Source organism: Mus musculus, chromosome 9, assembly GCF_000001635.26.
Source record: "Mus musculus strain C57BL/6J chromosome 9, GRCm38.p6 C57BL/6J".
Lineage (NCBI taxonomy): Eukaryota > Metazoa > Chordata > Mammalia > Rodentia > Muridae > Mus > Mus musculus.
The window spans coordinates 87773152-87845240 of record NC_000075.6 but is presented as its reverse complement, the minus strand read 5'-3'; positions in this window follow the sequence as shown (position 1 = coordinate 87845240).

The following is a 72089-nucleotide window of genomic DNA, read 5'->3' as shown; positions in this document are numbered from 1 at the left end:
GTTAAGGAATTCTGATCAACAAGAGAGCAGAGGAACAAAAACAGAATGTAAGGGATGAAGAAGGATCGTTGTCTCGGTAAATGAGGAGACTGCTATTGAACTGGATGGTCCAGAAGAAATGCAAAGGAGGCTGAGAATTCCTGTATTAATTTAATAGCCTAGATAACAACCCAGGTGCAATATGTTTAGAAGGAAATCCTTTCCTGTAATCATCAAAATATAATACAGAATAAGAATAATAATCAGATAGCTCAAATTATGTAGCAAATAAAGTACTACTCACAGTATTCTTCATTTTATCCTTATTTTCCATTGGGTTGTAATATCTTTACCATTCTTGAAATAATGGTAACAGGAGCAGACCTGCTGGGAATTCCACTGTGTTAAGAGAGCTTTCTTAAATTTCTCTGGAATTAAACGATATTGAAGAAATGCCTCCAATGAGAAACCAGTATTTATTCCCATACAGTGATAATATATCTTTAAGTTTTTTTTCTTTCTTTTCTATCTCCTTAACATTGACAGCATGACTGATGAATTTGGTAGTTTGAGAAATCTCCCAGGCAATGACATCATGTGTAATTTGTCCCCTGGGTACTCAGGGAAGTCTAAGTCCTCATGCACACTTAAGCATCATGAGGCCTCACTTGAAATGGGAGTATTCTCCAAAATAAACAAGTTGAAACATTCTTGTCTCTCAATTCGGATTCTTCCCCTGCAGTTTTAAAGTTTGGAATAGGTTGCTATAATACTCTGATTTACATTTACAACTACTCAATGATGAAGGAAGGAAGGAAGGAAGAAAGGAAGGAAGGAAGGAAGGAAGGGAGGGAGGGAGGGAGGGAGGAAGGAAGGAAGGAAGGAAGGAAGGAAGGAAGGAAGGAAGGAAGGAAGGAAGGAAAAATGAAAGAAGAAAAGTCCGTCTTGTGCACTGGGTATCCCCATGTGTTTTTTTCCTGGGTGCCTGATGGAGTGAGTCCCTTACATTGATTTTCTGTTGCCAGCGACTGAAGTACCTACTAATGCTTTCTGGCTCTGAAGGACTTGAGCAGTATTGGCTACATGTGTTTACCATTATCCTCAGAACTGTCAGAGCCTTTCCTCCAGTGGAGGCATGCATGGAAACAGGCCAGAATGCACGGGAACACAGTTCCGGCACTGAAATTAGCAACCGGACAACATTCCCAGGGAAGTGGCTGAGTTCATTTCTGGCAGAAATCCCATGGCTGCTGGTACAAAATGAAATGGAGGAAACACAAAGGATAAAACCTATCTGGGGAAACGAAGAGGACACAATATGTATGGTTTGCTCTAGGATTTCGGGACTTGGGTGACTTCTAATTTCAAAATGGCAAAATGTTTTTCTGAACCTGGATTTACATGAGGGTTTAATAGATAAGACTGGCAACCTTTTGACTTTTGAAGAGGATTTTGAGAGTTTAATCCCCTTGTGGTAGCAGGATTTGAAAGCCATCACTAAGGCTGAATTGAATTGTAGTTATTATATGCCCCCCCCCCCCAGTTACATAGATTCACCAAACAAAAACTGGAAAATAGGAAGAAGAAAGTTTCCCCAAGAACTATGAAGAATCTCTTAAAACCTGAAGAATCATAGAGACATATTAAAAATCTATAACATTTCTCTCCCTATTCAACTTTATTATAGCATAGTATGTATGTTCAAATGAAACTGTATTTACAACCTGAAATGTGATGTTTTGATATAGGTATACTTTTTCAACTGTTCGTATCAAGATACTGACTGAATCAACACTCAAGTAACTTGTTTTTTTGGTTTTTATTTTATTTTATTTTATTTCATATATTTGATTGTTTTGATTGCATGTATATCTGTGCACCACATGCATGCCTGGTGCCCATGGAGGACAAAAGAGGGAGTCTAATTGCTGAAACTGGAGTTATAGATGATTGTGAGGTGCCAGAGCTGGGAATCAAACTCAGGTCCTCTGGAAGAACGGCCAGTGCTATTAATCATGGAGCCATCTCTCTCGACCCTCAAATATTTTCTTTGATGGTTAAAATGCTTAAAATCTGGCTCATAATTTTAAAATTTCTTGCTGGCTGTTTTTGGCGTTTTGTTTTTAATGCATAGATTCTTGGATTCAGATCACGGGGCCTATAAAAAGCTGGGCATGGAAGTTTGCCTGTAACCCTAGTCCTGGGGAGAATAGACAAGAGGTTTGATGAAGGTGGCTGACCACCAGCCTACCTCCTGATTCACTGAGAGATGCTCTTACAGGAATAAGATGGAGACTGATATAGATATACCCAGCGTTTGCCTTTGATCTGAACACACGGTCACAGGTACTAACACTTGTGTGCACTCACCACACACACACACACACACACACACATTTAATATCCTTTCTTTAAAATTTTTTCAAATAAACATTACTATGGGCATCTGCTGTACAACAGATCTCCTTAGTTGCCTTCTCCCCTCTAACAGAAATGTTGTATCTTTGTATCAAAACCTCTCCAATCCTGCTAACCTTCCTATGAGCTTCTGTTGGTCTCACAGCATTGTTTAGAGCAGCCGTTCTCAACCTGTGGGTTGCAACCCCTTTGGCAAACCTCTGTCTCCTAAAAATGTTCACATTATGATTCATAACAGTAGCCAAATTACATTTATGAAGTAGTAATGACAGTCATTTTATGCTTGGGTGTCAGCACAACCTGAGGAACTCTGTTAAAAGGGGCTGCAGCATTAGAACGGTTGAGAACCACTGGTCTCAAAGAATGCTGAGACCTTGTTCTTTTTAATATCTTTTCTGTAGTAGCCCTATAGCTTCAGGTTTTACATATCATCCACTTTGAGTTGATGTTCATGTGGCATGTAACAGTCCACGTTGGTTCTCCCATGTGTAGATCTTAACTTCCTCAACCCTTGTGTGTATTAAGATCTAATTTCTTATGTTCTTTTCAGGCTCAAGTAGGTTGTTAGGTAAGTATAAAATATGATCTCCATTTGCATTCATGAGACTATATTAAAGCATTGAAATATCACAGAGGGGATTCAAAAGTTTCTGGGAACTAAGAAAGTTATACAATTCCACAAATAGCTAATTATGAAACCTAATGTATCTTTAGGCTTTCAGATTAAACTAGCTATACTGTGTATTTGTATTAATCATGTACTATTTCATTATTCCATTTAAGTTGAACAATGATCATTAAAATAGGTTTTATTATCCCTTAAGAGACACGGAAATTAAAGCACAAATCATGGTGAAGGAATCCAGTGCAAAGCCACGACCTGAGCCCAAGCTGAATGACTTTGAAGGATCATTAAGACCAAAACCCCATTCTTTTCTTCCTGGACCTACTGATCGAATTTTATCTCCCAGTCTTCTTTTTAGGTAAATGTGATCATGTGACTGAATTCCAAAAATCAGAATGTAAATAGAAGTGATATTTCTATTTTTTAGACTTGCCTATGAAGTTTCAATAACATTAGAAAGAACAAATTTATGAAGCATGCCTTAATTTTTTAAGAGACTACATTTAAAACCAGGTAGTACTAATGGCTTGTTCCTTCCAAATATGTTAAATATCAGCTGGGCTTTAATCCCAGAACTCAGGCAGGGTCATCTACTGAGTGAGGCCCAGTCTTTATTTTCTTATTTATTGGAAATGTGTCTCCTAGCACACAGTACTTAGGAAGCAAAAGAGCCTCTGAGTTCAAGGGTAGCCTGGTCTATAGAGCTAGTTCAGGAAAGACGAAGCTACACAAAATTATCTTATCTTGAAAAACAAATTACAACAAACTATTGGTGATGCAGAGATGGCTTAGTGGTTAGACTGATCTTCCAGGGAACCTTGATTTAATTCCCAGTGCTGACATGCCATACAGAATCTTATGACACACTGTTTCTCCCTGCAGTGGCTCAAGGCAAGTATGCATGGTTTTCCCTAGATGTGATATATGGGATAGAACATTGAGGAAAGAGTCTGAGTTCCTGTATTAGTACTTAAAAAAAAAAAAAGAACTTATATGCCAACCACACACATTTTTTTTTCTGGAACTTATGTAAAGAAGAAATTTCTCCTTATATCTGAACTGTTATACTTCAGGGGGTTGTTTGAAATAGAAGTTTAGCATTTTATTACATATGTTACCCATAAATTAACACAAACATTTCTTCATCTCGAGAAGGAATGAAATATAAGGAAAAGCTATATATGCTAGAAAACCTGCAAACAATGTTTAAATGAACAACATTTGAACAATCCAAGAGACCTCTCATTAATTCATCATTTAAGTCCACTGTATCTTATTTTTCTGAATTACCAATAAATCTCTCAAGATATAAGTTGGATGGATATTTGAAAAACTGGGTATATTTTGTTAACATCAATCAATAGTACTGTTATTTAATAGGAATTTTTTTAATCTTAGAGATCAAGGAGAAAGTAAGCCAGAAAAATCAGAATTCCTCAGTGGGAAATTCAATTCAGAGTAAACAATAGTTATAATCATATAAAAATCCCAAATTTGTAGGAGTATTAGACTTCAATTCTGCAAAGTATAGTGACAAATTCAAATGAAATTGGACTCCTTAAAAAATCACAACTCCCCTTCCGGTCAGCCCCAGCACAGGGTCACCTTGGGCAAGGAGTCAGCAGACACCCCCAAGGTACACAGAGCACTCTCCACGGGATCTTAGGACCTCTGGTGAGTGAAACACAACTTCTGACAGGAGGCAAGTTCAAACGCCAGATATCTGGGCACCTTCCCTGCAAGAGGAGAGCTTGCCTGCAGAGAGTGCTCTGACCTCTGGTGAGTGGATCACAGTGCCTGCCCCAATCCAATCGCGCGGAACTCGAGACTGCGGTACATAGGGAAGCAGGCTACCCGGGCCTGATCTGGGGCACAAGTCCCTTCCGCTCGACTCGAGACTCGAGCCCCGGGCTACCTTGCCAGCAGAGTCTTGCCCAACACCCGCAAGGGCCCACACGGGACTCCCCACGGGACCCTAAGACCTCCGGTGAGTGGACCACAGTGCCTGCCCCAATCCAATCGCGCGGAACTTGAGACTGCGGTACATAGGGAAGCAGGCTACCCGGGCCTGATCTGGGGCACAAGTCCCTTCCGCTCGACTCGAGACTCGAGCCCCGGGCTACCTTGCCAGCAGAGTCTTGCCCAACACCCGCAAGGGTCCACACGGGACTCCCCACGGGACCCTAAGACCTCTGGTGAGTGGATCACAGTGCCTGCCCCAATCCAATCGCGCGGAACTTGAGACTGCGGTACATAGGGAAGCAGGCTACCCGGGCCTGATCTGGGGCACAAGTCCCTTCCGCTCGACTCGAGACTCGAGCCCCGGGCTACCTTGCCAGCAGAGTCTTGCCCAACACCCGCAAGGGTCCACACGGGACTCCCCACGGGACCCTAAGACCTCTGGTGAGTGGACCACAGTGCCTGCCCCAATCCAATCGCGCGGAACTTGAGACTGCGGTACATAGGGAAGCAGGCTACCCGGGCCTGAAATGGGGCACAAGTCCCTTCCGCTCGACTCGAGACTCGAGCCCCGGGCTACCTTGCCAGCAGAGTCTTGCCCAACACCCGCAAGGGTCCACACGGGACTCCCCACGGGACCCTAAGACCTCCGGTGAGTGGACCACAGTGCCTGCCCCAATCCAATCGCGCGGAACTTGAGACTGCGGTACATAGTGAAGCAGGCTACCCGGGCCTGATCTGGGGCACAAGTCCCTTCCGCTCGACTCGAGACTCGAGCCCCGGGCTACCTTGCCAACAGAGTCTTGCCCAACACCCGCAAGGGTCCACACGGGACTCCCCACGGGACCCTAAGACCTCTGGTGAGTGGATCACAGTGCCTGCCCCAATCCAATCGCGCGGAACTTGAGACTGCGGTACATAGGGAAGCAGGCTACCCGGGCCTGATCTGGGGCACAAGTCCCTTCCGCTCGACTCGTGACTCGAGCCCCGGGCTACCTTGCCAGCAGAGTATTGCCCAACACCCGCAAGGGTCCACACAGGACTCCCCACGGGACCCTAAGACCTCTGGTGAGTGGATCACAGTGCCTGCCCCAATCCAATCGCGCGGAACTCGAGACTGCGGTACATAGGGAAGCAGGCTACCCGGGCCTGATCTGGGGCACAAGTCCCTTCCGCTCGACTCGAGACTCGAGTCCCGGGCTACCTTGCCAGCAGAGTCTTGCCCAACACCCGCAAGGGTCCACACGGGACTCCCCACGGGACCCTAAGACCTCTGGTGAGTGGATCACAGTGCCTGCCCCAATCCAATCGCGCGGAACTCGAGACTGCGGTACATAGGGAAGCAGGCTACCCGGGCCTGATCTGGGGCACAAGTCCCTTCCGCTCGACTCGAGACTCGAGCCCCGGGCTACCTTGACAGCAGAGTCTTGCCCAACACCCGCAAGGGCCCACACGGGACTCCCCACGGGACCCTAAGACCTCTGGTGAGTGGAACACAGCGCCTGCCCCAATCCAATCGCGTGGAACTTGAGACTGCGGTACATAGGGAAGCAGGCTACCCGGGCTTGATCTGGGGCACAAACCCCTTCCACTCCACTCGAGCCCCGGCTACCTTGCCAGCTGAGTCGCCTGACACCCGCAAGGGCCCACACAGGATTCCACACGTGATCCTAAGACCTCTAGTGAGTGGAACACAACTTCTGCCAGGAGTCTGGTTCGAACACCAGATATCTGGGTACCTGCCTTGCAAGAAGAGAGCTTGCCTGCAGAGAATACTCTGCCCACTGAAACTAAGGAGAGTGCTACCCTCCAGGTCTGCTCATAGAGGCTAACAGAGTCACCTGAAGAACAAGCTCTTAACAGTGACAACTAAAACAGCTAGCTTCAGAGATTACCAGATGGCGAAAGGCAAACGTAAGAATCCTACTAACAGAAATCAAGACCACTCACCATCATCAGAACGCAGCACTCCCACCCCACCTAGTCCTGGGCACCCCAACACAACCGAAAATCTAGACCCAGATTTAAAAACATTTCTCATGATGATGATAGAGGACATCAAGAAGGACTTTCATAAGTCACTTAAAGATTTACAGGAGAGCACTGCTAAAGAGTTACAGGCTCTTAAAGAAAAGCAGGAAAACACAGCCAAACAGGTGATGGAAATGAACAAAACCATACTAGAACTAAAAGGGGAAGTAGACACAATAAAGAAAACCCAAAGCGAGGCAACGCTGGAGATAGAAACCCTAGGAAAGAGATCTGGAACCATAGATGCGAGCATCAGCAACAGAATACAAGAAATGGAAGAGAGAATCTCAGGTGCAGAAGATTCCATAGAGAACATCGACACAACAGTCAAAGAAAATACAAAATGCAAAAGGATCCTAACTCAAAACATCCAGGTAATCCAGGACACAATGAGAAGACCAAACCTACGGATAATAGGAATTGATGAGAATGAAGATTTTCAACTTAAAGGGCCAGCTAATATCTTCAACAAAATAATAGAAGAAAACTTCCCAAACATAAAAAAAGAGATGCCCATGATCATACAAGAAGCATACAGAACTCCAAATAGACTGGACCAGAAAAGAAATTCCTCCCGACACATAATAATCAGAACAACAAATGCACTAAATAAAGATAGAATATTAAAAGCAGTAAGGGAGAAAGGTCAAGTAACATATAAAGGAAGGCCTATCAGAATTACACCAGACTTTTCACCAGAGACTATGAAAGCCAGAAGAGCCTGGACAGATGTTATACAGACACTAAGAGAACACAAATGCCAGCCCAGGCTACTATACCCGGCCAAACTCTCAATTACCATAGATGGAGAAACCAAAGTATTCCACGACAAAACCAAGTTCACACAATATCTTTCCACGAATCCAGCCCTTCAAAGGATAATAACAGAAAAGAAGCAATACAAGGACGGAAATCACGCCCTAGAACAACCAAGAAAGTAATCATTCAACAAACCAAAAAGAAGACAGCCACAAGAACAGAATGCCAACTCTAACAACAAAAATAAAAGGGAGCAACAATTACTTTTCCTTAATATCTCTTAATATCAATGGACTCAATTCCCCAATAAAAAGACATAGACTAACAGACTGGCTACACAAACAGGACCCAACATTCTGCTGCTTACAGGAAACCCATCTCAGGGAAAAAGACAGACACTACCTCAGAGTGAAAGGCTGGAAAACAATTTTCCAAGCAAATGGACTGAAGAAACAAGCTGGAGTAGCCATTTTAATATCGGATAAAATCGACTTCCAACCCAAAGTTATCAAAAAAGACAAGGAGGGACACTTCATACTCATCAAAGGTAAAATCCTCCAAGAGGAACTCTCAATTCTGAATATCTACGCACCAAATGCAAGGGCAGCCACATTCATTAGAGACACTTTAGTAAAGCTCAAAGCATACATTGCACCTCACACAATAATAGTGGGAGACTTCAACACACCACTTTCTTCAAAGGACAGATCGTGGAAACAGAAACTAAACAGGGACACAGTGAAACTAACAGAAGTTATGAAACAAATGGACCTGACAGATATCTACAGAACATTTTATCCTAAAACAAAAGGATATACCTTCTTCTCAGCACCTCACGGGACCTTCTCCAAAATTGACCATATAATTGGTCACAAAACAGGCCTCAATAGATACAAAAATATTGAAATTGTCCCATGTATCCTATCAGACCACCATGGCCTAAGACTGATCTTCAATAACAACATAAATAATGGAAAGCCAACATTCACGTGGAAACTGAATAACACTCTTCTCAATGATACCTTGGTCAAGGAAGGAATAAAGAAAGAAATTAAAGACTTTTTAGAGTTTAATGAAAATGAAGCCACAACGTACACAAACCTATGGGACACAATGAAAGCATTTCTAAGAGGGAAACTCATAGCGCTGAGTTCCTCCAAGAAGAAACGGGAGACAGAGCATACTAGCAGCTTGACAACACATCTAAAAGCCCTAGAAAAAAAGGAAGCAAATTCACCCAAGAGGAGTAGACGGCAGGAAATAATCAAACTCAGGGGTGAAATCAACCAAGTGGAAACAAGAAGAACTATTCAAAGAATTAACCAAACGAGGAGTTGGTTCTTTGAGAAAATCAACAAGATAGATAAACCCTTAGCTAGACTCACTAAAGGGCACAGGGACAAAATTCTAATTAACAAAATCAGAAATGAAAAGGGAGACATAACAACAGATCCTGAAGAAATCCAAAACACCATCAGATCCTTCTACAAAAGGCTATACTCAACAAAACTGGAAAACCTGGACGAAATGGACAAATTTCTGGACAGATACCAAGTACCAAAGTTGAATCAGGATCAAGTTGACCATCTAAACAGTCCCATATCACCTAAAGAAATAGAAGCAGTTATTAATAGTCTCCCAACCAAAAAAAGCCCAGGACCAGATGGGTTTAGTGCAGAGTTCTATCAGACCTTCAAAGAAGATCTAATTCCAGTTCTGCACAAACTATTTCACAAAATAGAAGTAGAAGGTACTCTACCCAACTCATTTTATGAAGCCACTATTACTCTGATACCTAAACCACAGAAAGATCCAACAAAGATAGAGAACTTCAGACCAATTTCTCTTATGAATATCGATGCAAAAATCCTCAATAAAATTCTCGCTAACCGAATCCAAGAACACATTAAAGCAATCATCCATCCTGACCAAGTAGGTTTTATTCCAGGGATGCAGGGATGGTTTAATATACGAAAATCCATCAATGTAATCCATTATATAAACAAACTCAAAGACAAAAACCACATGATCATCTCGTTAGATGCAGAAAAAGCATTTGACAAGATCCAACACCCATTCATGATAAAAGTTTTGGAAAGATCAGGAATTCAAGGCCCATACCTAAACATGATAAAAGCAATCTACAGCAAACCAGTAGCCAACATCAAAGTAAATGGAGAGAAGCTGGAAGCAATCCCACTAAAATCAGGGACTAGACAAGGCTGCCCACTTTCTCCCTACCTTTTCAACATAGTACTTGAAGTATTAGCCAGAGCAATTCGACAACAAAAGGAGATCAAGGGGATACAAATTGGAAAAGAGGAAGTCAAAATATCACTTTTTGCAGATGATATGATAGTATATATAAGTGACCCTAAAAATTCTACCAGAGAACTCCTAAACCTGATAAACAGCTTCGGTGAAGTAGCTGGATATAAAATAAACTCAAACAAGTCAATGGCCTTTCTCTATACAAAGAATAAACAGGCTGAGAAAGAAATTAGGGAAACAACACCCTTCTCAATAGTCACAAATAATATAAAATATCTTGGCGTGACTCTAACTAAGGAGGTGAAAGATCTGTATGATAAAAACTTCAAATCTCTGAAGAAAGAAATTAAAGAAGATCTCAGAAGATGGAAAGATCTCCCATGCTCATGGATTGGCAGGATCAACATTGTAAAAATGGCTATCTTGCCAAAAGCAATCTACAGATTCAATGCAATCCCCATCAAAATTCCAACTCAATTCTTCAACGAATTGGAAGGAGCAATTTGCAAATTTGTCTGGAATAACAAAAAACCTAGGATAGCAAAAAGTCTTCTCAAGGATAAAAGAACTTCTGGCGGAATCACCATGCCAGACCTAAAGCTTTACTACAGAGCAATTGTGATAAAAACTGCATGGTACTGGTATAGAGACAGACAAGTAGACCAATGGAATAGAATTGAAGATCCAGAAATGAACCCACACACCTATGGTCACTTGATCTTCGACAAGGGAGCTAAAACCATCCAGTGGAAGAAAGACAGCATTTTCAACAATTGGTGCTGGCACAACTGGTTGTTATCGTGTAGAAGAATGCGAATCGATCCATACTTATCTCCTTGTACTAAGGTCAAATCTAAGTGGATCAAGGAACTTCACATAAAACCAGAGACACTGAAACTTATAGAGGAGAAAGTGGGGAAAAGCCTTGAAGATATGGGCACAGGGGAAAAATTCCTGAACAGAACAGCAATGGCTTGTGCTGTAAGATCGAGAATCGACAAATGGGACCTAATGAAACTCCAAAGTTTCTGCAAGGTAAAAGACACCGTCAATAAGACAAAAAGACCACCAACAGAGTGGGAAAGGATCTTTACCTATCCTAAATCAGATAGGGGACTAATATCCAACATATATAAAGAACTCAAGAAGGTGGACTTCAGAAAATCAAATAACCCCATTAAAAAATGGGGCTCAGAACTGAACAAAGAATTCTCACCTGAGGAATACCGAATGGCAGAGAAGCACTTGAAAAAATGTTCAACATCCTTAATCATCAGGGAAATGCAAATCAAAACAACCCTGAGATTCCACCTCACACCAGTCAGAATGGCTAAGATCAAAAATTCAGGTGACAGCAGATGCTGGCGAGGATGTGGAGAAAGAGGAACACTCCTCCATTGTTGGTGGGAGTGCAGGCTTGTACAACCACTCTGGAAATCAGTCTGGCGGTTCCTCAGAAAACTGGACATAGTACTACCGGAGGATCCAGCAATACCTCTCCTGGGCATATATCCAGAAGATGCCCCAACAGGTAAGAAGGACACATGCTCCACTATGTTCATAGCAGCCTTATTTATAATAGCCAGAAGCTGGAAAGAACCTAGATGCCCCTCAACAGAGGAATGGATACAGAAAATGTGGTACATCTACACAATGGAGTACTACTCAGCTATTAAAAAGAATGAATTTATGAAATTCCTAGCCAAATGGATGGACCTGGAGGGCATCATCCTGAGTGAGGTAACACATTCACAAAGAAACTCACACAATATGTATTCACTGATAAGTGGATATTAGCCCCAAACCTAGGATACCCAAGATATAAGATATAATTTGCTAAACACATGAAACTCAAGGAGCATGAAGACTGAAGTGTGGACACTATGCCCCTCCTTAGATTTGGGAACAAAACACCCATGGAAGGAGTTACAGAGACGGAGTTTGGAGCTGAGATGAAAGGATGGACCATGTAGAGACTGCCATAGCCAGGGATCCACCCCATAATCAGCATCCAAACGCTGACACCATTGCATACACTAGCAAGATTTTATTGAAAGGACGCAGATGTAGCTGTCTCTTGTGAGACTATGCCGGGGCCCAGCAAACACAGAAGTGGATGCTCACAGTCAGCTAATGGATGGATCATAGGGCTCCCAATGGAGGAGCTAGAGAAAGTAGCCAAGGAGCTAAAGGGATCTGCAACCCTATAGGTGGAACAACATTATGAACTAACCAGTACCCCGGAGCTCTTGTCTCTAGCTGCATATATATCAAAAGATGGCCTAGTCGGCCATCACTGGAAAGAGAGGCCCATTGGACTTGCAAACTTTATATGCCCCAGTACAGGGGAATACCAGGGCCAAAAAGGGGGAGTGGGTGGGCAGGGGAGTGGGGGTGGGTGGATATGGGGGACTTTTGGTATAGCATTGGAAATGTAAATGAGTTAAATACCTAATAAAAAATGGAAAAAAAAAAGAAAAAAAAAGAAATAGAGGAGAACACTGTTAAGAGTTACAAGTCCTTAAAGAAAAACATGAAAACACAACCAAACAGGTAGAAATCCTTAAAGAAAAACAGAAAAACACATCCAAACAGGTGATGGAAATGAAAAAACCATATTAGACCTAAAAAGCAAAGTAGACACAATAAAGAAACCCAAAAATGAGACAACACTAGAGATAGAAAACCTAGGAAAGAAATCTGGAACCATAGACGCAAGCATCAGCAACAGAATACAAGAGATGGAAGAGAGAATCTCAGGTGCAGAAGATTCCATAGAGAACATCAGCACAACAATCAAAGAAAATACAAAATGCAAAAAGAGCCTAACTCAAAACATCCAGGAAATCCAGGACACAATGAGAAGACCAAACCTACTGATAATAGGAGTAGATGAGAATGAAGATTTTCAACTTAAAGGGCCAGCAAATGTCTTCAACAAAATTATAGAAGAAAACTCCCCAAACCTAAAGAAAGACATGCCCATGAACTGATAAGAAGCCTACAGAACTCCAAATAGACTAGACCAGAAAAGAAATTCCTCCCGACACATAATAATCAGAAAAACAAATGCACTAAATAAAGATAGAATATTAAAAGAAGTAAGGGAAAAGGTCAAGTAACATATCAAGGCAGGCCTATAAGAATCACACCAGACTTTTCACCAGAGACTATGAAAGCCAGAAGAGCCTGGACAGATGTTATACAGACACTAAGAGAACACAAATGCCAGCCCAGGCTACTATACCCAGCCAAACTCTCAATTACCATAGATGGAGAAACCAAAGTATTCCACAACAAAAGCAAATTCACACACTATCTTTCCACAAATCCAGCCCTTCACAGGATAATAACAGAAAAAAACCAATACAAGGATGGAAATCACACCCTAGAAAAAAACAAGAAAGTAATCCCTCAACAAACCAAAAAGAAGACAGCCACAAGAACAGAATGCCAACTCTAACAACAAAAATAATAGGAAGCAACAATTACTTTTATTTAAAATCTCAATATCAATGGACTCAATTCCCCAATAAAAAGACATAGACTAACAGACTGGCTACACAAACAGGACCCAACATTTTGCTGCTTACAGGAAACCCATCTCAGGGAAAAAGATAGACACTACCTCAGAGTGAAAGGCTGGAAAACAACTTCCAAGCAAATGGTCTGAAGAAACAAGCTGGTGTAGCCATTCTAATATCAAATGAAATCGAATTCCAATCCAAAGTTATCAAAAAAGACAAGGAGGGACATTTCATACTCATCAAAGGTAAAATCCTCCAAGAAGAACTCTCAATTCTGAATATCTATGCTCCAAATGCAAGGGCAGCCACATTCATTAAAGACACTTTAGTAAAGCTCAAAGCACACATTGCACCTCACACAATAATAGTGGGAGACTTCAACACACCACTTTCATCAATGGACATATCGTGGAAACAGAAACTAAAGAGGGACACAGTGAAACTAACAGAAGTTATGAAACAAATGGATTTAACAAGTATCTACAGAACATTTTATCGTAAAACAAAAGGATATATCTTCTTCTCAACACCTCATGGAACCTTCTCCAAAATTGACCACATAATAGGTCACAAAACAGGCCTCAACAGATACAAAAATATTGAAATTGTCCCATGCATCCTATCAGAGCACCATGCACTAAGGGTGATCTTCAATAACAACATAAATAATAGAAAGCCAACATTCACGTGGAAACTGAACAACACTCTTCTCAATACCTTGGTCAAGGAAGGAATAAAGAAAGAAATTAAAGACTTTTTAGAGTTTAATGAAAATGAAGACACAACATACCCAAACTTATGGGACACAATGAAAGCATTTCTAAGAGGGAAACTCATAGCTCTGAGTGCCTCCAAAAAGAAACTAGAGCACACACTAGCAGCTTGACAACACACCTAAAAGCTCTAGAACAAAAGGAAGCAAATTCACCCAAGAGGAGTAGATGGCAGGAAATAATCAAACTCAGGGGCGAAATCAACCAAGTGGAAACAAGAACTATTCAAAGAATCAACCAAATGAGGAGTTGGTTCTTTGAGAAAATCAACAAGATAGATAAACCCTTAGCCAGACTCACTAGAGGGCACAGGGACAGCATCCTAATTAACAAAATCAGAAATGAAAAGGGAGACATAACAACAGATCCCGAAGAAATCCAAAACACTACCAGATCCTTCTACAAAAGGCTATACTCAACAAAACTGGAAAACCTGGATGAAATAGACAAATTTCTAGACAGATACCAGGTACCAAAGTTAAATCAGGATCAAGTTAATGATCTAAACAGCCCCGTATCCCCTAAAGAAATAGAAGCAGTCATTTATAGTCTCCCAAACAAAAAAAGCCCAAGACCAGATGGGTTTAGTGCAGAGTTCTACCAGACCTTCAAAGAAGATTTGATTCCAGTTCTGCATAAACTATTCTACAAAATAGAAGCAGAAGGTACTCTACCCAATTCATTCTATGAAGCCACAATTACTCTAATACCTAAACCACAGAAAGATCCTACAAAGATAGGGAACTTCAGACCAATTTCCCTTATGAATATCAATGCAAAAATACTCAATAAAATTCTCGCTAACTGAATCCAAGAACACATTAAAACAATCATCCATCCTGACCAAGTAGGTTTTATTCCAGGGATGCAGGGATGGTTCAATATATGGAAATCCATTAACGTAATCCATTATATAAACAAGCTCAAAGACAAAAACCACATGATCATCTCCTTAGAAATGGAGAAAGCATTTGACAAAATCCAACACCCATTCATGATAAAAGTTTTGGAAAGATCAGGAATTCAAGGCCCATACCTAAACATGATAAAAGCAATCTACAACAAACCAGTAGGCAAAATCAAAGTAAATGGTGAGAGGCTGGAAGCAAACCCACTAAAATCAAGGACTAGACAAGGCTGCCCACTTTCTCTCTACCTATTCAACATTGTACTTGAAGTTCTAGCCAGAGCAATTCGACAACAAAAGGAGATCAAGGGGATACAAATTGGAAAGGAAGAAGTCAAAATATCACGTTTTGCAGATGATATGATAGTATATATAAGTGACCCTAAAAATTCCAAGAGAGAACTCCTCAACCTGATAAACAGCTTCGGTGAAGTGGTTGGATATAAAATTAACTAAAACAAGTCAATGGCCTTTCTCTACACAAAGGATAAACAGGCTGAGAAAGAAATTAGGGAAACAACATTCTTCTCAATAGTCACAAATAATATAAAATACCTTGGCATAACTCTAACTAAGGAAGTGAAAGATCTGTATGAAAAGAACTTCAAGTCTCTGAAGAAAGAAATTAAAGAAGATCTCAGAAGATGGAAAGATCTCCCATGCTCATGGATTGGCAGGATCAACATTGTAAAAATGGCTATCTTGCCAAAAGCAATCTACAGATTCAATGCAATCCCCATCAAAATTCCAACTCAATTCTTCAACGAATTAGAAAGGACAATCGGCAGATTCATCTGGATTAACAAAAACATAGGATAGCAAAAACTCTTCTCAAGGATAAAAGAACCTCTGGTGGAATCACCATGCCTGACCTAAAGCTGTACTACAGAGCAATTGTGATAAAAACTGCATGGCACTGGTAAGGTGACAGACAAGTAGACCAATGGAATAGAATTGAAGACTCAGAAATGAACCCACACACCTATGGTCACTTGATCTTCGACAAGGGAGCTAAAACCATTCAGTGGAAGAAAGAAGGCAGTTTCAACAAATGGTGCTGGCACAGCTGGTGGTTATCATGTAGAAGAACTCAAATTGATACATTCCTATCTCCTTGTCCTAAGGTCAAATCTAAGTGGATCAAGGAACTCCACATAAAACCTGAGACACTGAAACTTATAGAGGAGAAAGTAAGGAAAAGACTTGAAGATATGGGCACAGGGGAAAAATTCCTGAATAGAACAGCAATGGCTTGTGCTGTAAGATAGAGAATTGACAAATGGGACCTCATAAAATTGCAAAGCTTCTCTAAGGCAAAGGACACTGTCAATAAGACAAAAAGGCCACCAACAGACTGGGAAAGGATCTTTACCTATCCTAAATCAGATAGGGGACTAATATCCAATATATATATAAAGAACTGAAGGTGGACTCCAGAAAATCAGATAATCCCATTAAAAATGGGGCTCAGAGCTAAACAAAGAATTCCCACCTGAGGAATACCAAATGGCTGAGAAGCACCTGATAAAAGGTTCAGCATCCTTAATCATCAGGGAAATGCAAATCAAAACAGCCCTGAAATTCCATTTCACACCAGTCAGAATGGCTAAGATCAAAAATTCAGGTGACAGCAGATGCTGATGAGGATGTGGAGAAAGAGGAACACTCCTCCATTGCTGGTGGGATTGCAAGCTTGTACAACCACACTGGAAATCAATCTGGTGGTTCCTCAGAAAATTGGACATAGTACTACTGAAGGATTCCGAAATACCTCTCCTGGGCATATATCCAGAAGATGTTCCAATTGGTAAGAAAAAGATATGCTCCACTATGTTCATAGCAGCCTTATTTATAATAGCCAGAAACTGGAAAGAACCCAGATGTCCCTCAACAGAGGAATGGATACAGAAAATGTGGTACATTTATACAATGGAGTACTACTCAGCTATTAAAAAGAATTAATTTATGAAATTCCTAGGCAAATGGATTGACCTGGTGGACATCATCCTGAGTGAGGTAACCCAATCACAAAAGAACTCACATGATATGTACTTACTGATAAGTGGATATTAGCCTAGAAACTTAGAATACCCAAGATACAAGATACAAAGCACATGAAACTCAAGAAGAACGAAGACCAAAGTGTGGATACTTTGCCCCTTCTTAGAATTGGGAACAAAACACCCAAAGAAGGAGTTACAGAGACAAAGTTTGGAGCTGAGACAAAAGGATGGACCATCTAGAGACTACCATATCTGGGAATCCATCCCATAATCAGCCACCAAATGCAGACACCATTGCATACACTAGCAAGATTTTGCTGAAAGGACCCTGATATAGCTTTCTCTTGTGAGGCTATGCCAGGGCCTAGCAAACACATAAGTGGATGCTCACAGTCAGCTATTGGATGAATCACAGGGCCCCCAATGGAGTAGCTAGAGAAAGTAACCAAGGAGCAACCCTATAGGTGGAACAACATTATGAACTAACCAGTACCCTGGAGCTCGTGTCTATAGCTGCATATGTTTCAGAAAATGGGCTAGTCGGCTATCAGTGGAAAGAGAAGCCCATTGGTCGTGCAAACTTTATATGCCTCAGTACAGAGGAAAGCCAGGGCCAAGAAGTGGGAGTGTGGGGAGTGGGGTAGGGGAGTAGAGGGGAGGGTATGGGGGACTTTTGAGGTAGCATTGGAAATGTAAATGAGGAAAATTCCTAATAAAAAAAATGAAAAAAGAAAATAAAAAAAATCACCACTGATGTTATGAGGTTTCATAGTAGTTATAAATGCAAGAAAATAAATTTTCTCTAAATCTATATTTTAGTACATATGTCTTTTTGCATATCAAAATATTAAATAAGCCTTTTGGCTAATGCTTAAGTTTGTGGGGTGGCTATAGAAATATTATATCATCTAAAAGTAAGGTTTGATATCTGTGCAGAGAGTTCTGGGTAGGGCAGCAACAGGGGATGCAATGCAGCTTCTTCTATACTTCTCAAGGCCAGGCCCAGTCAGCAGACATGGTCCCATGACTTAGGCAAGGTAGAATCCTATAGTCTCTGGCAGATGGTCCTTAAGGAGAGTGGGTGAATAGTATCAGAGATCAGGACAGGAGTCATTGAGATGAGGTGGAAATGAGAGGCATCTGCTAAAGAGAATGAGGCATATGCAACTGAACAGTACTATTTATTTATTCTGAGTGGGTTTTGTTGTTGCTGTTTGTTTTGTTTTGTTTTGAGGACTGTCAATAATATAAAGGAGTCTCCAGTATTATGAAAGAAGTAATTCATAAGCAAGCCTGGTTGCTGATATCATGGAAACACAATGGCACTGGGGGTTGGGGGTTGGGAGTTGGCAACGGTTGGCTGCTCTTCCAGCTCAAAGCTGAGGTAGAATCTGGTTAAAGTGGAGGAAATGGTACACAAATACATAAAAAGTGGATGCCTGGTCATCAGAGGAATATTTCAGGGACTCTGAGGACCTGCCCCAGCATATTTAGATAGAAGGTTAAGGATAGAAATCCCCCATTCCAAAACTTATCACTGGGAGCATGGGATCCTGATACACTAAGTCTTGGCCTGCATAATCTCACCGCCTGGGAGGATTTGAGGTTAGCAGCCATGAGGATATCATATCCGTGTCTGTGTGTATCTGAAGTGGGCAACTATTGTTATGGAACCATTTATTCTTTTTCTTTTTAAACTTTAAATTTTAAAGAATTCATTCATTCACTTTACATCCTAATCGTAGCCTCCCCTCTCTAAGTACCTCCTCCCACAGCCCTTTCTCTCATCCACCTGGGTATCATTCATTCTCTCATCCACCTAGGTATCATTCATTCCCTTTACATCCCAATCGTAGCCTCCCCTCTCTAAGTACCTCCTCCCACAACCCTTTCTCTCATCCACCTGGGTATCAACCCACCCTGGCACATCAAGTCACTGCAGGACTAGGCACATCCTCTCCCACTGAAGCCAGACAAGGCAGCCAGCCCAGTTAGGAGAATAGGCTTCAGAAGCAGGCAACAGAGGCAGGGACAGCTCCCCGTCCCCCCTGCCCCCCGTTGTTGGAGACCTGCATGAAGACCAAGCTATACATATATATATATATATATATATATATATATACACACATAGAGGGGCTATGTCCAGCCTTTGTATGCTCTTTGGTTGGTGGTTTAGTCTCTGGGAGCCCCTAACTAACACCTCTGGGATAGATAGGAGCCTTAGTACTTACTCATCTAGTAACTGAAGTTTCTACCATTTAATATCTTCCCATTTCATCTCCCCTTCCAGTCAGAGGCGGCCATCATTCTATGCTCTGCTTGTATGAGGCTGACATTCTGAGAGTCTACACACATTAAGCAGAGTTCCTCGTCCTGGGTCTGGATGGTTTTCCTTACCTCTGTGCTCCCCGAAGTTCATTCCACATGTGGCAAATACTATTTTCTTGATTTCTGATATGTAGATTATACTCTATGTGTGTTATGTGTTACTTATCCATTACAAAAAGAAAGCTCAAAAATGTTACTGCTTTTTTCATGTCTCGCATCCTCGTTTTCCTTCCCTTTTCCTTTTTCTGTCTCCATCCTTCTCTTCTTGCCTCCGTCTGTTTTCATCTCAAGAAGCACTGTCCCTGGAGAGTGAAAGGCACGAACAAATGTTGCTGAATACAGTGAGGGCTACAGAAGGAAGCATAGCAGTGTTCTCAAAAGCTGTGACAACGGAGAGAAAACATGTGTCATCCATGGGCATTTGGGAGCTTGGTACAGACATTGGCTCTTGGGTCAGGCTGTTAGAGTGAGAAGCTGAAGATGCTCTAATGTGGGCCAGTCAGGAAGAATCCCCGAGGCTTCAGTATCCCAGGGTTCAATCATGGTCAAGAGTAAAACGAGATGGTGGGACAGCCACTGGAGGCAGCCCCTCTGGAGGCCTCTCTCCAGGGATGGGCGTCTCTGCTGAAGGAATCCCTACCCTACCCCAGAAGTCGGCTTTTGCTGTGAGCTCTTAAGGTTGTGTATGGATATGATTAGGGTCTGCAATAAGTGACATCTGTTTGCTCTGACCTCTGGGTAATGTGGCGTTTCTTTCTCTGGGGCAGATGCTAGGAAGGTGTTTATTGTGAGTTGACAGGGGTCTTGGTGGGTGGTGAGGTGTGAGTCAAAACCCGACTATGCATTTTGGCATTTTGTCTACAGATGTTTCTCAGATGTTTGTGGGCGGGCATGTCTTTTAATAAAGAAATAACCAAATGTATGTTTCTTTTGTGGAGAAAAGGGAGAAACGTGCATTGCCAACTTGCCCTTTTTCTGGTGTCAGAGGAGCTCTTGTTTGATGGCCAGATTGAAATTAGTTGATGTATATATTTTCTAAAGAAAAAAATTTGCTCATGTAAGCAAAATTCATTTGTTAGTTTTAAATTAGCTTGCTGATGAAGAAGTTAAGTAGGGCAATGGGGTGGGGGAAGGGTATGTGAAGTTTCAAGGGGTTCCATGGAGCACTTTTTGTGGTTGTTCTTCTAAAGCACACCTCCTCCTCCTCCTCTCCTGGCCCATGACAGTGTTATTGGTGAGGGCCATCCCTAAACCCAGATGCTCACAGAGCTGAGATCAAGACCTTCACTCACAGCCCGCACTTATTTAATGACTAGCATATTATACCACAGAAATCAGACAGCTTAAGATGAGAGGGTGGCACCTCATAGGATAAGCACCTGATCTCTTGAATTGAATGAATATTAAAAATTGATTTGCAAAGGAAAGGAAAAAATGAAGCAATAAAAAATGTCTTCTTGGGCCAGCAAGGTAAAGGTGCTTGCCATCATGCCTGACAATCTGTGTTCAACTCTCAGAACCCACGTAGTGGAAAGAGAGAACCAACTCCCACAGGTTGTCCTCTGCCTTCCATGCATATTTGCAGATGGGTGCAGGCATGCACCCATAAACAAGGAAGTAAATAAATGATGAGTGTGAAGCACTTAAGATTATCTTCTTTGTGTTTTAAGAAAAGCCATTTTGTTTGTGATGTCCATTAATGTGAAAATTCTGAAGAAATACCACAGTCCAATGTTGAGAAAATCTCCTGGAAACATGCTGTAAACATATGAAAGAATTTTCTGGTAGAGATGCTGCTCATCTGACTACAGGACAGAGGAGCCATAGTAACAGAAAGGTCCTGGGAACCACGAGCTTGGATGCTCTGTCATTTCCCTGATCTGTATCAAAGCTTCAAGAAGTAATGTTTTTCAATAGTAGTTGACTTTGAGTTCCACTTGTCAGCAATTATATTGTTAATCATCCATCTAAATTTATTTTAAAAATAATTTTATTGTATATAATTAAAGATATTAACTTAGTTTGGCTCAATTAAAAAATTTTAAAGCTTACTATTTTAAAAGAAAATATTTTGTCTACTGCTGCAATGGATAATAACAGATTAATAATTATAATGATAGTTTAAAAATAAGGCTTTTGTTACCATCATTATTGACTCTATTCTGACATAAAACAAAAAGTGTCTTAATTTATAAAGAGCAGTCATAAATAGTGATAACTGATTAATGATTATAATGATATTTTCAAAAAATAAGATTTTTGTTACTATATTATTGACTCTATTCTGATATAAAACCAAAAACTGTCTCTAACTTCGCTGGGATACTGTGCCCATTTTCTAGTATTTCTATAGACATTTAACATGAATACAGAAAGGGAAAACTTGCATAATAGTTGGCTGGTCTCCTCTCAGTTCACAACAGTATGTCCTAGGAAGTCTAAAGAACAGGATGACTTTAAAATATTTAATGCAGGGACTGGAGAGATGGCTTAGCAGTTAAGAGCACAGGCTGCTCTTACAGAAGACCTGGGCTCAGTTCCTAGCATTGAAATGGCAACTCCCAAGTGCCTCTAAGTCTAGTTCCAGGGGACCACAGACACCAGGCATGCACATGGTGCACATCCATATGTGCTGGCAAAATACTCATACACATTAAAATAAATAAAATACTTAGTGTACATGATTTCTTCATTTCAACATCTTGGCACTCTGCTGACAAGCCTTAACAGTTTTATTTCAGAATGTCTGATAGATGGTTTGTCCTCTCATGAAAGTCCCACAGACTCTAAAGAGCAGCCACTCGGTTGTCACTGCCCAGTCACAGAACTCACTTCTTTCTCTGTTTCTTTTTCCTTTCTTCCCTCTCTTTCTTTTCTTTGAATGGCTGGCTCAGGCTTACCTGGAGCTCACAATGCTGTCTTGAACTTCTAATCTTCCTGTCTCCACCTTCTGGAATTTCAATTCTGTATTAACATGTCTGGGCTTCATTCTTCTCTTTCTTGTTTTTCGTATCTTGCTAATATTAGCCCATTCTCTCCATGACTTTACCCACTTCTAACCAACTTGAAGAGAAATTACAAGTTGCGATTTCTTCTTCCTCTTTCTACTGATACTCAGCAAAATGTCCTGGTGATGTGGCCTTCATTGCTAGCATGTCATGTGAGCGACTGCCAACATTGGCAAAGCTCGGCATGACATATGGCCCAGTACCTTTAGTGTAAATGTGTCACTCAAGGTAGACATATGCAAGCATACTGGCAGGAAGTTCTGCCCGTGCACTCAGGGCCAGATGCTCCCCTCATGTTCCCCTCCTCATCTGGAGCATTAGGGTTTTCTGCACAGGAAAAGAGAATGTGGAGATATAAGCCATTGTCCTGCAAGAGACTGTTATTCCCCTCCTTGATATCCCATTGCTCAGTAGAAGGGACACAAGTCTATCTCAGTAGCGCAGGGATAGTAATTCTCTAATTTTCCCAAAAGTGAAGAGAAATAGTAACATTTCTGAGGAAAATAACCTAGGCTGCTTTAAAAATTAATTATCCTAGTCTCTCAGACATAGGTGATCAGACATAAAGTGATCAGAAATAAAAACTAGTGTCTTACATGCAATACTCATTCCGTAAGTATTTATGAACAGCAGTTTATTATTTTACTGTAGTTGAATATAAACTATCACAAACTCTAAAGCTAAAAAAAAAGTCTTTTTATTAGGTCATAAGTTCAACATGATATGACTGAGATTTATTCTCACAATTTCACAAGGTGGAAATCACAATGTTGGGCAGACTGGGCACTCTTCTGAAGGCTCAGGACAAGAATCCATTCCAGGACCCCTCAGACTATCTGTTTGTTCAAATCAGTTTCTCTCACAGTGTTTGTAAGACTGATGCTTCTTATCTTGTGTATGGTGGCTGGGGTCTTCTTGAGTTTCTAGACAATGTCTGTATTCTGTCTTCAAAGCCAACAACTTTGCAACCCCCTTTATTTTTTATGTTTCCTCTTTCCTTGAGTTCTTGTGTCTGATCCCTAGATTCAGATTTTTTTTTTTTTTTTACTTTTTTTTTTCCATTTTTTTATTAGGTATTTAGCTCATTTACATTTCCAATGCTATACCAAAAGTCCCCCTTACCCACCCACCCCCACTCCCCTACCCACCCACTCCCCCCCTTTGGCCCTGGCGTTCCCCTGTACCGGGGCACACAAAGTCTGCGTGTCCAATGGGCCTCTCTTTCCAGTGATGGCCGACTAGGCCATCTTTTGATACATATGCAGCTAGAGTCAAGAGCTCAGGGGTACTGGTTAGTTCATAATGTTGTTCCACCTATAGGGTTGAAGATCCCTTTAGCTCCTTGGGTACTTTCTCTAGCTCCTCCATTGGGAGCCCTGTGATCCATCCATTAGCTGACTGTGAGCATCCACTTCTGTGTTTGCTAGGCCCCGGCATAGTCTCACAAGAGACAGCTACGTCTGGGTCCTTTCAGTAAAATCTTGCTAGTGTATGCAATGGTGTCAGCATTTGGAAGCTGATTATGGGGTGGATCCCTGGATATGGCAGTCTCTACATGGTCCATCCTTTCATCTCAGCTCCATACTTTGTTTCTGTAACTCCTTCCATGGGTGTTTTGTTCCCACTTCTAAGGAGGGGCCTAGTGTCCACACTTCAGTCTTCATTTTTCTTGAGTTTCATGTGTTTAGGAAATTGTATCTTATATCGTGGGTATCCTAGGTTTTGGGCTAGTATCCACTTATCAGTGAGTACATATTGTGTGAGTTCCTTTGTGATTGTGTTACCTCACTCAGGATGATGCTCTCCAGGTCCATCCATTTGGCTAGGAATTTCATAAATTCATTCTTTTTAATAGCTGAGTAGTACTCCATTGTGTAGATGTACCACATTTTCTGTATCCATTCCTCTGTTGAGGGGCATCTGGGTTCTTTCCAGTTTCTGGCTATTATAAATAAGGCTGCTATGAACATAGTGGAGCATGTGTCCTTCTTACCAGTTGGGGCTTCTTCTGGATATATGCCCAGGAGAGGTATTGCTGGATCCTCCGGTAGTACTATGTCCAATTTTCTGAGGAACCGCCAGACTGATTTCCAGAGTGGTTGTACAAGCCTGCAATCCCACCAACAATGGAGGAGTGTTCCTCTTTCTCCACATCCTCGCCAGCATCTGCTGTCACCTGAATTTTTGATCTTAGCCATTCTCACTGGTGTGAGGTGGAATCTCAGGGTTGTTTTGATTTGCATTTCCCTGATGATTAAGGATGTTGAACATTTTTTCAGGTGCTTCTCTGCCATTCGGTATTCCTCAGGTGAGAATTCTTTGTTCAGTTCTGAGCCCCATTTTTTAAGGGGGTTATTTGATTTTCTGAGGTCCACCTTCTTGAGTTCTTTATATATGTTGGATATTAGTCCTCTATCTGATTTAGGATAGGTAAAGATCCTTTCCCAGTCTGTTGGTGGTCTTTTTGTCTTATAGACAGTGTCTTTTGCCTTGCAGAAACTTTGGAGTTTCATTAGGTCCCATTTGTCAATTCTCGATCTTACAGCACAAGCCATTGCTGTTCTGTTCAGGAAATTTTCCCCTGTGCCCATATCTTCAAGGCTTTTCCCCACTTTCTCCTCTATAAGTTTCAGTGTCTCTGGTTTTATGTGAAGTTCCTTGATCCACTTAGATTTGACCTTAGTACAAGGAGATAAGTATGGATCGATTCGCATTCTTCTACATGATAACAACCAGTTGTGCCAGCACCAATTGTTGAAAATGCTGTCTTTCTTCCACTGGATGGTTTTGGCTCCCTTGTCGAAGATCAAGTGACCATAGGTGTGTGGGTTCATTTCTGGGTCTTCAATTCTATTCCATTGGTCCACTTGTCTGTCTCTATACCAGTACCATGCAGTTTTTATCACAATTGCTCTGTAGTAAAGCTTTAGGTCAGGCATGGTGATTCCACCAGAGGTTCTTTTATCCTTGAGAAGAGTTTTTGCTATCCTCGGTTTTTTGTTATTCCAGATGAATTTGCAAATTGCTCCTTCTAATTCGTTGAAGAATTGAGTTGGAATTTTAATGGGGATTGCATTGAATCTGTAGATTGCTTTTGGCAAGATAGCCATTTTTACAATGTTGGTCCTGCCAATCCATGAGCATGGGAGATCTTTCCATCTTCTGAGATCTTCTTTAATTTCTTTCTTCAGGGACTTGAAGTTTTTATCATACAGATCTTTCACTTCCTTCGTTAGAGTCACACCGAGATATTTTATATTATTTGTGGCTATTGAGAAGGGTGTTGTTTCCCTAATTTCTTTCTCAGCCTGTTTATTCTTTGTGTAGAGAAAGGCCATTGACTTGTTTGAGTTAATTTTATATCCAGCTACTTCACCGAAGCTGTTTATCAGGTTTAGGAGTTCTCTGTTGGAATTTTTAGGGTCACTTATATATACTATCATATCATCTGCAAAAAGTGATATTTTGACTTCCTCTTTTCCAATTTGTATCCCCTTGATCTCCTTTTGTTGTCGAATTGCTCTGGCTAATACTTCAAGTACTATGTTGAAAAGGTAGGGAGAAAGTGGGCAGCCTTGTCTAGTCCCTGATTTTAGTGGGATTGCTTCCAGCTTCTCTCCATTTACTTTGATGTTGGCTACTGGTTTGCTGTAGATTGCTTTTATCATGTTTAGGTATTGGCCTTGAATTCCTGATCTTTCCAGAACTTTTATCATGAATGGGTGTTGGATCTTGTCAAATGCTTTTTCTGCATCTAACGAGATGATCATGTGGTTTTTGTCTTTGAGTTTGTTTATATAATGGATTACATTGATGGATTTTCGTATATTAAACCATCCCTGCATCCCTGGAATAAAACCTACTTGGTCAGGATGGATGATTGCTTTAATGTGTTCTTGGATTCGGTTAGCGAGAATTTTATTAAGAATTTTTGCATCGATGTTCATAAGAGAAATTGGTCTGAAGTTCTCTATCTTTGTTGGATCTTTCTGTGGTTTAGGTATCAGAGTAATAGTGGCTTCATAAAATGAGTTGGGTAGAATACCTTCTACTTCTATCTTGTGAAAAAGTTTGTGCAGAACTGGAGTTAGATCTTCTTTGAAGGTCTGATAGAACTCTGCACTAAACCCGTCTGGTCCTGGGCTTTTTTTGGCTGGGAGACTATTAATAACTGCTTCTATTTCTTTAGGGGATATGGGACTGTTTAGAAGGTCAACTTGATCCTGATTCAACTTTGGTACCTGGTATCTGTCCAGAAATTTGTCCATTTCGTCCAGGTTTTCCAGTTTTGTTGAGTATAGCCTTTTGTAGAAGGATCTGATGGTGTTTTGGATTTCTTCAGGATCTGTTGTTATGTCTCCCTTTTCAGTTCTGATTTTGTTAATTAGGATTTTGTCCCTGTGCCCTTTAGTGAGTCTAGCTAAGGGTTTATCTATCTTGTTGATTTTCTCAAAGAACCAACTCCTCGTTTGGTTAATTCTTTGAATAGTTCTTCTTGTTTCCACTTGGTTGATTTCACCCCTGAGTTTGATTATTTCCTGCCGTCTACTCCTCTTGGGTGAATTTGCTTCCTTTTTTTCTAGAGCTTTTAGATGTGTTGTCAAGCTGCTAGTATGTGCTCTCTCCCGTTTTTTCTTGAAGGCACTCATAGCTATGAGTTTCCCTCTTAGAAATGCTTTCATTGTGTCCCAAAGGTTTGGGTACGTTGTGGCTTCATTTTCATTAAACTCTAAAAAGTCTTTAATTTCTTTCTTTATTCCTTCCTTGACCAAGGTATCATTGAGAAGAGTGTTGTTCAGTTTCCATGTGAATGTTGGCTTTCTGTTATTTATTTTGTTATTGAAGATCAGCCTTAGTGCATGGTGATCTGATAGGATACATGGGACAATTTCAATATTTTTGAATCTGTTGAGGCCTGATTTGTGACCTATTATGTGGTCAATTTTGGAGAAGGTACCATGAGGTGCTGAGAAGAAGGTATATCCTTTTGTTTTAGGATAAAATGTTCTGTAGATATCTGTCAGATCCATTTGTTTCATCGCTTCTGTTAGTTTCAGTGTGTCCCTGTTTAGTTTCTGTTTCCATGATCTGTCCATTGGTGAAAGTGGTGTGTTGAAGTCTCCCACTATTATTGTGTGAGGTGCAATGTGTGCTTTGAGCTTTACTAAAGTTTCTTTAGTGAATGTGGCTGCTCTTGTATTTGGAGCATAGATATTCAGAATTGAGAGTTCCTCTTGGAGGATTTTACCTTTGATGAGAATGAAGTGTCCCTCCTTGTCTTTTTTGATGACTTTGGGTTGGAAGTCAATCTTATCAGATATTAGGATGGCTACTCCTGCTTGTTTCTTCATACCATTTGCTTGGAAAATTGTTTTCCAGCCTTTCATTCTGAGGTAGTGTCTATCTTTTTCTCTGAGATGAGTTTCCTGTAAGCAGCAAAATGTTGGGTCTTGTTTGTGTAGCCAGTTTGTTAGTCTATGTCTTTTTATTGGCGAGTTGAGACCATTGATGTTAAGAGATATTAAGGAAAAGTAATTGTTGCTTCCTGTTATTTTAGTTGTTAAAGGTGGCATTCTGTTCTTGTGGCTGTCTTCTTTTAGGTTTGTTGAGGGATTACCTTCTTGTTTTTTCTAGGGCGTTGTTCCCGTTCTTGTATTGGTTTTTTTCTGTTATTATCCTTTGAAGGGCTGGATTCGTGGAGAGATAATGCGTGAATTTGGTTTTGTCGTGGAATACTTTGGTTTCTCCCTCTATGATAATTGAGAGTTTGGCTGGGTATAGTAGCCTGGGCTGCAGTTTGTGTTCTCTTAGTGTCTGTATAACATCTGTCCAGGCTCTTCTGGCTTTCATAGTCTCTGGTGAAAAATCTGGTGTAATTCTGATAGGCTTGCCTTTATATGTTACTTGACCTTTTTCCCTTACTGCTTTTAGTATTCTATCTTTATTTAGTGCATTTGATGTTCTGATTATTATGTGTCGGGAGGAATTTCTTTTCTGGTCCAGTCTATTTGGAGTTCTGTAGGCTTCTTGTATGTTCATATGCATCTCATTCTTTAGATTTGGGAAATTTTCTTCAATAATTTTGTTGAAGATGTTTGCTGGACCTTTGAGTTGAAAATCTTCATTCTCATCCACTCCTATTATCCGTACGTTTGGTCTTCTTATTGTGTCCTGGATTTCCTGGATATTTTGAGTTAGGATCTTTTTGCATTTTCCATTTTCTTTGATTGTTGTGCCGATGTTCTCTATGGAATCTTCTGCACCTGAGATTCTCTCTTCCATCTCTTGTATTCTGTTGCTGATGCTCAAATCTATGGTTCCAGATTTCTTTCCTAGGGTTTCTATCTCTAGTGTTGCCTCGCTTTGAGTTTTCTTTATTGTGTCTACTTCCCTTTTTAGGTCTAGTATGGTTTTGTTCATTTCCATCACCTGTTTGTATGTTTTTTCCTCTTTTTCTGTAAGGACTTCTACCTGTTTGATTGTGTTTTCCTGTTTTTCTTTAAGGACTTGTAACTCTTTAGCAGTGTTCTCCTGTATTTCTTTAAGTGATTTATTAAAGTCCTTCTTGATGTCCTCTACCATCATCATGAGATATGCTTTTAAATCTAGGTCTAGGTTCTCAGGTGTGTTGGGGTTCCCTGGACTGGGCGAAGTGGGTGTGCTGGGTTCTGGTGATGGTGAGTGGTCTTGGTTCCTGTTAGTAAGATTCCTCCGTTTACCTTTCGCCATCTGGTAATCTCTGGAGTTAGTAGTTATAGTTGACTCTGTTTAGAGATTGTTCTTCTGGTGATTCTGTTACCGTCTATCAGCAGACCTGGGAGACAGATTCTCTCCTCTGAGTTTCAGTACTCAGAGCACTCTCTGCTGGCAAGCTCTCTTACAGGGAAGGTGCGCAGATATCTTGTATTTGGACCTCCTCCTGGCCGAAGAAGAAGGCCCAAAACAGGACCTTTCTCAGACACTGTGTTGCTTTGGCAGTTCCCAGGTGGTACAGACTCTCACCTAAGCAGACTAAATTCCTAAGTTCCTTGGAGTCCCGGGACCAAGATGGCGACCGCTGCTGCTGTGGCTTAGGCCGCCTCCCCAGCCGGGCGGGCACCTGTCCTCCGGTCCAGACGGTGGCTGGCTGTCCCCGGCCCACACAGGGTGCTGCCTCAGCGCCTCTGTGCTTCTGCCTGTTCCAGAGGCTGTCAGGTTCTCTGGCGCACCCTCTCACCTGTTCAGACTAATTTCCTAAGTTCGGCGGGTCCCGGACCAAGATGGCGACCGCTGCTGCTGTGGCTTAGGCCGCCTCCCCAGCCGGGCGGGCACCTGTCCTCTGGTCCGGAAGGTGGCCGGCTGTCCCCGGCCCACACAGGGTGCTGCCTCAGCGCCTCTGTGCTTCCGCCTGTTCCAGAAGCTGTCAGGTTCTCTGGAGCACCCTCTCACCTGTTCAGACTAATTTCCTAAGTTCGGCGGGTCTCGGACCAAGATGGCGACCGCTGCTGCTGTGGCTTCTAGATTCAGATTTTAAGAATTCTTATGATCAGGTAAAACCTACCCTATCTCTAATCTTAAGGCAAACTGATTTAGGACCTTAATGATATATACAAAATTATGATGGTAAGCATGCTATTTCATTTGAGTTATGAACTCCAGAGACACTCTATGAGAAACTGCAGAGGTAAGGATACCCAGAGATCATATTAGAGTTCTACCTATGGTAGCGTCTGGGACATCTTGGGAAGAGTATGACTGAGTTGAGCCATACAACTTGGGTTTTAAGACCAGGCTCCGCTGAGTACTTTGGGGTAAGTTAGAAAGACTTTCTTCTAATAAGTTTGAAATCAGGATTCTAGTCCCTATCCTAGTAACCTCGTAGAAAGCCTGTGAGTATCAAATAAGAGTATGTAAGAACATCAGTGAGTCTGAATATAATTTTCCTTCTGAGGGTATGTGAGACAAATTCTTAAAACAATACCAGAAGAGGATGCTACAGGGGCTAGAGAAAGGTCTTGAGAGACCAAGGCTTTGGCTCCTGTCCCTACAGAACATGAGTCGATTGAGATAATCACAAAGTAAGTGAAAGCATATGATATGCATTTCTCCTTTAATGCATGAAATAGGTGTAAAATTTTTGAAGGTCGCTCTGGCAAAAAGTTTTGGCTTCTGCTGTATGTAATGAATGTTATGCATTACCACACCCGTGTGTTTTCTGAAGAAACTGAAATGGTGTAAAGACAAGAGTGTTCTTCTAAATGTGCCTGTGGGGCAGAAATACAGATAGATGGGTGAACTGGCAACACTGTAGAAGAACCCAAAGTTCCAGACATAAAAAGAATGTTCAAATGAGCTTTCATCCCTAATGAAGATGTGTGCTTGTATCACTTCAACTGCATTTTCTTGTCAGTACTTTCTCTTCATTCCATGGGGCTTAGCATCCTACTGACGTTATTTACACTTATTAGTAACCTAAGGAGGGAGGGACAGTTTTTAACAAACACCACAAGAAAGGAAGTAAGACAAAAAGAGAAACTTTCTAATAGTGATAGAACTTCTGTGTTCCTGCTTGAAAAATAAACTTTAGCTCTTTAGGAGAGCTTAAATAGATGTCTTCGATGTCATTGCAGAGATCAGACTAGAATCCATTTTTTTCTGGCTCCTTCCTATAATTTTGTTTCTGTTCCTCTGTTCATTTATGACAATTTTGCTTTTGTGTCTTGCTGTTGTTATTGTTAGTGTGTTTGTTTTGAGATAATATCTCAGACTGTAGTCCAGGCTGGCCTACAACTCAACATGATTTTTCTATGTACTCATGCTAAAACCAGAGTGGTCTCACATTTACACTACTTTTTAGCTCCCCCCCCCCAATTTCCCCTCTATTTGAACATTTTAAATTCTATAAAACCAGGAAGAACCAGGACAGGAGTAGCTCTTTAGCAAATCAACAAAGACAGAAGACCCATCTCAGGAGTCTGCCCTGATAATGCATCTTTTCTCCATCATCATTTGGATTGACATTCACATGCAGTTCAGCCATACATATGCATCATTTTGTATAGGCACAATAAGCAAATCAAACCCTTAATTCTAATGGCAAGATAACTTCAGATATAAGTACTATCATTTCTTTTTTTAAAAAAAATATAGCAGTAAGAATGTTTTCTAAGATGTTGGCTCATTTAGTGTCCAAGGCTGTGATAAATTTTCTAGAATTTGTTTTAGATACCTAGAGACATCTAAAAGTCACCCATTACTTTGATCCTTGGTCATGAGACAGGGATTTTTTTTTTGAGACAAGGATGTTTTAAGGAGCACATTTCTGATGTTACACACTCTTAGACTATTGTTGATTACAGAACTTACAGGCTTCGGGGCTAGGACAGTATGACTACTGATGAATCAGCTGCTTCCTGTTTCCATATCTGAAACTCGTGTGCTTCTTCTGCTTTGTTGTGTATCCCGTAGCCAAAGTGGGTGAAAGAAGAGGGCAGAAGAACAAATTATGAACCTAGCCCAGTCCCAGGGTAAGACTGCTATGGCAAACCTGTAGTCAGTTCTCATCGGTGAAAGACTCACATAAATAGCTTAGAAGAAAAGCTCTGACTGTAGAAATGGCACCAGCCACTGCAGGAGAACTGGTGTTTAGACGCCTGGCACTCTGCAGAATGCGCTTTTGTACTTCATCCTGTTAAGGGTTATGTGGGCTGTATTATTATCCCAATTTACAGAAATGAAGACAGACTGGGGATCTAAGAATAATATGTGGAGTAAGCTGTGAGGTTCCATGGTAGTTGAATGGACTAGAAAGCATACACATCTCTCTTACTTTCTTCTTCAAGCTAATGAAGAAGCAATCATTAAAGTCTTTGGTATCTAGCTGTGCTGACTAGGTTTATGTCAACTAGACATGAGCTAGAGTCATGCAGGAAGAGGAACCTCAATTGAGAAAAATGCTCTACCAGATTGGCCTATAGGGAGTTTCTTGATTGATGGTTGATATAATAGGGCCCAGTGCATTGTGGGTGATGCCACCTGTGGATTGGAAGCCCTGGGCACTGTAAGAAAGCAGGCTGAGCAACTCACAAGGAGCAAGCCCGTAAGCACCACTCCTCTGTGGCCTGTGCAACAGTTCCTGCCTTCAGGTTCCTACCTGGAGTTGTTGCCCTGACTTCCCTGGATGATGGACTGACTCCAAGCTGAGGAAATAAGCCCTTTCCCTTCTAAGTTGTTTTTGATTATAGTGTTTGTGTGTTTGTTTAATCACACTAACATCAGTATTATTCAATACCTGAATATATATCTGACAGAATACATTCTGAATACTACTAGGATATCTTCATGACAGAAGCTAGGAAACACTGGCATGGTAGATGGTTAAGGGTTAAACAGGCTATCGGCAACTTACTGTCCTTTGTCAAATTTGGATCTAAACCATGATACCCTGGGAAAAGATAACTCCCTGAGCTCAGTCTCACTGAAGGAGGGACAGCTGCAGTATCTGACGGGAAGGGGCAGATCTGTTTAGTGCAGATTGCTCAAAGAACCTGAGTTCTGATGCACATGGACTCACTATCTGATAAACAGCTCCCTCTGAACAATCTGGAAGCAATGCCTTTCCCTGAGACTACAGAGCCAAGAGGAGGTTACGGTCCTAATGTGTTGATAACAACCAGAGTGACATCAGAATGTGAGGTCCTCAGGACAGAGACCTTGCGGTGGTTTTGGCACAGAATATCCTACTGAGTCTTGTGTGTTTATGGGAAATATTAAATAATCATTCACTTGGAGGTTGGGGAATAACATAGTAAGAATGAGGGAATGCAAAGGGTGGGGCCAGGGAGATGTCTTGATGACAGAAGATAAGGAGCCAGAGGCTTGTGGGAGGCTTTTATGAGGCAGAGAAGTCTCTAGGATGAGATGTTAAACTGGGTGTGTGGGCATGTTGGCAATTATGTCTGCAGACGAGGTGAATAATAAAAAAATTTCCAAGAAATTTTAAAGGTGTGAAGAATTAGAGAAAACAGATGGAAGAGGAGAGAGGGCAAGCCTGCCTGTGGGGCTTGCTGGCAGGCCCATCGAGATTTCTGGACCAAGAGAAGTGCTAAGGCAGTAGGGTCATGTATTCTTTTTTCTTCCAACAGAAAAAAAAGCATTGAAGAAATGCCACAGCATTCCAGAAGCACTAAAATTGCCACTTGTTTTATGTGAAAAGGCAAGAGGCTATGAGGGAGAAAATAGCCAGATGTCTTCACAAAAATTCTAGCCCTGACTGTCGAGCAGGAATAGATGTAATCCGATTATTTCACACACTGCCAACAATACTGGGCCAAGTCTATAGCATGGCATGGAGTTGCAAAGCAAATAAACATGCCCATACTCACTGTGGAGCTCAGGCCAACATGTGGGAGTGTGTTGGCCTTATCTGCCTGAAGATAGATCCAGAGGACCTACAAGGAGGAAAGGAGAAAGCCCTCTTGTGCTTATCAGTTCTGCTGCAAACATGTTCCTTGCATCTGTGCATCATGTAGGCAACTTTAGCTATACTCCACAGTGTTTATCAACAATGAAACAGCTTTGCTCTTAATGTAAATTTATTTGCCAGAAAAGCCCTGGTTAGGCTGGCTGAAGGGCTTCGAGATCATAGGAGTCTAAAGGGCCAAGCACTCAGAAAAAAAACTGAGGCTGTACCTCCTCAGCCATCTAGGTGGGAATATCCAAGTGGAGTTTAGAGCAGGGCATCTACTGATGTGTTGCAAGAAGAGATTAAAGGTGATACCGGCTGTAAGGAAGGGCTGAGACCATGTCAGTGCCCAGGCATCCACGATTGGCCATTCACTGATAAGAGTGATTCCGAATCCAGACAAGTTCCGATTCTGCCAAGAAGAGGACAGATTCACAATAACACTTAGCATGGAGTCTCAGAGGTTCAATCTACCCTCTGCCTCTTGTGAACACCTCTATCTTATGTGGCTTTTGGAGCAGTGCCAGCCAGGAGGAATGCAGCAGTGCAGGTCATCTCTCAGACAAGATGCTCTGGAGAGTACTGATGGACACTAGTGTACATGCAAGGGCACTTTGGGAGGGATGATGAGAAACTAAAGACAAAGGATAAGGAATGAGGCCAAATGATGTCCAACATAGCTTCTTAAGGTCATAGGCTTATTATGTATTACCTAGGTATTTCTTTTTTTTCCATTTTTTTTATTTTTTATTTATTTTTTTATTACATATTTTCCTTAATTACATTTCCAATGCTATCCCAAAAGTCCCCCATACCCTCCCCCCACTTCCCTACCCACTCATTCCCATTTTTTAGAGTAAGCCATTATTGTGGCTAAAGAAGAGATTATATATTTTAGTTCTTCAATCTAATTCTTGCACTTCTTTCTGGAGCCTCCTAGTTGATTTGTTTTTATTGTGATCAATGCACATTAGGAAAGTTTCCATGATCTTCTACTTGATTTATGCACATTTTGTGGATTCTCTTCCTCTTTAGACTATGTAAAGTCTGCCTTTCTCGCCATATATTATGACAGGGGTTATGGGATGGTTTTAAAGACTTATCTTTCCTTTCAGCTTTTCTTTCTCCATGACTCTCCCCAGCTGGCTTTCAAAAAAAAGAGGCTACAGTGAATCTCCTGGTTAAATCAGCAAGACTATGGACTTTAGCAGCAACTTTATAGGTTTGGAAGCCAACCTTCCCTAGCTGAGCCCCACAGTGAGACTTCCTCCAGGATAACACTTAGTTCAAGCCTTAAGCAGATTCAGCTAAGCCAATCCTAGACTCTTAGCCTCTAGAAACTGATATAATTAATGGGTGTTGATTTTAATCTAGTCAGTTTCTAGCAATTTGTTATACACCAAACATATATTTGGTGCTTCCTGCTTAAAATTCTTTAGGGCACTGCCCAAGAAGTGAAGAAGCCAGGGCTTATGGCACAGCTTCAAGGCCAGAAGCACCCATCACCTCTATGTTACAGCAATGTGTTGCTTTCCCATTGCCCACTCCATCTTTGACAACTCTCCAATGTGCCTCAGTTTTTTTCCTCTAATACGCATAAAGCTCACCTCTTGCATGCCTTCTCTAACCTCCTTTGTTTGTTTGGGGGGTTTCTTCCACACTTCTGGAACTGGCATAGGGTGCAAACTCTGGCCATGGGCAAGGAGCTTAGGTTTTTTGTTTTGTTTTTTTGTGCACCGAGCTACTATAGCATCTTGAACCAGACTGACACAGAGCAGGAGCTCAAGAACCATTTCTTGAGATAAACTTCAGAAGTATCTATAAAATCAATTCGTTGCTTCACCAAGTTTATCATAAAATCTTGCATGTAAGCGTAATATATATCATACAGAATTCTCAAAGTCAATACCTAGACTACTTGCTCTGAGAACAAAAGAAGGGCCATTTGGTGAAAGCCAGCCAGTGCAGTGGAGGATCAAAGTCAGCCTAGCTCAGTGTGATAAAGATTCTGTGTCCCCAAACCTTTGGGTTCATAGATTTAGAGGCCCAGTTCTTCTAACTTGAAAGTGGCCTGCCAAAGACCCAATCAAGGTGCTTTTCGTGGAACCAAAGTTCTCAAATTAAAATGCTTCCAAATCACTCACTGTGATTTAAGAAAAAAAATAAGAAAATCTGTTGCCTTAAACAAATTTATGAATAAGTTTTGCCAGCACCTGCTTGTTGCTGGCCTGAAGAATCAAATCTCCAGGGTTCTGGAACCCCCACTAACGAGTCTCCAGACTCACAGAAAAGCCCTGAATGGAACCTGTGGATTGGATAAGTGCCAAAATCCCACCAAGTGAAGTGGCAAGCAGAAGTCTGATGGGTTCACCTACTTAGAGAACAGCTTCTTGATAGGAGAGAGCTTGGTGCAGGAGACAGAGAGTTGACCAAGGAACTAAAGACCTGCTCTGTTTAAACCTCAACTCAGCTCCCAAGCTCTGATTGCTGCTTCATTTCTGTCTATAAAATAGAAATATAGTCTTACAGAGTCATTACAGCAAATCAGTGTGATGAGATGTGTGAATTCCTTGTGATGGTGGTTGGCACAGGGGAGCCTAGTCAATGGTAGGTGTGATTAATAATAAAGGCACATCAAAACATTGTCTCAGGCAGTGCCTTTTTTGCTATGGGATGAAAGCAAACACTGAAGAGCAATCTTATGCAGTGTGCTAGTGATGTAACAATAAACGCAGTGTGGCTAGATTTAAGTAAAGACATTAATCCTCAGAGGAGAGCAGAGAGCCCCAAACCAAAGAACTATCTTCAGCTGTGGAGATACTGGCTCACACAGATAGGACCAGCAACTGAAAGGCAGACTTTTCTGAAACTGTGCAAACTGTTTGGTTTAACAAGTCACCCTTCTATGAGACCTGGGAATCAATATCATGCATGGTTTTGAGTTCATTGTGCTAGTATTATTCTGTACTAGCAGGATGGGGTAAAATGTTTCTAAAGTTTACTCAAGTCAATTCCAGTAAAGAATTTACCCCCAAATACTTCCATCGTATTAAGATAAGCTAGATCACCCACAGCTTAATTCTGAGATCTCAGCCATTCATAGCGGCACCACCAAGCCCAACGAGGCTACATTGTCATTATATTAGGTGAAGGATGTAACAGCTTGAGAGACCCAACTGCCTGGAGCTCAGCTCTGTTGCTACCACAACAGTAGAGGAGCCTACCTCCTCCCCAATGACCTTCCAGCTGATCCAAATAATAACCAGACTTTCCTTCCAGAATAAGGGTGTTCAGCTAGGTGTGGCTTCTATAAACCACTTCCTGGACTGCAGCCATATTTCCTCACCATATGCTACCCTGCAACATTTATTTTCTTATAGTTGTGGGATTTTTTTTTATGGTCTGGGTGTTATTTTGGGGGTGGTATTCAAGATGGTTGCCCCTATAGTAGGAGCTGCAAAATGTCTCCTTGGTTGACTTGTCCTTCTGTCAATGTTGGTAGAAGCATCTATGGTCAAGTTAGACTCTTACCACCCTCCCCAGCACATCACTGGCTGACTCCACAGAAAATACAGCAGTCTCGACAGGGCTGTTCATGCCTAGCCACTCAGTCTCAATAGGTTTATGTGTATGTGTTAATAGATACAGCAAACACACAGAAAAATCTAATCCTCTCAAATATTGAGAGCCCTAGACAAGTAAAATTTACCCAGTGAGGAACATTAACAGAAAGCAATTTCAAATTACACCAGAAAACAACAACATTTGGCTTCTAGAGTCAATCCATGTATGCATCTGAACTTTTGCACATAATAGTTCTAGTTTGTTGAGAAAGGAGTTCTGGTATACTGAGAAAGATGCATAAACACTGTGGCCCAGCCTTAATCTCACCCTTGCTTACTTGCTGCCTCTCTTAGTAGATAAAGTATGTGGTGAATGTGTCTCTCATTCAATCTCTTCAGTTTGTAACTGTGATCTTTCCTCTTACAAGTACATAGTATAAAGGTTGTTTAAATGCCAAAAATGTAGGATGTGCTTTAGAGTAAAAATGAATCCTTTTCTAGAACTCACAGCAGACAAACACGTATGTAAATGGGAATATATACTAAAAAAAATGAGAATATATACTAAACAACGAGTTTGAACAATGGTTTTCAAGATGGCCAGCCATTGTGCAGATGTGTTCAATAGTGCTGTTTGAAGTGACAGTCAAATTCAGATTAGCTATCTTTTTTAAAAAAATTTAAATAGATATTGTGGAAAATACACCTTAATTGAGACTAATTTTCAAATATTGAGGTAATACATTGCTTAAAGACCCACTTCAAAATATTTAAAGCTAGTTAAGAGAAAAGGCAAATGTTAGTAGTTCCCAAGAATTGGCTAGTTTTAGCTTCAGATGACAGGGATAGGCCTGTTGGGCCATGCTACTTCAGAGCTTCTGTAGCAGGACACACTGCCACCGGAAGCTTCCCATGTTGGTCTGCCATTAGCCTGGGATGAGCTCTCTAAAGACCTGGTCAGGGGCAGACAGCGAGATTAAACTTTACCTCCCAGTTCTTTTGTACTTTAGCCTTGTCCACCAGCCTATATCTGTCTACTCCTTCTGAGAAGAAGCATGTATTGGATGAAACACAGGGCCCCCAATGTAGGAGCTAGAGAAAGTACCCAAGGAGCTGAAGGGGTCTGCAACCTGATAGGTGGAACAACAATATGAACTAATCAGTATCCCCAGAGCTCGTGTCTCTAGCTGCATATGTAGCAGAAGATGGCCTAGTCACCCATCACTGGGAAGAGAGGCCCCTTGGTCTTGCAAACTTTATATGCCCCAGTACAGAGGAACACCAGGGCCAAGAAGTGGGAGTGGGTGGGTAGGGGAGCAGGGCGGGGGGAGGGTACAGGGAACTTTTGGGATAGCATTTGAAATGTAAATAAAGGAAATATCTTAAAAAAAAAGAATGGCTGTACCAGTCTATGTGCCACTGTTGTAAATTTTATCACTGGCCTATATCATGATGTCTGAATTCTGCCCATGTGAAGGCAGTAAGAGGTACAGCAGTGTACTTTCCTATCTATCTTCACACCTGGAAGCAAGAGAATAAATTAGTTCGTGAATTTTATTCTATTTCAAGTAACCTAATACCAAACATCATGAGGTTGGTTGACAGAAAATATAATGAAAGATACAGAAGTGGGACAATGAATAATAAAATTTGAAGTTCTAAGGCCAAGATTTAGAAAGAACTTCAAAATCACTGATTATTATAATAATGAAAATATTTATCATCACAGTAGAGTTACTTCATTGTGCCTACCATGAAATAACAGCAAAATTCACATGAGGTTTAAGTAAAAACACCTAAATCATGACACTTCATCTGGTTGTCATCAGGGCTAGGGAATAGGAAAGGCTATGTTTGCATACACAGGCTAGCAAGAGATTCAGTCTAAAAGTTTAACAAAAGGTAATAGCATCATTAGAACTCACTAAGATGATGCCAGAGTTATCAGCTGAGTATACCCCCATGAGGGCTGGAGTAGGAGACTGCCACCTGTGGGCAGAAATAACAAGCTGAGGAATAAACACCTCCTGCTCTGTCTTGTCACTGCCCTGCAGTCTAGGCCAGTTACCAGGGGTAAGGGCTGAGAAGTATAGACAATGGACCAGGGACAGAGGATGGGCAGTGGAAGCTTCACTGAATGTCAGGCCCTGGTCTAAGTGCTTTACATAGGTATTTATTGAAACATCTGAAGAATTCTGTGATATAATGGCTGAAGTTGTCCTATTTATGCCCATTCATAGGCGTGAAGACTGAAAATTAAAGAGGTTAGGTAGTATAGATGCTCTGGTGTCTGGGAACTCACACCATCTGTAAGAAGGAAGCTGGGTAGCAAAATGAGATGATGTGGTAACTTGGAAAAGTTTAACACATAAACATTCAGGTATAATACTACAGCTGGGTATCAACAAAACATAAGCCCCAGGCCAAGGTCACCTTGCCTTCTAGCTTGGTAAAATCAGGCAGAAGCACATTTGTGTTTGTTTGATCATAGTCTGTATGTGGCTGTTTTCACACTAAGGCTGAAGAGAGTCGATGCAGCAGTGACTGAATTTCCCACAAAACTCAAAGTACTTACTACAAAGCCTTTTACAGAAAACATACAGTGACTCCCTTACGAGACAGAAGAGAAGATCTGACCTAGAGCTTCCCCTGACTTCCCAGGAGGAACACCAGGATGGCCCTATTTTCATCCATTTACAGTATATACCTGTCTGGTGGTCATGAGCAAATTCCAGATGAAGGCAGTTGATAAGAAGTAATTAAACCAAATTATGTAAGTGATATTCACTGTATCATTGGGAGATGCATAATACTGGTGATGTAGAAGCTAATAACCAGACTTCCTAACAATATTTTAATTGAACATAAACACTTCCCATTTTTACTTTCTACAAAGTGTGTTTATGATTGTGATAAAATTTTTCTTTCTAAACAAGGATAGTTAACTTGACAAGAACTCATATGCTGTGAGCCTTTCCCATCCCTGACGTATCCATTGGTCAACTGTGTCAGATTGTGAAGTTGAGCTTCCACCGATGGGATGAGACGCAGTCATCACCCATGTCAGGAACAAAAGACAGGACCCATTTTACCCCTGCTGTGTTCCTGGCCCAGTTTGGGTTCTGGCATATCCTTTTAAAAATATGATTGCTCCGCCCAAAGGCTTTTACTCTGTGTATTGCTCTGGGTAACACCGGGATCATTCACTGATTGTTTCTAAGATAACCATTACATACTGCTATTTTGACCTACCTACTGAACGGTTAACTTACTTAAATATTCTATCATGTATTTTTCCCTCAAGACAATTTTCATAATTATTGCAGTAACAACTCAATTAAAATAATTACTTAAATAAATTAAGCTTTGTGCGAAATTTATCAAGCAGCTTCACTTTTCAAGGTTCTTCAGTGGGTGCTAGAGATAGAATGGGGAATGTGGCATTCTATCTGTCTCCAGAGAAATTATATTTCAAAAAGGAAAGCATACACAGGAAAATAAGTTAAGACAACTGCAAATTGTACTCAACCTTAGAAAGTAATGACAGAGAAGAGTTAAGCAAAGTTGCTTTTCCTAATGTCTTATTAGTTTCAATTGTCAACTTGATGTACCTTAGAGGAGGGGTTTCTAATTGAGGAGTTGCCTCCCTCATATTGGCCTGTGGGAATGTGGGGGGGGGGGGGGGGAGGAAGCATTTTCTTGATAGATGTCCACTGTGGACAGATTTGCTTTTCTCTCACTGCCACTTGATATAACACCTGAAAGGTCACTAGTAACCTTGTGTGAAATTCCAAAGAAACATCTTTGTTGTGCTTTCTATGTTTCAAGAACAGCTAGAGAGATGCTGTCTATTTTAATGGCTGGACGCTTTGCTCATGTTCCTCAGTATCTGCTCCACTGTTGATGTCCCAAGGACCTGAGGACTTAACTGAATCCAGTTTTTCTCTTGAGCTCCCCAATGCTTTTTTTCTCCAAATCCCTTTCTTTTCAGTTATTACAAGTTTCATTTAGCAAAGTTGCAAATATAGGTTGAATATCCAGTCCTACCTGTGTGCTGAGGTCCTGCTGACTCTTAGGAACATTAATTGTGGTGAGGCTATTGTGGGCATTTCCTATTGAACTCCCTCACAACAGTACTCTCTCCATCTCATTCTTATATTCTTATTAATATTAATTCATGGCCTTGTGTCACCACCATTTTTAGTAGAGAATTTAAATTCCTGCAGACTGAATATTTCTATCTGAACCCTTGTGACTTTTCTTCCTTTGAAACTTTTGTATTTTTCAAAGTAATACCAGATTTTTATCCCAAACCATTCACCTTTATTAAATTAGTTATTTAAAGTTCCAGATACACATGTACAGACAGTGATATGTCATTAACTAATAACTACTGTTTTACTGTTTTTGACTTTGGAGATTCTGAGTTTTTCAAGGAGTAAGATTATTTATTCTATCTTTAGAACTCTTCTGCTCATGACTTTTTTTCCAAGTGCAAGCCTTAATATATGTGGTGGTTTGAATATACTTGGCCCATAGTGGATGATACTGTTAGGAAGTGTAACCTTGTTAGAGAAAGTGTGACACTGTGGAGGTGGGCTTTGGAGGTCTCCTCCTATGCTCAGGCTCCACCCAGTGCAGAAGAGAGCTTCCTTATAGCTGTCTATAGATGCCAGTCTTCTCCTGTTGCCTTCGGAACAAGATGTAGAACTCTCAGCTCCTCTAGCATCATGCCTGCCTGAACACTGCCATGCTTCCTGCCATGATAATAATGGAATGAACCTCTGGATCTGTAATCCAGCTTTAATTAAATGTTGTCCTTTATAAGAGTTGCCTTGGTCATGGTGTCTCTACGTATCAATGGAAACCCTAACTAAGACACTTATAATGGCTGTGCAATATAAGTTGGATGATGTTCTAGTGAAAGAATCAGTGCTGGGGGGTGAAAGTCAGTGGAACAGCACATAGTTCGTTCAATAAACAGCCCAGCAAAAGTTTTAATAACCAACTGAACAAAGGTGGTGACCAGTATGGTAAAGACTCCAGAAAATTACTTTCTGCATTCCTGAAATGGTGTGGGGAGGAGTTCCATATATGTCTGCTCCTTAACATGGTGTTATAATCTGTCACTTTCTCAGGACACTGTGAAGCTTAAATACCTAGAAGACATTCCCCCCAAGTTGCCACCAAATACCTTAAAATACACTGGTTTGTTTATATTAAATTTTTTATTAAAAGTCTGAAATCTGGGCTGCTTTTTCCCCCATGCCAAGTTTGACATTTTTGAAGGATGTAAGCATGCCAATCCCACACCACCTATTTATAAAACACCCTTAACTGATAGTTAACATCTATGGGAAATCGGAATATGCACTACAGGATCATAAAAATAAATACTAACAAGTATACCTGTAGTTTATAACCAGTGATTTATTTCCTTAATTAATATAAATTTGACTATGAAGACTTTAATTCAATCCACAAATATGTACAGAAGCTAGATTTTAGCTTAAGCATTTGTATGAATGTACATCTATTTATATGAATATGCATCTATTTACACAAATATGCATCAAGCCATGGAAAGTTATTTTGCTGCACCTGAAGCTCAATGATCATATCATTGCCTTTTGAAGGAGAAATTACCTTGGCCCAGTAGTCATCAAAAGTAGCTGAACAGAACAGTATATCGATGGCTTGGTCTATATTAATAATAATGAGCCAGCTGACCCTCCTTAGCAGACAGAGGGAAAGTGGGGGCACAGGACCTCAGCTCTCATTCCAGCATTATTCTGTTCTGTCCTCCCTCCACTGCAAACATTCTTGGGAGAGGCTCATGTACATCGGAAATGGGAGGTTAATTAAAAGTAGGGCTTCATGATGTAGCTTCCCTGGGGTCATCACCCACCAAAGGGAGGGACTTTAAGAGTATTTGAGAGTCACCCACACTTCTGTAATTATCCTCACCCATGTTATGTAAATTATCCCAATAGACTCATTACTTCACCAAGTTGGATTTTTGTGGAATAGCCACGTTGGCCTGTGTAAATGCCCTGTCTGGAGTAGATGAGCATTTGTTCATAGATCCACAAGAAAAGTTCACATACTACCGAGGAAGGGCTGACACCTGCTTGAGACTCAACCCAACAGGTAATTTATTTAAACTCCACTGCTAAAATGCAAAAAAAATCACAATTCTCACCTCAAAGGGGAAGAGAGCTCATTATAGAACCAAATGGAAGCAAGCTTGGCCCTGAAACACAGACTTGGCTTACTACAAATTTTGTGTTCCAACATAGTAACAGGTTTATGAGGTTTGTATAGTGACAAGACAAAGAAAGTTCTAAGTTAAGGCCCCTTTAAAGCATGTTGGAAGAAGCATTACATAGGTGGGTTAAAAGAAAGTAGAGAAATTTCCATAATTGGCCTCAGATGCTAATAGCATTCATAGCCTTTTGATTGGTGGGAGCTGGTTGTCTATTTGTATATTTCAAAGGATTTTACCTAATGGCCACAAAGTTGTTAGTTCATAAACAAACAGAAGGATTTTAAAAATAGCTGTTAAGGGGGCTATAAAAAGTCTGTAACAATTTGGCTTTGTACTTGTAATACCCCAAACTCCACAGACATCCTCACTGTAGGTCTCATCATTTAGTCAGCCTCACAGAAGGTTCAGTGGCACGTGCTATTCTTTCCAGGAACTTTCATGCACACTGCTTACTCACTGTTAGGATTATGAACCTACTGCTTTAAGACACGACCACCTCAGGAGACAACAGGAGAAATCAAGGCACACCTCAGAAAGAAAAACAAACCCAGCTTCTTTTTCTTGCAAGTTCAAGATGAATTTGTTGTTTCTACCAAGTGTCTAACCCAACAATCCTTAGTATGAAGGCTAGGCCATGCTAAGTCACATGGTGTGGAACCTCCCACCATCCCCACGAAAAGCTATTACAGTTAGAAACTTCCTTTGTTAGGGAAATTGGAAGGTTGTTCCTGGTTATGCTGTATATGATGGCTATCCTAAGGGTGCTGCTCTCTAACCTGAAAGCTGCTTTCTTTCTTTGAAGTCCATTTCCTGACAAAGTTCTTCTATCAGCTTTCCACCAAGTCTCGTCACTGTTCTGTTACTGCAATGAAACACCATGACCAAAAGCAAGGTGGAAAGGAGAGGGTTTATTTGGATTACACTTCCATGTTACAGGTCATCCCCCAAGAACGTCAGACACTCAAACAGGACAGGAACCTAGATGCAGAAACTGATGCAGAGGCTGTGGAGGGGTGCTGTTTTAGTGGCATTCTCATCATGGCTTGCTCAGCCTTCTTCCTTATAGAATCTAGTACCACCATGCCAAGGGTAATCAGCATTACTAGGTGGGGGCTATGGATTAACTTCCACATTTGTGCGGCAAGTTTGGGAAGTTTTATATTGTGCAGGTCTTGTGCAGACCAACACAGCTGCTATGAGGTCATGTGTACAAGAGTCATGCTTTCTCAAGAAGACAGCACTTCTTCCAATCTATGCTCCTTACATTATTTCAGCCTTCTCTTCCTTAGTAGTTCCTACTGTTTCTCCTTGCTTTTCCTTAACACCTTGTCTTTCACCTTTATAACTACAACATTCTATATCTATACTAGGTTTTAAGCTGTAGATCCCAGAATAGTCATCTTTTCCTTTTAAACAAATTTTCCTTCTTTAACTTTTTAATTGACCTGATACTAATCCTTATCTTTACTCTGCCAATTTCCATGAGTGAGTAACTAGTATTTCAGTAAAGATCATACCATTATCACCCCCAATAATTATTGAAGTTAGAGAGATAACTGTTTCTAACTCTTTTATTATTTGCATAATGATCCTATCCAGCATTGTGGCTACTCTTGATGTTAATTCTATATTCTCAGAGTGATGTTCTTAATTGTCTATAGCATTGAGCCTATGAATTGTGATTTTTATCTGTTAAAACAGAACACCCTTATATACCAAGGAAGACCAATGCCTTAAACCTACTACAAACAAGTCCAACTTGAACACAGCCGATGTTGCAACTGAAGGAGTTCAGCTAACATCAAAAGAATCAGTCAATAAAATAATCCTACTCACCCAAGGCCCAATGTAGAAATACAAGAAACATGAGAAATTAAGCCAATATGACCAATATAAGACCCCCTCCCAAAAGACACTAGGCAGAGGTGGCACATGCCTTTAATCCCAGCACGTGGGAGGCAGAGGTAGGCAGATCTTGTAAGTTTTAGGCCAGCCTGGCCTACAGAGTGAGTTCCAGAACGCTCAGGGATATAAAGGGGAACACTGTCTCAAACAAACAAACAAACAAACAAAAAACAATTTCATGCTAAGGAATTTCAATTAGAGTAAATTAGCTGAAACACTAGCAAAGAAATTTTAAAAGCACATATTTAAATGTTTAACAAAATTTATAAATAAATACATAGTGTCTTAGTCAGGGTTTCCATTCCTGCACAAACATCATGACCAAAAAGCAAGTTGGGGAGGAAAGGGTTTATTCGGCTTACACTTCCATGCTGCTGTTCATCACCAAAGGAAGTCAGGACTGGAACTCAAGCAGGTCAGGGAGCAGGAGCTGATGCAGAGGCCATGGAGGGATGTTCTTTACTGGCTTGCCTCACCTGGCTTGCTCAGCCTGCTCTCTTATAAAACCCAAGACTACCAGCCCAGAGATGGTCCCACCCACAAGGGGCCTTTCCCCCTTGATCACTAATTGAGAAAATGCCTTACAGTTGGATCTCATGGAGGCATTTCCTCAACTGAAGCTCCTTTCTCTGTGATAACTCCAGCTGTGTCAAGTTGACACAAAACTAGCCAGTACAATTGACCCCTTGTCAACTTGACACACAAAAACATCACTAGTAAGCCTCAACCCCTACAATCCTATTCATCCCCAAGATCTAAATAACTTTAAAAGTCCCACAGCCTTTACATATTCTTAAAATTTCTATTTCTTTAAAATATCCATCTTTTTAAAATCCAAAGTCTTTTTACAATTAAAAGTCTCTTAACTGTGGGCTCCACTAAAACAGTTTCTTCCTTCAAGAGGGAAAATATCAGGGCGCAGTCACAATCAAAAGCAAAAGTCAATCTCCAACTGTCCAATGTCTGGGATCCAACTCACGATCTTCTGGGCTCCTCCAAGGGCTTGGGTCATTTCTCCAGCCATGCCCTTTGTAGCACACGCATCGTCCTCTAGGCTCCAGATGCCTGTACTCCACTGCTGCTGCTGCTCTTGGTGGTCATCTCATGGTACTGGCATCTCCAAAACACTGCATGACCCCTTCAGTCCTGGGCCTTCAATTGCAACTGAGGCTGCACCTTCACCAATGGCCTTCCATGGCCTCTCAAAGTGCTGAGCCTCAGCTGCTTTGCGTGACCCCTTCATGCCTTCAAAACCAGTACCACATGGGTGACCCTTACATATTACCAAGTCCTGCTGCAGCAGGAGTACAACCTTGGCCATCTCTGGAACACAGCCTCTTTGTGCTTTCAGAAAACACTTCCCAGAAGATGTCACCTCAATGATGCTGGTCTCTTCTTAATCACCGCTAATTTCTTAGCTCCTGCTAACCAGCATCAATAGTCCCAGTAATGCAAAGTTTTTGCTTTGGTAGTTCTGGTATCTTGTTAATCACAGCTGATTCTTCAGCCCCAGCTAACCAGAACTACAGAATCTTCACATTCAAAACAGCAATGGCCCTGAAAAGAGTCTTTAATTTTCCCTCTGAAATTTCACAAACCAGACCTCCATCTTCTGCAGTGTTCTCAACATTATCTTCCAAGCTCCTACACAACATCTGACAGAGCTCTTAACAACGGATGTATCTTCAAGCCCAAAGTTCCAAAGTCCTTCCACAGTCCTCCCCAAAACATGGTCAGATTGTCACAGGAATACCCCACTCTGCTGGTACCAATTTGTCTTAGTCAGGGTTTCTATTCCTGCACAAACATCATGACCAAAAAGCAAGTTGGGGAGGAAAGGGTTTATTCGGCTTACACTTCCATGCTGCTGTTCATCACCAAAGGAAGTCAGGACTGGAACTCAAGCAGGTCAGGGAGCAGGAGCTGATGCAGAGGCCATGGAGGGATGTTCTTTACTGGCTTGCCTCACCTGGCTTGCTCAGCCTGCTCTCTTATAAAACCCAAGACTACCAGCCCAGAGATGGTCCCACCCACAAGGGGCCTTTCCCCCTTGATCACTAATTGAGAAAATGCCTTACAGTTGGATCTCATGGAGGCATTTCCTCAACTGAAGCTCCTTTCTCTGTGATAACTCCAGCTGTGTCAAGTTGACACAAAACTAGCCAGTACACATAGGAAATATAAATACACAGTTTAATGAAGAAAAGCAATATAGAATATGAAACAAAGAGATAGAATTAAACTTTAAGATATAAAAAGCTCATTATGTTAAATGAAAATCTTACTTGAAGCCTCAGGACCAGAATAGATCAGAATATCAGGTATGGAAGACATGAGATGGAAAGATGAATTAGAACATTTAGATATTGACAATGATAAAAGAATAAGAAAGTATAAAGGAAAGAATAAGCCACACTAAGACAGTGGTTAAACAAATAGAAAAACACACCATTAGAAAACTAGCAAAGTGACAGGAATTATTAGTATTCATCTTTCAATAACAAGTCAACATTAATATGCCATTAATTCTTCAACACAAAGACAAGGACCAGCTGACTGGATTTTAAAATAATATCCTTCTATGATTAAAATAAGTTCCACTAATCTTTTTCCGAGAAATACACCTCACTATCAAAAAGAGTGTTTGAGTAAAAGAATACAAAGATTCATTCCAATCAAATGAAATTACAATCAAGGAGGTATTGTTGTTATAGTATCTAAAATAGATTTTAAACTAAATTTATGTCACTTCATATTTATGAAGAGAATAATCCATCAAGAGAACATTATAATTCAAAACAAATATGCAGCGAATTTCATGAAACAAATACTACTAGATGTAATACATAGATTAACCTCAATATAGTAATAGAGAGTAACTTAAATGTCCTACTATCAGCAATACATAGGTCATTTATACCATAAACAAACAAACAAAACTCCACCTGAATTAAATGATAGCATTGATCAACAGACATCTATACAGCATTCCATCCAAACACTGTAGAATACACATTCCCAGGAGCAAATGGAACTGTCTCAAAAATAGATTATATATTAGGACACAAAGCAAATCTCAACAAATACAGAAAAGTTGAAATGATTCCTTTAATTCTGTATGATCTCAATGACATAAAACTAGAGACCAACAGCAAGAGAAATGACAGAAAATACCGAAAAAATGGGTCATTGTAGAAATCAAGAGAGAAATTTAAAATATTAAACTACAATATATCGAGCCAATGGGGAGTAATAAAAACATTTTAAGAAGGAAATTTACAGCTAGACATGCCTAAATTAAAACAAAAATCAAAAACAAAACAAGCAACTTCAAACAAATAACTTAATGATGCATCTTAGGCCATTGGAAAAGTAACAAAAAGACAAACCACACAGTGGTATGTGAGAACAAACAGCAATCATCATGGAAGAAACTAATGACATAGAAAAAATACAGTTACTCAAGGAAGCATGAAATTGATTCTTTGAAAGATAAGCAAGGATCTGCAACCCTATAGGTGGAACAACAATAAGAACTAACCAGTACCCCCCCGGAGCTTGTGTCTTTAGATGCATATGTATCAGAAGATGGCCTAGTTGGCCATCAGTGGAAAGAGAGGCCCATGGGTCGTGCAAACTTTATATGCCTCAGTACAGGGGAACACCAGGGCCAAGAAGTGGGAGTGGGTGGGTAGGGGAGTTGGGGGGCGGTATGGGGGACTACCTAGCACTGGAAATGTAAATGAAGAAAATACCTAATTAAAAAAATAAATTAAAAAAAGAAAGATAAGCAAAATTGACTATCATTAATCAGCCTACCCAATGTAAATAGAATATACTCAAATTAATATGATAAGAAATGATAAATGAGACCTTACAACAGAGATAACAAAATTCAGAATATTGCTAGGAAATACCCTAAAAACTTGCATACTGGACTTGGAAAAGTGTTTGCTGTGCATATATGAAGTCCTGAGTTTGAATCTTCAGCATCCATGTAAAAGGAACAGTGAAGTACTACATGTCCATAACACAACACTGGGGAAACAGAGACAGGCAGACCATAAGGGCTCACTGGACAACCAGTCTAACTCCAAGTTCATTTTAAAATAAGTCAGTAAGATACAGAACAATAGAGAAAGACACCTAACATTTGACATTTGGCACACACACATATACACACACATACACACATATTTTATATTCTAGTATGTTGGAAAATTCACAATTGCTTAATAAATGTTTAGAATGACCTTAAATGAAGATGATATAAACAATTAAAACTGGTAATGAAATTAAAACAATAACTTTAAGAGAATCCCTCAATCAAAACCAGTCTAGGCCAAGAGAGATTCAGTTTTGGATTCTTTCTGCCCTTTGAAAGCACAAGTAACATTAATGCTCTTCAGATTGTTCCATAAAACAGAAACTAAATGCTACCAAAACTTGTTACAAAGTGATTACTATTTAGATAAGCAAACTGGACAAATAAATACAAAAATAAATAAAAAGAACTCTAGAGAAATATCAATCCTGAACATTCATTTAAAAACACTCAATAAAATACGTATAAAACAGATACAAGGTTGTTTAAACAGACAAGTCAATATGCTTGCAGGGTGAAAAATCAGCATAATTTTGTGGTCTTCCTATATCAGTACCAAGTCTAGTGAGAAAGAAAATAAAAAATCAATCTTATTCACAGAGGCCTTGATAGTTAGTTAAAAGCATTGGAATAAACCCAACCAAGAAAATGAAATAACTCTATAGTGGAAATTTTAAACAGGGAAGAAAAATAACTAAAGAACTAGATAATGGAATAGCTCCTTCCATGCTCGTGGATTGAAAGAACCGATATGTGGAAATGTCTGCCAAAACAATTTACAGAACCAATGCAGACCCAACAATATTTCCAGTGACATTTTCTCATAGAGGAAGAACTTTGAAATTAATTCCTATTAAGATTCTTTAAGACCCTCTTACATGAAAACAACGTATCTTTTTTTTTCCATTTTTTATTAGGTATTTAGCTCATTTACATTTACAATGCTATTCCAAAAGTCCCCCATATCCACCCACCCCCACTCCCCTGCCCACCCACTCCCCCTTTTTGGCCCTGGTGTTCCCCTGTACTGGGGCATATAAAGTTTGCAAGTCCAATGGGCCTCTCTTTCCAGTGATGGCCGACTAGGCCATCTTTTGATACATATGCAGCAAGAGTCAAGAGCTCCGGGGTACTGGTTAGTTCATAATGTTGTTCCACCTATAGGGTTGCAGATCCCTTTAGCTCCTTGGCTACTTTCTCTAGCTCCTCCATTGGGAGCCCTATGATCCATCCATTAGCTGACTGTGAGCATCCACTTCTGTGTTTGCTAGGCCCCGGCATAGTCTCACAAGAGACAGCTACATCTGGGTCCTTTCGATAAAATCTTGCTAGTGTATGCAATGGTGTCAGCGTTTGGATGCTGATTATGGGGTGGATCCCTGGATATGGCAGTCTCTACATGGTCCATCCTTTCATCTCAGCTCCAAACTTTGTCTCTGTAACTCCTTCCATGGGTGTTTTGTTCCCAAATCTAAGGAGGGGCATAGTGTCCACACTTCAGTCTTCATTCTTCTTGAGTTTCATGTGTTTAGCAAATTATATCTTATATCTTGGGTATCCTAGGTTTGGGGCTAATATCCACTTATCAGTGAGTACATATTGTGTGAGTTTCTTTGTGATTGTGTTACCTCACTCAGGATGATGCCCTCCAGGTCCATCCATTTGGCTAGGAATTTCATAAATTCATTCTTTTTAATAGCTGAGTAGTACTCCATTGTGTAGATGTACCACATTTTCTGTATCCATTCCTCTGTTGAGGGGCATCTAGGTTCTTTCCAGCTTCTGGCTATTATAAATAAGGCTGCTATGAACATAGTGGAGCATGTGTCCTTCTTACCAGTTGGGGCATCTTCTGGATATATGCCCAGGAGAGGTATTGCTGGATCCTCCGGTAGTACTATGTCCAATTTTCTGAGGAACCGCCAGACTGATTTCCAGAGTGGTTGTACAAGCCTGCACTCCCACCAACAATGGAGGAGTGTTCCTCTTTCTCCACATCCACGCCAGCATCTGCTGTCACCTGAATTTTTGATCTTAGCCATTCTGACTGGTGTGAGGTGGAATCTCAGGGTTGTTTTGATTTGCATTTCCCTGATGATTAAGGATGTTGAACATTTTTTCAGGTGCTTCTCTGCCATTCGGTATTCCTCAGGTGAGAATTCTTTGTTCAGTTCTGAGCCCCATTTTTTAATGGGGTTATTTGATTTTCTGAAGTCCACCTTCTTGAGTTCTTTATATATGTTGGATATTAGTCCCCTATCTGATTTAGGATAGGTAAAGATCCTTTCCCAATCTGTTGGTTGTCATTTTGTCTTATTGACGGTGTCTTTTGCCTTGCAGAAACTTTGGAGTTTCATTAGGTCCCATTTGTCAATTCTCGATCTTACAGCACATGCCATTGCTGTTCTGTTCAGGAATTTTTCTCCTGTGCCCATATCTTCAAGGCTTTCCCCCACTTTCTCCTCTATAAGTTTCAGTGTCTCTGGTTTTTTTTTTTTTTTTTTTTATTTATTTTTTTTTCCATTTTTTATTAGGTATTTAGCTCATTTACATTTCCAATGCTATACCAAAAGTCCCCCTTACCCACCCACCCCCACTCCCCTACCCACCCACTCCCCCCCTTTGGCCCTGGCGTTCCCCTGTACCGGGGCACACAAAGTCTGCGTGTCCAATGGGCCTCTCTTTCCAGTGATGGCCGACTAGGCCATCTTTTGATACATATGCAGCTAGAGTCAAGAGCTCAGGGGTACTGGTTAGTTCATAATGTTGTTCCACCTATAGGGTTGAAGATCCCTTTAGCTCCTTGGGTACTTTCTCTAGCTCCTCCATTGGGAGCCCTGTGATCCATCCATTAGCTGACTGTGAGCATCCACTTCTGTGTTTGCTAGGCCCCGGCATAGTCTCACAAGAGACAGCTACATCTGGGTCCTTTCAGTAAAATCTTGCTAGTGTATGCAATGGTGTCAGCATTTGGAAGCTGATTATGGGGTGGATCCCTGGATATGGCAGTCTCTACATGGTCCATCCTTTCATCTCAGCTCCATACTTTGTTTCTGTAACTCCTTCCATGGGTGTTTTGTTCCCACTTCTAAGGAGGGGCATAGTGTCCACACTTCAGTCTTCATTTTTCTTGAGTTTCATGTGTTTAGGAAATTGTATCTTATATCGTGGGTATCCTAGGTTTTGGGCTAGTATCCACTTATCAGTGAGTACATATTGTGTGAGTTCCTTTGTGATTGTGTTACCTCACTCAGGATGATGCTCTCCAGGTCCATCCATTTGGCTAGGAATTTCATAAATTCATTCTTTTTAATAGCTGAGTAGTACTCCATTGTGTAGATGTACCACATTTTCTGTATCCATTCCTCTGTTGAGGGGCATCTGGGTTCTTTCCAGTTTCTGGCTATTATAAATAAGGCTGCTATGAACATAGTGGAGCATGTGTCCTTCTTACCAGTTGGGGCTTCTTCTGGATATATGCCCAGGAGAGGTATTGCTGGATCCTCCGGTAGTACTATGTCCAATTTTCTGAGGAACCGCCAGACTGATTTCCAGAGTGGTTGTACAAGCCTGCAATCCCACCAACAATGGAGGAGTGTTCCTCTTTCTCCACATCCTCGCCAGCATCTGCTGTCACCTGAATTTTTGATCTTAGCCATTCTGACTGGTGTGAGGTGGAATCTCAGGGTTGTTTTGATTTGCATTTCCCTGATGATTAAGGATGTTGAACATTTTTTCAGGTGCTTCTCTGCCATTCGGTATTCCTCAGGTGAGAATTCTTTGTTCAGTTCTGAGCCCCATTTTTTAATGGGGTTATTTGATTTTCTGAAGTCCACCTTCTTGAGTTCTTTATATATGTTGGATATTAGTCCCCTATCTGATTTAGGATAGGTAAAGATCCTTTCCCAATCTGTTGGTTGTCATTTTGTCTTATTGACGGTGTCTTTTGCCTTGCAGAAACTTTGGAGTTTCATTAGGTCCCATTTGTCAATTCTCGATCTTACAGCACATGCCATTGCTGTTCTGTTCAGGAATTTTTCTCCTGTGCCCATATCTTCAAGGCTTTCCCCCACTTTCTCCTCTATAAGTTTCAGTGTCTCTGGTTTTTTTTTTTTTTTTTTTTTTTTTTTTTTTTTTTTTTTTTTTCCATTTTTTATTAGGTATTTAGCTCATTTACATTTCCAATGCTATACCAAAAGTCCCCCTTACCCACCCACCCCCACTCCCCTACCCACCCACTCCCCCCCTTTGGCCCTGGCGTTCCCCTGTACCGGGGCACACAAAGTCTGCGTGTCCAATGGGCCTCTCTTTCCAGTGATGGCCGACTAGGCCATCTTTTGATACATATGCAGCTAGAGTCAAGAGCTCAGGGGTACTGGTTAGTTCATAATGTTGTTCCACCTATAGGGTTGAAGATCCCTTTAGCTCCTTGGGTACTTTCTCTAGCTCCTCCATTGGGAGCCCTGTGATCCATCCATTAGCTGACTGTGAGCATCCACTTCTGTGTTTGCTAGGCCCCGGCATAGTCTCACAAGAGACAGCTACATCTGGGTCCTTTCAGTAAAATCTTGCTAGTGTATGCAATGGTGTCAGCATTTGGAAGCTGATTATGGGGTGGATCCCTGGATATGGCAGTCTCTACATGGTCCATCCTTTCATCTCAGCTCCATACTTTGTTTCTGTAACTCCTTCCATGGGTGTTTTGTTCCCACTTCTAAGGAGGGGCATAGTGTCCACACTTCAGTCTTCATTTTTCTTGAGTTTCATGTGTTTAGGAAATTGTATCTTATATCGTGGGTATCCTAGGTTTTGGGCTAGTATCCACTTATCAGTGAGTACATATTGTGTGAGTTCCTTTGTGATTGTGTTACCTCACTCAGGATGATGCTCTCCAGGTCCATCCATTTGGCTAGGAATTTCATAAATTCATTCTTTTTAATAGCTGAGTAGTACTCCATTGTGTAGATGTACCACATTTTCTGTATCCATTCCTCTGTTGAGGGGCATCTGGGTTCTTTCCAGTTTCTGGCTATTATAAATAAGGCTGCTATGAACATAGTGGAGCATGTGTCCTTCTTACCAGTTGGGGCTTCTTCTGGATATATGCCCAGGAGAGGTATTGCTGGATCCTCCGGTAGTACTATGTCCAATTTTCTGAGGAACCGCCAGACTGATTTCCAGAGTGGTTGTACAAGCCTGCAATCCCACCAACAATGGAGGAGTGTTCCTCTTTCTCCACATCCTCGCCAGCATCTGCTGTCACCTGAATTTTTGATCTTAGCCATTCTCACTGGTGTGAGGTGGAATCTCAGGGTTGTTTTGATTTGCATTTCCCTGATGATTAAGGATGTTGAACATTTTTTCAGGTGCTTCTCTGCCATTCGGTATTCCTCAGGTGAGAATTCTTTGTTCAGTTCTGAGCCCCATTTTTTAAGGGGGTTATTTGATTTTCTGAGGTCCACCTTCTTGAGTTCTTTATATATGTTGGATATTAGTCCCCTATCTGATTTAGGATAGGTAAAGATCCTTTCCCAGTCTGTTGGTGGTCTTTTTGTCTTATAGACAGTGTCTTTTGCCTTGCAGAAACTTTGGAGTTTCATTAGGTCCCATTTGTCAATTCTCGATCTTACAGCACAAGCCATTGCTGTTCTGTTCAGGAATTTTTCCCCTGTGCCCATATCTTCAAGGCTTTTCCCCACTTTCTCCTCTATAAGTTTCAGTGTCTCTGGTTTTATGTGAAGTTCCTTGATCCACTTAGATTTGACCTTAGTACAAGGAGATAAGTATGGATCGATTCCCATTCTTCTACATGATAACAACCAGTTGTGCCAGCACCAATTGTTGAAAATGCTGTCTTTCTTCCACTGGATGGTTTTGGCTCCCTTGTCGAAGATCAAGTGACCATAGGTGTGTGGGTTCATTTCTGGGTCTTCAATTCTATTCCATTGGTCCACTTGTCTGTCTCTATACCAGTACCATGCAGTTTTTATCACAATTGCTCTGTAGTAAAGCTTTAGGTCAGGCATGGTGATTCCACCAGAGGTTCTTTTATCCTTGAGAAGAGTTTTTGCTATCCTCGGTTTTTTGTTATTCCAGATGAATTTGCAAATTGCTCCTCCTAATTCGTTGAAGAATTGAGTTGGAATTTTAATGGGGATTGCATTGAATCTGTAGATTGCTTTTGGCAAGATAGCCATTTTTACAATGTTGGTCCTGCCAATCCATGAGCATGGGAGATCTTTCCATCTTCTGAGATCTTCTTTAATTTCTTTCTTCAGGGACTTGAAGTTTTTATCATACAGATCTTTCACTTCCTTCGTTAGAGTCACGCCGAGATATTTTATATTATTTGTGGCTATTGAGAAGGGTGTTGTTTCCCTAATTTCTTTCTCAGCCTGTTTATTCTTTGTGTAGAGAAAGGCCATTGACTTGTTTGAGTTAATTTTATATCCAGCTACTTCACCGAAGCTGTTTATCAGGTTTAGGAGTTCTCTGTTGGAATTTTTAGGGTCACTTATATATACTATCATATCATCTGCAAAAAGTGATATTTTGACTTCCTCTTTTCCAATTTGTATCCCCTTGATCTCCTTTTGTTGTCGAATTGCTCTGGCTAATACTTCAAGTACTATGTTGAAAAGGTAGGGAGAAAGTGGGCAGCCTTGTCTAGTCCCTGATTTTAGTGGGATTGCTTCCAGCTTCTCTCCATTTACTTTGATGTTGGCTACTGGTTTGCTGTAGATTGCTTTTATCATGTTTAGGTATTGGCCTTGAATTCCTGATCTTTCCAGAACTTTTATCATGAATGGGTGTTGGATCTTGTCAAATGCTTTTTCTGCATCTAACGAGATGATCATGTGGTTTTTGTCTTTGAGTTTGTTTATATAATGGATTACATTGATGGATTTTCGTATATTAAACCATCCCTGCATCCCTGGAATAAAACCTACTTGGTCAGGATGGATGATTGCTTTAATGTGTTCTTGGATTCGGTTAGCGAGAATTTTATTGAGGATTTTTGCATCGATATTCATAAGAGAAATTGGTCTGAAGTTCTCTATCTTTGTTGGGTCTTTCTGTGGTTTAGGTATCAGAGTAATAGTGGCTTCATAAAATGAGTTGGGTAGAGTACCTTCTACTTCTATTTTGTGAAATAGTTTGTGCAGAACTGGAATTAGATCTTCTTTGAAGATCTGATAGAACTCTGCACTAAACCCATCTGGTCCTGGGCTTTTTTTGGTTGGGAGACTATTAATAACTGCTTCTATTTCTTTAGGTGATATGGGACTGTTTAGATGATCAACTTGATCCTGATTCAACTTTGGTACCTGGTATCTGTCCAGAAATTTGTCCATTTCGTCCAGGTTTTCCAGTTTTGTTGAGTATAGCCTTTTGTAGAAGGATCTGATGGTGTTTTGGATTTCTTCAGGATCTGTTGTTATGTCTCCCTTTTCATTTCTGATTTTGAAAACAACGTATCTTGATCACATTTTCCCTACTCCTTCCCTAACATCTCTAAGTTCAACTTCTCCTTTCACTCCACCTCATCTTCATGCTTTTTTCAAGAAAACAAACAAAGCACTGTATGTATTCAAATGGAAGCATAAATGACCTTGGTTAACCAAAGCAACCCTAAGCAAAAGAATAATGCTAGAGGTATCAATGTATTCATTATCACCATTAAATTATACTACAGAGATAAAGTAACTAAGATCAAAATAACAGCACAAAACAGGAATGTAGATAAATGCAATAGAATAGATGGCCAATCTACACAGCTATAGCCCCTAATGAAGAAACCGAAAGGATATACTAGAAAAGTCAACAAATTGTCTTGAGGGAAAAACAGGCGTCCACATGCTGAAGAGTGAATAGAAGAATTAAACTAGGTGTCTATCTTTTACTTTATAGAAAAATCTTTCAAATGGAGAAAAGTCAATATAGAATCTGAAACTGCAGGAGGAAAAAAATGGAAAAAAAAAACTTCACAATATTGGCAAGAGGCAAGGAATTCCTGAAAGGATTCTGATACTTAGGATAGAATGCCCAAAACTGACCAATAGGAATGGCTGAAATTATAAAAGCTTCTATATAGCAAAGTTAACAATTGAATTAAGAGACAGCCTACATAGCAGTTGAAAGTCTTTACTAGCTATGTGTCTGACAGATTAATATCTAGCGTATGTAAAGAACTCAAAAAACCTACATAAGAATAAATCAAACAACCCAAGCATAAAATTGACCAATGAACAGATGGTTCTCAAAAGACAAAGTACAAATGACCACTCCACATATGAAAAACTGTTCAACATCATTATCCATGAAGGAAATGCAAACTAGAACCACACTGAAAGTCCAGCTCACTCTAGTCAGCATGGCTATAGTCAAGAAAGCAAATGACAGTAAATGCTTCAATAATGTCAGGAAAAGGAATCCTTATATTCTACGTGTGGAAATGAATACAGAGGTTCCTCTGGACACTAGAAATAGATTTGCCACAAAACTCAGATATCCACTTCAAGGTATTTGCCCCAGAGACTATAAAACAACACATCACAGAGACACTTGCCTATCCATTTTTTTTTCAGCACTATTAACAGCTAAGTTAAGGAATGAACCTAGGTGTCAGTTAGCAGCAGACTGGATTAACACCAGGTTATATACATTTATATAGTTTATATAGCTATAAGGAAGAACTTATATAGCTATATTGAGCTTATATAGCTACAAGGAAGAACTCGGTTATGTCATTTGTTGGAAAATTGGTGCAACTGAAGATTATCATATTAAGCGAATTTGGTCAGTCTCAGAAGGAAAACTATTACAGGTTTTCTCTGATTTGATATTCCTAGACTTGACCTAGATACACAAAATCATATATATGATTTTTTTGTCACCATATATGACACAAGAGAAGAAGGAAAACTGTCTAGGGGAATGAAGGGGCCTATTAGGAGTGGGGGTGTGGAGAAAGAAGCGAACGTTATTGGATGGGAGAACATGGTCAACAGATACTTGTATAAAAATGTTCTTATGAGCTTCAGTACTTTGTAAGATGAAAATGCCATTTTAAAAATGTGTAGATCATCAAAACTGTGTGAACTGTTGTTTGTGATTGATAATAGGTTGGGGACTTCTTTCAATATATACTACTGAGTTATAGTAACAAAAAAATCTTGCTAATAACACCAGAAGAGCCACGTAGACCAAGGAAATGGGACAGAGAACAAACCTGCAAACCTAGAGGCTCAAGCAGACCCTCAACAGCTCTTGAAAAATGATATTGAAACATGAAAATATCAGTATGCTAACATGTAATAATGCCAGATGTTACATTGTAGACGTGTCATAGAAATTATACATTTGTATCTAATCAGTGTTTAATGTACTAATACCTGCTTTGTTTGTTTTAGGTGTCCTCTGTGGTCCCAGACGTTTGAAAGCCCCTGAATTGGAAATCTAGCTGAACTGAAAGTGAAAATATGCACTCAGTTTCAAAGGCCAGGCCTTTGCTGCAAGTGTTCTGTCTGGCAAAACCTGGGAGCTACTGGCCAAACTCCTCTCAGCTAAGAGGATGAATGTCATCTACATTGACTTCTGAGGAGTTTGGGCTTCATGATGGCAGCTGCAGTGACCTTGTTTGGAATTCTCCCTCACCATTTCAGGTTGGACAGCCAAGGCTCACAGGCTCACAAGAGCAAACAACAGAGCCCAGAGCACAGCATGTTAAAGCCTTAGCAGACCTCTCGGACACAGTGGAGCCAATCCCCTCATTTTATGTGCCTGTCAAGAAAAGAGTGTGAAAACCTCCTGGGGTGCTAGGATGTCTCTCTCTCTCTCTCTCTCTCTCTCTCTCTCTCTCTCTCTCTCTCTCTCTCTCTCTCCTATCTCTACTCCTCCACTGGCTAATCCTTCTTGGCATGTGGGATTTGATGGGACAGAAGTATGCTGGCATCCTCAGAATTGTGACCTCTCCACTCTATACAAAGCCAATCAGTATGAGGTCCTTCCCAAGACAAAACATGCCAGTGATTACCAAATGATGTACAGTTGTTTGCAATATAGATAACATTCCAATAGGGACCTCACTAAATATCCTCTAAAACCTCCCATTATCCCAGACCTCTGGCTGAACTTCAACCCTCTGTTAAAGAGTAAGAAGAGCAGTTCTGGATTTGTTCACCATCACCATCCCAGTTCCACTTCAGATTCTAGAATTGCTACACAAATTATCCTATTCACCTTCTACTAAACCTAGACAAAGTAAGTCAGCAAGCCCAGCATGGGCATAATTAGCTTAAGAAAAGCAGGTTGATTAGCTGTAATCTTCAACTCTGTGGTGTCTATAGAAAGGAGGGGGTAACCATCTATTATTAAGTCCTCAGTAGCAGTCGCCTTTCTATAGAACAGATGCTTTGTTATTTTGGTCAGTAGTATCTTATGGGTTATGAAACAAAAGACATCTGAACAATTGATTGGCAATTTTCCCAAACTTAGGTCAGCATCAAGTATATGAGAAATGGTGCTACATATAGGGTAATGCACACACACACACACACACACACACACACACTCATTTGTACCTATTTTGTTTTATAAAATGTATTCTAGTCTGGCTGGATGCTGACCTAACTCGCACAGCAAAAACAAACAAACAAAACAAAACAAAAATCCATATAGTTAATGCAGAAAAGACATGTAGTCAGTGTGTCATTTAGCAGTTGGTACCAAAGATGACCAATGACAGTACCACACAATACTGGGAGGCTGCTAGCAACTTGAGTTTCCTATGCTATTCATTGGGTGTATTTTTCTCTCATTTCAGGGCCATGTGAATAGACTACAAATTTAATCTCTAAAAATTTAATCTTCAACTACAAATTTAATCTCTAAAAATTAACACTGAACAGTCACAGTGCTAATGTTTACTAAATATTAAGTGACTTAAAAACAGTAAGACTTTCTTTTTATTTTGAATTATTCTGGAGGGCATGCACGTGTGTTACAGCATACTTATGGAGGTCAGAAGAGAACTGGTGGGAGTTGGTCCTCTTCTTTACCATGTGGATGCTGGTGATCAAACACAGGTCCTTGACCTTGGTGGCAGTGCATTACCAGCTGAGACATCTTGCCATCCTGATAAGATTTCTCAAAAGCTGGATACACAAGAACTTGTACATCTCATGAAGTTATTTGGAAGGCTGCAGAGGTTCACCTCTGCTTAACATAGTCGGAACTCATTTCTATCTAAAGTTTTGTTTCTATCTCATTTTGAGGATTAAGAAGAGCGACATTAACAGAGTGGAGCATGTGTCCTTATTATATGTTGGATCATCTTCTGGGTATATGCCCAGGAGTGATATAGCTGGGTCCTCAGGTAATACTATGTCCAATTTTCTGAGGAACCGCCAGACTGATTTCCAGAGTGGTGGTACCAGTTTGCAATTCCACCAGCAATGGAGGAGTGTTCCTCTTCCTCTACATCTTCTCCAGCATCTGCTGTCACTTGAGTTCTTGATCTTAGCCATTCTGACTGGAGTGAGGTGAAATCTCAGGGTTGTTTTGACTTGCATTTGCCTGATGACTAAGGATGCTGAACATTTCTTTAGGTGTTTCTCAGCCATTCCAGTTTATAATAGCCAGAAGCTAGAAACAACCCGGAGGTCCCTTAACAGAGGAATGGATACAGAAAATGTGGTTCATTTACACAGTGGAATACTACTCAGCTATTAAAAACAATGACTTCATGAAAATATCATCCTGAGTGAGGTAACTCAGTCACAAAAGAACACGTGTGGCATGTACCCACTAATAAGTGGGTATCAGCCCCAACATTTGGTACTTCAGTGGTAGTGTTGTTGTTGATGTCCTATCTGAAGTGAGTAGACGTTTGTTCATGTCTCCCAACGAAAAGTTCCTGTGATCCCTTCACCTGCAATGCATGGTAATATCATGCCAGAGTTGAGACCACTGAGGGATTTATGGTGTGGAGACAAGATCTCACGCTCTACAGTATAAAACATTAGAGAATTTTGTGGCGACTAAGATCCTGTATTCTCAGAAGACTCTCCCCTTTCTTATCCTGAGTGGTGTGTAACAGTTTTCTCCAACATTGAAACATTCCATCCTGCAGGTCAGCTCCTTCAACAGGAACACAAACAACTCAAAATATCTCCAGGAAGTCACTGAAATTGCCCAGATTCACTAGACCTTTCTCTGCAAGAGTAAGCAATAAAAGCTAAGAGTCCCTCTCAGACCTAAGGAAGCTGAACTGCAAAGACTTTCAGACAAGCCAAGTTCACAAAGAAGAAGCTGAGACCAGACCAGCTTCGTGGAAGAAAGAGACCAGCAGAGCTGCTTAGAAGAGTCGTGGACCAGCATCACTTGAAAAGGACACTCTCCGTCCTGTTGAGCTCTGTGGTGTTCTCCAGGTTCCCAGCCTTGGTGATCTGTCACTCTTGCAGGGGTGGGCTTTAGTCATTGATGCAGCTGTCTGTGACTCATTTCTGTTTCTGTAAGTAATCCATAAGCCATATTCTTGTAAGTAACCCACCCCACCCCCCCAAAAAACCCAACTCATTTGGTTCACCAAAATGGACTTTATGCATACTTTGGTATGTCATGGGATCCCTATCTGGGGTGAGTAGATGTGTGTTTAGGGTCTCCCTCTAAAGAGTTTTGTCATACAACAAGTGGATGAACCAACTGTTATAAACCTTATCTTGAAGACAACTATCCAAATAATATCAGTTTTGTAGGGTATTGTGGAGATTAAATGAAGATATGAATCTTCCTTTTCAACATTTCATATTTAATAACTTTCAGCCACTTTGTTTTGTGACATGTTTTTTGGTTTTTTTGTTTTGTTTTGTTTTTTGTTTGATTGATTGATTGACTGTTTTTAGCTTCTCATTAACCAGAGCCTAGACTACAGATGGTAACTGGTGAATTTTGAATGAACTGGCCACTCAAGAAACATCTCAGAAATCTGTTTACACTTAAAAAGATTTTTAGAAAGAATATTCTATGATTCACTCTCATCATACACTGTAACAGCTTACAGGTTATACAGTGAGATGCAGTGACCTTGGAGGAAAGGGGCTCTGTTGTTGGAGTACTTTGAATTATGAGAAAGCCCCAGGGTAAGTCAATGGCCCTCGTGACACCACATGGTCCTCTACTGCTTTAAAGGCTGAGAATATTGAGGGGTGCCTTGGTGGGGGAGGTAGTTAACCTAGCATAGTATGTTCTTGGCCCCATGAGAGCACTTGATGACTCTGGTCAAATATCCCCAGTTATCACAGGAGTGATGGGAAGTCAGAGAGAAAGGTGTCTCCCTGAGCTTCTGTGGCCTCTATTATCTTAAGAGTTGTACTGGAACCAATAAGGTCCAGTAAGGTAAGGTCACCTATACTTAATGCTTTACCACTTTAGAGTGGGGTTTGCTGTAATGAAGTCTACCTGCTTTTTTTAAGTAGTAGTGGTTATATTTTTAAATTTTATTTATTTTTTATTTTATGCTTATAAGTATTTTGTGTAGTATTGTATGTATAGTAGCTAAGATTGTATCACATTCCTGCCTGGTATTCATGGAGGCCAAAAAAGAGTGTAAAACCCCCTGCACTACAGTTACAGACAGTTGGGAGCCACTCTGTAGGTGTTAGGAACCAAGCAACAGTCCTCTGCAAGGTGAGCAAGAGCTCTTAACTGCTGAGCCACCACTGCAGCCCTGTAACCCTGTAATGTTTATAAATCCTCACCATTGCACTATACCTTGGTTTAAAACACGGCACATCTGACTTCCTTTTATAGTTTCAGTCTGTTTCTACAACAGCCGTCGGCCAGCTCGTCAGTGTGTATACCTGTTTCTGCACTGACATCCAGTAGATGGTAAAACCTCTGTTTAATATGTGCAGGAGGCAAAGGTTTCATTACGTTCAAGATTTGTGTTTTGTGCCTTTCCCTAGTCATATATATTGGGGGAGTGGGGGAAACTGCATTCTTTATGGGTCTGGCCCTAACATTCTGTAGATTTCAATTATTCTGCGAGTCTGGTTCTGCCTCAAAAAAGGTCTCTTTCCTCCCTTCCCTCCAAAAATATGGGGCCTAAAATGAAAAGCTGCTAGGTTGTTCATACACTGTGCTTTGAGGAACAGCTTTTCACAGATGGAAGGACATAAAAATGATGGGCTGTTATCTTGTAAGCTGAAATTCTACTCTCTGAATGCATGAAATATTGATATTAAATCAAGCTGTACCTGGTTTTCCCCATGTGGAGCCTTCCAAGTTCTTGACCTCTGTTCTGTTGCTGTTTCATTTTAGTCAGAATTCCAGTGGCAGGGTGAGGACTGTGTGTGTGTGTGGAGGGGGGAAGGGAGTACACAGATACCGATGAAAGACATATCAAAGGTGTATTAGCATGCTTATATAATTTAGTAACTTAGAACTGATAGAGAATGCTGACCATAATAACTTGGTCAGGCAAAAAAATATTAGCCAATGTGAAATGTCCACTCCTTTTTCAGTAACCCTCGTGGAGACTGGCAAACACTGTCTTATAATAAGCATAAGCAATAATGTCTATACAATATTCAAACTGGACAGACAATGAGCTTTGTTCATGGTGATGATAAGCCAAGCCAAAGCTTTTCATGGCCCCAACATTTTATGTCTCACTCATGTACAGATGTACTGTCCACTCCCAATCATCTGGGGACTCCCTGGACCCCTTTCATCCTGTGGCAGCTTCCCAGGCTGACATGGGCCTCTGTATCAATTAGTGTGAAGAAAGAACAACAGGTATCTGGGGTATGTCTCGATGGCTTTTGCCTGGCATGTAGGTCCCTGTGGTTTTGGTCTCTATCATGAAGAAGAAGGAAGATAAACAGAAAGAGGATGAGGTGGGAAAGGAAAACAATGGGAAAAAAAAACTCTGTTATATGAAACTTGAATGCATCTGGCCTAGAAATGCTTTTCCTCTCTTCTGCAATGCTCAGTCACTAGAACTGAAGGCATCCAGATAGACCTAAATCCACAGCAGTCTGGGAAATGTCTGAGGTTTACAGCCAAAGAAAAGCTCTCATTGGCTGTTTAGCAGTCCTTCCCCAAGCTAACAGACTCTGAATAAGTTTCTTCTATATTGTCCTACAGAGATAATCATACAAGTGCACAGAACACATTGGTTATTGGTATGCCATCTTTTCCATGATGTAAAAGACAAAACCACCACAAAGCAAAACCAAAACAATGACAGCCTTGATTTTTAAAAATCACTCGTAAGTATGGTATTTGTTTGTGGGAAAGATATATAATAGGATACCTGTGAGGGATAAGGCAGTGCAGGGCTCTCTTCTTTAACTATGTGGGTTCTGGGGATAGACTTGGGTCACCAGTCTAAGAGGCAGGTGCCTTATCTGCTGAGCCATGTTGCCACCCCCCCTTAGACAACTATCATTTTTGTTCTATTCTGAAGATGTAATGCGACTTCTCATTTCATGTAATTATCTTCGTACTCTCCTTAGCTATAGTTTAGTAAAGGCAAGACATGTACATTTGGGAACATGTTGGGTAAATTCCTGAAAGATTTGAAATTTACTCTCCTGTTTCTCAGATGAGATGAAAGTTATTTCTTCATCACTAGCTAACTGTAGTGCTCCCATGTGAAGGTATCTGGAAAAGGACCCTGTCCAGTACGTGGTCTTCTGTGAATACTCAGTAAATACTAGCCCAGCCTTCCCTGTAAGATATCATTAACCAGTATTTCTCTTTTATTGCTCACACCAGAGATGTATCCATTTAGATGCCAATTCTACCTCAAGGTTCTGGTTCCTGTAGCTTTCTTCTCAATCATTCACCAGCTCCACATTTTAGGGTGTGCACATATAACAGAATGAAGATTGTGCATAGATAGGGTGTGCACATATAACAGAATGAAGATTGTGCATAGATTTCAGCTTTCCTTCCCCACCCTTGTTCCAAGGCCTTGGGCCTTCTCTCTAATCACCAAAAGGGAACAAATAATAAGACATATGGATCAATGCAAACCCAGTAACATTACTCAGCAAGCATGCCAAAGCACATGTATTATGAAGATGCCACATGTGAGTTCCATGCCAGGGGCTTGTCAAATATTGTTCACCTAAACCAAAGAACTTTTGAGGCTCATATCCCCATTGTATCCACAAAAAAAAAAAAAAAACCCTGAACTTTTCAACGTTATTTTCTAACTTTGGATAGACAGGGGAAAAAAGACAGCCACCAAACTGAGATCCATCAGTCTTCAAAGCGCAGATTTATAAACACTACAAGATCTGCTTTCATTGTATATGACTGGTCTTTGGTTCCTCATGTCTGGCAAAAGAGCTGAAGGAACCAGGATGCAAAAAGAATCAAGAGAAGAGAGGAAAGATTCTGGAATGCTACACACATAAAAAAAATTGCTTAGTAGCTGGTAACTACTGTGGTTTTCAGGTATGCCTGAAAAGGTAACAATCATTGTATCTCCATTTTAATGGTACTACCAAGGTGCAGAGTCCCCATTCTGGGAATAAAGTCTTGTGAGTTTTAGGAGTTACTTCTGTCAACACCTAACACATAATTTACATGAAATTTCTCTAATGGCTCCTATAGTCTCAACCACCGAGAGGAGACAATTTTATTTCATATTTTTTACATTTAATTAATTGACTAGTTAATTAATTTTGGTTTTGGGTGACATGTGTGCCACGTGGAGGTCAGAGGACATCTTGTTGGCGTTGCTTTTCTCCTTTGAAGATGGAGATTCCAGCGATCAAATGTATGTTGTCAGGATTGGCAGCAATTGCTTGCTGAGCTTTCTTATCCGCTCCAACTTGGTTTTCTAAGGTCATTTTTGCAACCACATTGTATTTGTATAAGATTTAGAATGTGTATATAAAGTTTATATATCTATCTTCAAAACTGAATGGTAAAACCAACCTTTCACATACTCTTTGTAGTGTGTTAGCAAAATGAAAAACTGGTATGTTTCATTCACAATGAAAACTCTGTGGAATCTACCAGAGTGACCCTAGTGAAGTCTCCTAGTAGTAGGGGATATGGAGCCCCAACTGGCCATCTTCCAGAAGCAAGCAAGACTCCCAGCTGTGGGATTGGGACATTGACCCAGCACCAAAACCTTTGATCTACAATATACCATGCCTGCAAGATGTTCTGGGGTAGTGGTGGCACAGAACTTGTGGAGGTGACCAACCAATGATTAGTCTTACTTGAGGTCCACACCATGAGCAGGGGCCCATGCCTGACATTGGATGGGTGGCCAGGAACCAGAAGATGGTCAGCTCAAAGACCCAGAATAGACCCAAATACACCTTGCAAAATGTCAATGAAATGATTCCTAATGGTATTCTGCTATACTCATAGATTTATGCTTAGCCCAATTGTTATCAGAGAGGCAACTGATGGTTGCAGATGCGGAGACCCACAGCCAAACATGAGGTAAAGCCAGAACTTCTCAGAAGGTGGTACGGGGGTTAGGAGCAGAAGATATTGAAGATGCTATAAAATCATGCCCTACAGAAACAACTAAGGGATCATAGATTCACAGAGACTGAAAAAAAAAAACAATCACAGACCTTGTATGGATTTGAGCTAGGTTGTTTGCATATATATCATGGTTTTTTTGCATGCTGTTCTCATGGGACTCTTAACAAGCAAGAGTAAAGGGTATCTCTGACTCTTTTGCCTGTGCTTGACATCCTTTTATTCCTTCTGGGTTGTCTCATCCAGCCTTGATATGACGGTTTGTTCCTGGTCTTAATGTAATATGTTATGGCATATTCAGTTGATATCCCTGGGAGTCCTGCTTTTTTTAAAAAAGAGAAACAGAGGAAGAGTGGATCTAGGGAAGAAGGGAAGTGGGATGGGAGGAGTGCAGTTGAGATGCAATATATGTAAAAAATAAAAACAGCAGATGCTGGTGAGGATGTGGATCCTCCATTGTTGGTGGGATTGCAAGCTGATACAACCACTCTGGAAATCAGTTTGGTAGTTCCTCAGAAAATTGGACATTGTACTACCTGAGGACCCAGCTATACCACTCCTAGGCATATACCCAGAAGATGCTCCAACATGTAATAAGTACAGATGCTCCACTATGTCCGTAGCAGCCTTATTTATAGTAGCCAGAAGCTGAAAAGAACCCAGATGTCCCTCAACAGAGGAAGTGATACAGAAAATGTGATTCATTTACACGATGGAGTACTACTCAGCTGAACAATGAACAATGAATTCAGGAAGTTCTTAGGCAAATGGATGGAACTAGAAATTATCATCTAGTTAACCCAATCACAAAAGAACACACATGATATGCACTCACTGGTAAGTGGATATTAGCCCGAACGTTTGGAATACCCAAGATAAAATTCACAGGCCACATGAAGCTCAAGAAGAAGGAAGACCACAGTGTGGATACTATGGTCCTTCTTAGAAGGGGATCAAAATACCCATGGGAGGAGATACAGAGACAATGTTTGGAGTAGAAAGTGAAGGAAAGGCCATCCAGTGATTGTCCCACCTGGGGTTGCATTCCATATACAGTTACCAAACTCAGACACTGTTGTGGATGCCAACAAGTGCTTGCTGACAGGAGCCTGATATAGCTGTCTCCTGAGAGGCCATGCCAGTGTATGACAAATACAGAGGTGATTGAGCACAGAGTCTCCAATGGAGGAGCTAAAGAAAGGACCCAAGGAGCTGAATGGGGTTTGCAGCTCCATAGGAGAAACAACAATATGAACCAACCAGTACCCCCAGTGCTCCCAGGGACTAACCACCAACCAAAGAGTATATATGGAGGGACTCAAGGCTCCAGCAGCATATGTAGCAGAGGATGGTCTTGTGGTACATCAGTGAGAGGAGAGGCCCTTGGTCCTGTGAAGGCTCGATGCCTCAGTGTAGGGGAATGCCAGGACAGGGAAGTGGGAGTGTGTGGGTTAGTGAGCAGGGAGGGGGGGGGATGGATGGAATAGGGGCATTTTAGGAGGGGAAATGAGGAAAGGTGATAAAATTTGAAATGTAAATAAAGAAAACATCTAATAAAAAAATTCAGTAACTATACACCTACCAGTTAGTTTTTGTCAACTTAACACAAAGTAGCGTCATCTGGGAAAAGGAAAACTTCTCCATCAGATTGACCTCTAGGCAACTCTGTGGCACATTTTCTTCATTCATGATTGTTGTGGGAGGGCACCCTGTACTGTGGGCCATGCCACCCCTGGGCATATGGTTCTGGTTTTATAAGAAGGCAGGCCGAGCCAGCTGTGAGGTGAGAGCCAGTAAGCAGGCGTTACTCCATGGCCTCTGTTCAGTGCTTGCCTTGAGCTCCTGCCCTGAAATCCCCTCATGACAGATTACGATTGTAAGCTACAATAAGCCCTTCCTCCCCATTTTGCTCTTAGTCATGGCAACAGAAAGCAATTGAGGACAATACATGGTAAAGAGAGGGAAGTTTGTTGTTGAAAATTACCACTTTTCTGGATATTGGTCCTTAAAAGTATTTTTAAATGTCACATTAATTTAATAGAAGTGGGTGAAACACTACAGAATTTTCAGCTTCTGTTCTTGGGTGAGGTGAGATGAGCTAGTCTACTGCACCCAGATGACCCTTCAGCAGAAAAGGTATTTTTAACAGATGCCACCCCCCCCCAAAAAAAAGACACAGGGAAGTATTTCATGAAGACCTGAGAAAAGCAAGTGTAAGGAAAATTCTTCATCAAGAAACTGATGTGTTCCATGTGGGGATGGCTTCATTCAATATGGATAAGCCTCCCAATTACGGATTTAAACAAAAAGTAAAACTTTGATTATTCTTCCATTAAAAATTGTTTAACCAATGGGTGGAAAAACATACTGTAAATTATATAGCAGTCAGTTAATGAAAAAACAAACAAAAAACGATTGCGATGAAGTAAAGCCACAAAGCATCCAAGCTCTTGGCCTAAAATCTCTTTCTGAGTACAGTGGCAACAAACTATTGATAGAAGGTAGGGTCTTCTTGGGTTCTTTGTAATTCTGCAGCTATCAGTTTTCACTCCACATGCAAAGCAAAGAAAGCAGTGTGCTGGAGATGCCCTGGAGTACAGCTTTCTGATTTTGAACACCATCCTCAGTCTCCCGCGTCTTCCCACACACTGCCTTTCCACCTCTCCTGCTGCCTGAGGCTGTCAATCATTCTGCTTCCAGCATTCTGACAGGCCAACAGCTTGCTGCTTACTCACTGTGGTGGGTGAGTTTGGAAGACGGGTGGCCACACAAAGAAAGTTGCTGAGGGAGAACCCCATGCTGGATGAGGTCTTTGAAAGCCGTAAGAAAAGACAGATTGTGCACGATTGGTCATAAATTGTCACACTACGCCAGTGATCTCATTTTAGTGATATTTGTTATTGAAAGAAATATGGATAACAACTTGTCCTGAAAATCACTTCACGATGTCCTAGTAAACAATATCAAGCCATCCTAGTCCTTGAGTATTTTACACTCCTTTTAAATGTTAGCAAACATACACAGATTCCCTTAATGTTTTCTGAGCAAACATGAACTACAAATGAAAAATCGTTATAACTCCTCAAAAAATAGTCCCCCCTTTTGTGGTGAAGTATAGTGTTTGCAAAGTTATTTTTATTTTGCATGTACACTGTAGTGTTCAACATTTTAATTGCCACTTCCTCAATAAAATTATTGGAAATCTTCCATCTCGCCATTAGCACTCACAAAATAACTGTTAACAATATGTTATCCAGACACAGAAACTTTGTAATTAATGTTGGAATGGTCTTCAAAGTCTGGTGACTAAAATATATCCTATAAAAATTACTGGACTTCATTCAATGCTGCTCTGCTGTTTTAAAGTTCAGTGAATGTGTTGAGGGGAGATATTTGGCACACTAAGTTAGGCAGTCTGGCAGCGAGACCTGGGACGCTGGACAGCTTGATGTCTGTTGCGTGGTAAATGTACAAAAGGAGTCCGTACCCTCAGCACAGCCCCTGAAAGGCCGAAGGAGAACTGACCAAATGCAACTCCCAGTGGGGTTCTGAATAGTGATTCGGGTCTATATTCCCACCTTGTCAGTTGATGAGGTGCTGGGGCAGGTTCCATTTAGGCAATAAAACACAACAGACTGTGTGTATATCTGGGTGATTATAGCATAACTCAGATTATGTTATAAGTCATGAGGCTGAAGGCCAAGTGTCTCAACTCCATGAGAAGTGCAATATTGGCCCTGAAACACACTGCCTGAAGTGTCTTATTGCTGTCAAGAAATGGAATTTCTACAGTACATTAAGAAAAGGAAAACACTTAGCACAGTGGATTTAAAATAACCATGGCTATGACATCACTGACAGCTAATCAAAACTCTAATTGCAACCAGAGTTCTGAGGCTATTGTATAAAAGGTCTTAACAGACACAGGCATGGGTACAGAGAAGAACAATGTCTATGCCGCAAGAATTGCTTCAGTAGCACAGGACCCCAAAGCAGGATTGGAGTGGGCAGAAGACTTCAGTCTCGGTGCTGTTAGTATCTTTGCCCACCTTGAAAGGTTAAACCAAGGAAAAGCCAAATGAACACCCCTCAAATATTTCTCCTGCCTCTGTTGCCACTTTTGCTTTCATGCCATTAAATACTCCTTTAAATTACTAAAATATGAGATAGCATACATAAAAACCTGAATATCCAATTCAAATGCCCTGGAAGAGTTAAAAGCTAATAATGAACTGAAAAAATAATTTGGGGGTCACATGTTGTACACGATCCATGCAAAGAATTTCCGGTGACATTAAGCTGAAGTGGTCCAAAATGATTGAAGTCAGTATGCCGTCATAAGAACACAGTGGAGATTTTACATCTGAATCTACCTAACACCACAAGGCGGAACATGCATTTCAAGGTCCAGTTAATAGCCTCAATAAATTTAGCCAGCACAAAGCACACGCAAAGGAAGTATGTTCAGAGGGTGGCATGGGAAAGCACATAACATCACCATGAATGAAAGCAGAATGAGTGCTGTCTCGGGAGTCAGAGGATTTGGGTCTAATATTTTCTGGGTCAGCATGGATAAGTATTTAATTTGTGAGGACTTTAATTTCCCTTAGGCAAGCTCCTCTGGATGAACTCTGGCTTACAGGCACTGCTGCCTTGGACCAAAATGAAGCTCCTCTATTTTGTTTCCTGACAGTTCA